Source organism: Citrus sinensis, chromosome 3, assembly GCF_022201045.2.
Source record: "Citrus sinensis cultivar Valencia sweet orange chromosome 3, DVS_A1.0, whole genome shotgun sequence".
Taxonomy (NCBI): domain Eukaryota; kingdom Viridiplantae; phylum Streptophyta; class Magnoliopsida; order Sapindales; family Rutaceae; genus Citrus; species Citrus sinensis.
Genome location: NC_068558.1, coordinates 14,195,019 through 14,266,254, shown reverse-complemented (window position 1 = coordinate 14,266,254; position 71,236 = coordinate 14,195,019). Strand labels below are relative to the sequence as shown.

Below are 71,236 nucleotides of genomic sequence, written 5' to 3'. Positions count from 1 at the left end.
GTCTATTTAAATAATTTTTATCTATATCATTTTGTTGGATTTTTAGCAACAAACAAGAAAAAGAAGGCCATATTTGGATTAATGACATTAACGTGAAGCATGAAAAGGGATACGCCAATGGGAAAAGCCGGCCGGCTATGCGTGTCGGCATGGAAGGCCGGCCTAGGATGTCAAGTCATTGAACTCAAAAGATTAATCTATTGGGTGGAGAGACCAATTTTTCTTTTAAGATAAATAACTTTCCTTTACTAACTAAAATGAGACACAACTCAATAATGTGCATCATGATGAAGTTTTAGATTAGTGTGTGGCTATAAAATAATCAATTTTTGTTAAATTAATAAAATAATCAACCGCACAAAAAATTAAGTTGACATATCTGGTAAATTGAGTTGGTGAGTGTTATAAAAAAAATTGCTTAATGCCTTTTATTTATTTATTTTTTATTAAATGAGTCCTTGGACGGATTGACAATTTTTTATAAATTTTGTCACCGATCAAAATCTCTTTTTTGATCATAAAATATTTAAAATTTTTAAGGACTTAGTTGGTCTTCCTTCGTTAGACCGCGTAGTTTTCAATTACATACTTTAGCAGACCATATGAGTTCAAATTCGAGAGAAACTAGCGACTAAAAAAATTATATGAGCTTTTACCTACCCCTCTTTTTGCATTGTTCGATAATGGCTGTATACCTTCCGCTATACCCACGCTCCTCCTTGGCATTTACACCACCGTTGGCTAAATTTCGCAGTAGCTATATGGACTTCAAATGCACACATAAGTTTTTGGGGAGGAGAACTAAGCTGCTGATCATTTAGCAAACCTAGCTAGGATTGTCTTGTTCCGTATTTATTTGGTGGGATTGTCCGCCGAATTTTATTCGTAAAATAAGTGATATTTGAAGGTACTTGGGATAATCCAAGTATACCTTTTTAATAAATTTTTCACATTTATATATATTTTATTAGATTTTGTTTAAAATAATGGCAGCATCGGCCACGATAGCAGGATTTTGAACTCTCTTTTTTTTAATGCCTTTGGAGCTACTTGAGAAAATCTATGAGGGTTGAACGCAAGTACCTCGCATGGAATCTTGCTTACCTGCATCACAGATAACAAATAAATCCTCCATTAATCATCTCTTCAATGTTCACTCCAGTTTCCTTCTCTTGAATTTCTCCGTGATTTCATTTCACTAATCATATAACCAAAACGGTCATCATTGCTAGCTGCTGGCTTGTCTTACTTTCAGTGCCTATATATAGCTCTTCTGTTTTATTTATAATATTTATACCTCTCAACACTTACCAGTTCTTGCATCTCATTATTGATTGACCTTTATTTTTTCATTGGTTTTGGTGGTCAAAAACCTACAATTTAACATTTTTTTTTCAGTGGAAGGTACAATGTAAGACTCAAAGATTTTGCAACTATTTAATGTGTATACGTATATTGTTAATTTACAAATTATAAAATAAATGCTTGAATAATATGATAGGGAGGCATCAGGTTAAAAAATTGTTTTAGAATTTATGCTTCCCTCAACATATTATATATATATATATATATATATATAAAAGTGACCTTCCAATTAGAGATCGCTTACTATATTAAAGTAAAGGATAACTTAAAAGATTAAAAAAATATATATTTCGATATACAATAGAACAAAATACATTGCATTGAAGTCTCTTTTTTCTTTTTTTAATCAGTGATCCTTAAATTTGATATGATCAACAGTTAGGGATCGCTGATTAAAAAATTGTATTTTTTTTATACTGACATGCTTTTTAGTTGTGCGATTTAATAGAGTCAAATTTTAATGCTATTAAATTGCATGGCTTTATTATGCATTCAAAAATAACTCTATTAAGCCGCATGACTAAACAACATGTGCGCATTAAAAAAAATGAGGGCTATTTATTGGTACTTTTCATGGATATGGTATACAAGACTGTTCACAAGAACTTTTTACAAATTTTGGTCATTGTTGATGAGATTTTTGCTGGTTGTTATTGGTTCACCATTGCTATTCTAAATGATTTGGAATTTTATAGTGCGTTTACTAATCAGTAATCGGAATGGAGAATGGGGATCAGAATAAATTGTTTACTTTAAATGTGGGAATCAAAATTGAAATGAACTGTATTGTCATTGATGTATTTACTTTATCTTGAAATTGTAATGGATAGTTATAAATTACTAAACTGACCTTAGTTGATTGTTGTCATTATTTCTCATAAAATAACAACAACAACAATGATAATAATTTATAAAGATAAAATGAGAATTTTAAAATTTAAATAGGGGTAATATGACCACTTTAGAGAATGAAATTCTCATTCTCACCTCCCACATGTGAATGTGAACTCTAGTAATCATTCTCAATTTTAGGTGGGCCTACCACTTTGATTTGTTGGATTTTTTAATACAATATTGTTGGATCCTTAATCCAAAGTTGGGCTTATATGTGAATAATTATGTGTTGCAAACTTCATCTAAGGTTAAGCCCAATTAAAAGTGATCTATTTAGTTTTTCGGTATTATGGGCTTTAATGTGTAGAGACCCAATTGTGTTATAATTCTATGATGGGCATAATTAGGAATACCTAATGACAATAGGAAAACGTTGTCTATATAAGTGGTTATGGTTTCCAGGTCATAAGTATCTTTCTATTCTCTATTAACATCCCATCATCAGAGAGCGAGAGAGAGCAGTGAGAGACTTAAAGGAAATTGAAGTTTATTCTAGCTATTTATGTTTGTTTGGCTACTAAAAAAGTGAAAGAAAGTTTGATGAACTTTGAGAGAAAATATAAGAGAATAAATCATCAAATCTTATTAATCTAAATACGAGTACACTGATCTTATATACTGAGGTTCAGAACATTCTATACTTGCTAATTCATGTGTAAAGAATGAGATGTGACTAACAAATTAATTAACTAACTTTGTCAGCTAAACAACAAACTCAAAAGCTAACAATAACAACTTTGCCGACTCATCTACCACATTAGCAGAAGTAGTTACAAGGCTTAACGAATTATATTCTTCATATGTCTATATTCAACATCCCCTCTCAAACTTAAGGTCGTGGAAATACATTAAGCTTACTGTGTAAGTAAGCAAATTGATCAAAACAGAGAGGCTTAGTAAGAACATCTGCTAATTGCTCTGAACTAGAGACATGAGTAACTGAAAGTTGCTTATGAGCAATATACTCTCTGATGAAATAAATGTCTAACTCAATGTGTTTAGTACAAGCATTATATTTGGGGTTACTGGCCAAAGCTTCAGCACTTTTGTTATCAGAGTGCAGAAGAGGAATCTAATCAAGGGAGGGTTTAAGTTTTTTAACTAGAACAAGGGCTCGATACTCAGACTCAGCAGATGATCTGGAAACAATGTGTTGCTTCTTGGAGGACCAAGAGATAAGATTGGGACCTAAAAACACATAATAACCACCAACAGATCTTCGATCATCAAGATCTGAACCCCAATCAGCATCAGGATATGCAGTTAGAGTCAGGGAACCTGAATTGAAAAACTGAAGACCACAATTGGTTGTACTTTGAAGATAACGTAACACTCTTTTACAGGCTTGCCAGTGAAGAATGGTGGGTGCTGTTAAGAACTGACTAAACTTGTTAACTGTGAAAGCTATGTCACATCTAGTTAAAAAAAAATATTAAAGAGAGCCCACAATGCTTCTGTATAAAGATGGATGTTCAAATGCAATACCTTTATCCTTGTGCAATTTATTAGATGTACTCATAAGTGTGACACAACCTTTACTATCTTGCATACTAGCCCTTTTAAGAATATCAATAATATATTTAGTTTGAGAAAGCTGAATACCTTGAACAGATGGAGTGACCTCTATACTAAGAAAATAATTAAAGTCTCTCAAATCTTTCAAGGCAAATTCTGAGTGTATTTGTTGAATAACATTTCCAATGAGCTTAGAATTGGAGCCTATGACTAAAATATCATCCACATAGATGAGAATAAGCAATATATCTTTCCCTGCATGTTGAATAAACAGAGAAGTGTTAGATTTTGAGGCTTGAAAATTCCAATGAATTAATTAGGGCTGGGCAATAGTCGGTTCGGTTCGGTTTAGGTCCCGAACCGAACTGAACCAAAACCGATTGATTCTCAAAAACATAAACCGAACTCAAACCGAATTTAGAAATCGAACCGAACCGAATCGAACATTCTGTTCGGTTCGGTTCAGTTCAAAACCATTTTTCATTTTTAAAATTTTACAGTTTTACCCTAATATTATCAGATTTTGTACTCTCCACTTAATTTTACAATTTACACTTCCATTAACTACCACCAAGTATACTCTACACACATAATATTAATAAACTATATATGAATAAACAAGTATAAAATCCTCAAATCAAAAGTAAAAAAAAAAAAGATCCATGGCACCCAGCTGAAATTCGGGTGGTAGTATTGGCCACAATAGGACTGTGAATGAAAAGATAACTCCTACAAGAGCTAGAAGATTGAAAGCTCGACTAATTGCTAGAAATTTATCGGTGAATATCACTCCATTGATAGCAAAGAAGAAAGCAACCATGAGAAGTATTAGAAACATAACAAATGAAAATGGATTATGTCTAAATAATTTTTAGCTACCCATAAATTAAAAAAAAAACTGTAGACTGCAACACCAAAGATGACCGCGTGTGAGGGGCTAACGATGGTGTCACCGTGCTTGAGGAGAAGGGTTGCGCCGCTGCTGAGGGGTTGTGCTGGGAGGCCGTACAAGCGACGCCGCTGTTGAGGGGCTGTGCTGGAAGGCTGTGCAAGCGACGCCGCTGCTGAGGGGCTGTGCTGGGAGGCCGTGCAAGCGACGCCGCTGCTGAGGGGTTGTGCTAAGCGCTGTGCATGAGAGGGAAGAGAGAGGCGTGGGAGAGAGGTCTGCGCTGGGTGGAGAAGGATAAACACGAGGGAGAGATGCGTGGGAGAGAGGTCGACAATGAGCTGCAAATTGAAATTTAGGGATTTGCTTTTTGGTTTTTATAGTTCAATTAAATATATTATAAATAAATCAAATCAAACCGATCGATTTTTCAGTTCGGTTCGATTTAAAACCGAACCAAACAAAAATCAATTAGTTCGTTAATTTAATAACCATTCGGTTTTTGCTCATAGAACCTAACCATTTGCCCACCCCTAGAATTAATGATTCCTTTAATCTGTCATACCAAGCTCTTGGAGCCTATTTAAGACCATATAGTGCCCTGTTGAGTTTACAGACATAAAAAGGATAGTTTGGATCAATAAAGCCTTATGGTTAATGCATGTAAACCTCTTCAGTAAGTATACCATTAAGGAATGCATTGCTCACGTCTAGCTATTTAATGGGCCAATGATGCATGATTGCCAAGCTTAAAATTATCTTGATAGTACAAGGGTTGATAACAGGACTAAAGGTCTAAAAAAAATCAACCTCAGGAGTTTGATGATGCTTCTTTGCAACCAATCGAGCTTTATACTTAGAAATACTCCCATCAAGATTATATTTAACTCTGTATACCCACTTATTTCCAATTATTTTCATAACTGTTTCTGCAAGCACCAATGACCAAGTCTGATTTCTTTATAGAGCTTCAAATTCTTCTTTCAAAGCTGAGTACACTTGGGATCTATTAATATTATTTTGATATTTGATGGTTCAAGGTCTTGAGAGGCAGCTAGATAAGTTTTGGGTTTATAGATGCCAGATTTAGATCCGGTAATCATTGGATGAGTAGATATTGTTGGTTGAGAAGGATTTAAATGTCTTGAGGATAGATGTAGGACTGTGAAGTAAATGATTGCTATGAGGAATGAGAGACTGATGTAGGAGACAATGCAGGACTAGAGGCTGCAGTTGATGGCTCTTTATTTCTACTGTCATTAATATTAGATTTTTTAAGAAGAAAGAAATGAACATAAGATGGAATGGAAGTACTAGAATAAGGAGTAAATTTCTTTTCCTTAAAAAATAGCTTAGAATATGGAAATTCCAATTCATTAAAGGTTACATGTCTGGCAACAAAAACTTTACCAGTTTTATCAAGACACTTATTTCCCTTATGAATTGGACTATAACTAATAAAAACACATTTCTGAGTGTGAAAATCTAGTTTGTGCTCATTATAAAGTCTAAGAAGAGGAAAACATGAACAATCAAACACTTTAAAAAATTTTTAGTATGAAAGTTGATTATACAGTTTTTGAAAAGGAGATAAATTGTTGAGAACATGTGTTGGCATTCTATTAATCAAATAAGTGGCTGTATGAAAAGCTTGCCACAAAAAAAAAGATGTAGATGAGCTTGAGTTAAAAGTGTGAGTCAAGTCTCAACAATATGCCTGTGTTTTTTTTCAACCACACTATTTTGATGGTGAGTATGAGGACAACTATATCTAAAATGAATACCTTCTTGTTGTATAAATGAATTGAAAGCTATAAACTCACCCTCAATATCAATTTGTAATGTTTTGATGGATAATGAGAATTGTTTTTTTATAAGGAGTTTAAGATGTTTAAAGATATCAAGTGCCTCTTATTTGAGTGTGGGTGGAAATATCCAGCAATACCTTGTGAAATCATCAACAAAGGAAATATAATACTTGTATCCATCCACAGATAATTCAGGAGTTGGACCCCATAAGTCAACATATAAAAGTTGGAGAGGAAATTTTGATTTTATATTAGTGACTAGAAATGGAATTGGTGCAATTTCCCATATTGACAAGCATAACAAATGTTGAGAGATTGAGCATGAATTGAATGCATAGTGTAGAAAATATGGAAAGATTAGATTAGTTGACCTTCCTGATTTCTAAGATTAGTCGTCTAATTTGTCTGATTTGTACAGTTATTGCTAATTTATATATTTCTAAAAATTAGGATGTTAAATTAGCAATGTGTAGTCTTATAAATTTACCCCATTGTACTGGTCGTTATAGGCACTTAAAAATAAGAAAAAAATTTATTCTTCTCCTCTGTTTACATCGTATCAAAGCTATGGCAGAATTAAGCCTGGTTTGACTCCATACGAATTTGTTCATTGTCTTATTGTAATAGCGCAAAACACCATGCCTGGGGTTACAGTAACTGGTGATATCAATTCCACTACTACATCTACAGGAATTGGCGTAGGGGAGTTTTTACCATCAGGATCTGGAAACTTGAACGAAAGTGAGAGTTTTCCCATGCAATTAACCGATTATAAATTGAACGGTAAGAATTATCTAGAATGAGTGCAATCCATTAAGTTGGCGGTCGATGGTAGACTTGGCTACATCACGAGTGAGATGAAGGAGCCAGAAAACACTGATCCACCATGGAAGACTTGGAAGTCGGAAAATTCCCTAGTTATGTCCTAATTGATCAATTCTATGGAGATTTCAATTGGGCAGATGTATTTGTTTCTTCCCACCCAAAAGATGTATGGGATGTGATCCAAGAAACGTATTCTGATCTAAAAAATTCATCACAGATTTTCAAATTGAAAACACAATTATGGCATACTAGGCAAGGTAATCGTGCGGTTTTTTAGTATTACAACGAGATGAAGGCCTTATGGCAGGAGCTTAATCTTTGCTGTGATTGGGCCTATATGACAGATAGTGTTCGTTATTTGAAACGAATTGAAGATGATCGTGTTTATGAATTTTTGGCAGGTTTGAATAAGAGCCTTGATGAAGTATGAGGCCGGATTCTTGGTAGAATTCATTTGCCATCAATTTGGGAAGTATTTTCAGAAGTATGAGAGGAAGGTCGACACAAAGTGATGTAAGGAGAAAAAAGCGTATCTACTCCAGAAGTTTCAGCCCTAATAACAGAGACTAATCACAATAATTCCCCATCCCAGGCACAGCAGAACAAGAAAGGAGAAAATGTGTGGTGTGGTCACTACCACAAACCACGTCACACTAGGGAGACTTGTTGGGATTCACACGAAAAAACTCATAGTTGAAAGCCACGAAATTTTAGTCAGTAAAACCGTGACTCAAAGACCTTCCACTCAACCACTGAGGAGAATGAAAACACTACAACTACAACTACGACACCTTCATTCAATAAGGAACAGTTAGAACAATTGTATAAACTTCTTCAGTCCACTGAAGTGACTAGTCCAATATCTTTTTCTTGTTCCTTAGCCCAGAAAGGTAATTATCTTCAATATGTTATCTTTAATGTGTCCGATATTCCTCTTTGTCCATGGATAATAGATTCAGGTACCACTACTCATATGACTGGATGCTCTAAATTGTTTTCTTTCTATAGTCCTTGTGTAGGCAATTAAAAAAGTAAGATTGCTGATGGCTCCCTCTCGACAATTGCTGGGAAAGGGTCAATTGTTATCTCTAATACTCTCGTTCTTCACGATGTCCTTCATGTTCCAAATCTCTCTTGTAATCTTTTGTCTGTAAGTTAAATAACTCGTGATTTAAAGTGTTGTGCTAAATTTCTTCCAAATTGTTGTGAATTTCATAAACTGATACGGGGAGGATGATTGGCAATGCTAGAGAGTATGGCAATCTCTATTATTTTGATGATGGGAATTCTATATGCCAACAACAGAAAATTAAAAATCTCGAAGCATACTTTAGTTCTACTGATGATAACATAATGTTATGGCACCGTAGGTTAGGCCATCCTAACTTTTTTATTTAAAGTATTTGTTTCCAAACTTGTTTTGTTATAAACTTCTATTGTCTTTTCAATGTGATATTTTTCAATTAGCTAAACACCATTATGCATATTTTCCTATTCAACCATGTAAAGCATCCAAGCCTTTTACCCTTATTCATAGTGATGTGTGGGGTCCCTCTAGGACATCAACTAATTTTGGAAAAAAAATGGTTTATAACATTTATTGATGATCATACATGCCTAAGTTAGGTCTATCTACTCAAAGAAAAATCTAAAGCAGAACATGTTTTTAAAAACTTTTATAATATGGTTGAAACACAATTTCAAAAAAAAAAATCAAGTGTTTCAAAGTGACAATGGGAAGGAATGCTTTAATCAAATATTTGGGTCATTTTTCTTAGAGAAAAGAATTGTTAATCACAGCTCTTGCACTAACACTCCTCAACAAACGGGGTAGTAGAACGAAAAATTAAGCACCTTCTAGAAGTAGCTAGGTCTTTAATGTTCACCACTAAAGTTCCTAAATACTTATGGGGGGAAGCAATTCTTATTGCTATATATCTTATTAACAGGATGCTGTCAAAAGTTTTGAACTTTCAGACACCATTGACAGTTCTAAAAAACAAATCTTTCCAATGACACGTTTGACTTCAGATTGACCTTTAAAGGTCTTTGGATGTGTTGCCTTTTTACATATACACAATCATAATAGGGATAAGCTAGATCTACGAGCTGTAAAATGTGTATTTCTAGGCTATTCTCCTACTAAAAAAGGGTATAAATGTTTTAATCCTAACAAATAAAAATATTTTGTCACGATGGATGTTACATTTTTTTAGTCCCAAAGTTTTTTTAATCCTTCTCTTCAGAGGGGGAAATGAAATGAAGACTCGGTGCTTGAGCTTGAGATGAGTACTAATGGTAAAGCAAATATTGAAACTGCAATTTTGAATCATAATACCTTGAATAAGGAGGATATGAGGACTACCTCAGTGCCTGAATATAAAACCGACACTAGGATAATAAACAAGACACGCTTCAATGATGAGAGATTGATTGGGAACACTTACACTAAGGAGAAACGGATTCGAAGTAAGAAATATGCAGTTATACTTCCTCAACGCCATGAATCTGATCCAATTCCATATCTGAAAAATACTGATTCTGAAAATCCAGGTACAATCTTTAAATTTATAGAGTCTAAGTCTTTATCTATCCCACAAGTACATTCTGACCCTTTAGATCTTCTCATTGATCTTACTAAAGGAATTAGATCATTTACTCAACATCCATTTTCCAATTTTGGGTCTTATAAGTCACAATTGTCAAGTGTGGATATACCTAAGTCTATACAGGAATCACTAAAGGTTCCTAAATAGAAGAAGGTTGTTCGTGAAAAAATAGAGGCTCTAGAAAAAAATGGAATGTGGGAGATGGTTTATTTGCCTGAAGGAAAGTTGATTATTGGTTGCAAGTGGATTTTTACTGTGAAATACAAGTCAAATGGATCATTGGAACACTACAAAGCAAGGTTATTAGCAAAAGGATTCACACAAACCTAAGGAGTTGATTATCAAGAGACATTTGCTCATATAGCCAAACTAAATAGCATTCGAATACTACTTTGTAACTGTTAATTTGGAGTGACCGTTGTTTCAACTGGATGTTAAAAATGTGCTTCTCAATGGAGAATTGGAAGAGGAAGTATATATGGGTGTGCCCCCTAGCTTTGAAGACAAGTTTGGAAGAAATGTGTGTAAGTTGAAGAAATCCCTTTGTGGACTGAAGCAGTTTCCTCGTACTTGGTTCGAGAGATTTACTAGGTTTATTAGAAAAGAAGGATATAGTCAAGGATAATCTGATCACACAATATTTGTGAAACACACGGATGGTGGAAATATGACTATCTTGATTATATACATAGGCGACATAATACTTACTGGGAGCGATGGTGATGAGATGAGTAGGCTGAAGAAGCACCTGGCATTGGAATTTGAAATCAAGGATTTGGGTCCCTTACACTATTTCCTGGTATAGAAGTTACAAGATCTAGAATGGGAATTTATGTGTCATGAAGAAAGTATGTTCTGTACTTGCTAGAGGAGACAAGAATAAGTGGTTGCAGACCAAGTGATATGCCTATGGATCCTAATTAGAAGTTAGGAAATATTTCCAATGGAGCTCCAGTTGATAAAGGTAGATATCAACGTTTTGCAGGGAAACTCATTTATTTATCTCACACAATACCTGATATTGCCTTTACCATTAGTGCTGTAAGTCAATATATGCACTCACCTTATGTGGAACATTTAGAGGCAGTTCACAAGATTTTTAGGTATTTAAAGAATACACCTAGAAGAAGGTTGTTATTTAAGAAGAGTGACCAAATGAGTGTAAAAGTCTTCATAAATGTAGACTGGGCAGGCTCAATCTCCGATAGAAGATCAACATCTGGTTACTGTACGTTCTTATGGGGAAATTTAATTATTCGGCGAAGCAAAAAAAAAAAAAAACGTGGTTGCCAGGAGTAGTACTGAAGCTGAGTTTAGGGCCATGGCAAATGAAGTTTGCAAGGTGTTATGGATTAAAAGAGTCTTTGGAGAACTGAAATTAGATATTGAAGCACCTGTGAGACTGTTCTGTGATAATAAACCAGTAATAAGCATTGCAAATAATTTGGTTCACCATGATCATACGAAGCACATTGAGATTGATAGGCATTTTATTAAATAAAAGCTAGAGAATTGAGTTGTTTGTATGTCGTTCATCCCTTTAAAGCAACAAATAGCAAGTGTTCTTACCAAGGGATACTTCAGACCAAAGTTTGAATCTTTCATTAACAAGTTGGGCATGATTAATATCTATGCACTAACTTGAGAGAAGGTGTATAAAATATGGAAAGATTAGATTAGTTGACCTTCTTGATTTCTAGGATTAATTATCTAATTTGTCTTATTTGTACAGTTATTGCTAATTTGTATAATTCCAAAAATTAGGAATGTGTAATCTTATAAATTTACCTCATTGTACTGGCTATTATAGGCACTTAAAAATAAGAAAAGATTTTATTCTTCTCATCTGTTTACACATAGGAGGACTTTTTATTATTGTTTGCAAAACATGTTTGCTTGGATGACCAAACCTATTGTGTAGCAACTGCATTGACTCACTACTAGAAGTAAAGAAACTAGCAGAATTTTGATTTCTACAATTGACCAAATTTGAACAGACAGGTGTTTGATTATTCAACTCTTGCAAAGAGTGTACAATTTCTTTACTAGAATAATAGATAACATTGAACTAGGTTGTGAAATTGAGGCTTTATAATCAAGGATAAGTTCATCTTGAGACAGTAGCTTAAAAAGGCCATCTTCAGCAATCCCTTGTGCCAGCAATGCTCCTTGCATCTTGTCCTTAATGAAATAAAGATTTGAAACAAATTCAATGGTCATATGGTTATCTGAGAGAAGTTAAGATAAACTAATGAGATATTTAGTAATTTTGGTTACACATAAAACATTAATAAGTTTTAACTGATTTTCTAAAGATGTAAAGAGACATGTATTGCCTATGTGTATAATTCTAAGGCCTTGTCCATTACTAACCAACTGCAACCGAGATCTAAGATAAGGCTTACCTTCAACTAAATTATGTATGTTATTAATAAGGTGATGTGTTGCTCCACTATCCAGATACCATCCTTGATCAGCAACTCCTTCTAATATGGTCATGAAAGCAGCTTTGGAAACTTCATTCTAACTTGGAAAATTTCCTTGCATAGAGAAAGTTGGAACAAAGTTACTGTTAAACTTGTCCCTGCAATCAGCTACAGAATGGTTGTGCTTTAAAGCAAATCTAACATATAATACTTCCTCTACCTCCTCTTCCTCCAAAACCATTAAAACCACCAAAGAATCCACCATTTCTAGAAAAATTTCCAACAGCACCAGCAATATTACCTCTACCTTGATTTTCATTCTAGTTATTCCAGTTACTATTACATTGTTCTCTACCTGGATTTTGTCCCTTTCCTGAATTAAAGCCTCCTCTGTTTGTAAAGTTTCCATTCCAGTTATTAGATCTAATTCTGTTTATAGTGTTTCCATTCTATTTCCCTTTGTTATTATTGTTCTAAGCTACATGATTATTAGTTTTCTTTTAATTGTTTTCAACTTGAGCTAAGTTAGTAGCATAGTTCAACTTAGCTTCCTTGAAGGCATTAGATTGATTAATTTCTAAACATGCCTCATGTGTCAATAACATTAAATACGCCTCATTAATACTCATATTTAGAACAATTGCTTCAATATACACAACCACTGGATAATAAGGTTGGCCTAGTCCAGAAATAAGATGAGTTATAAAATCCAAAGAGCTAACAGAACTTCCAGCAATAACTAGCTCATCAATGACAGATTTCAGTTTGCTAAAATACTTTGTAATAGTCATAGAACCTTTTATCATATTATTCAACATCATCTTTAGATGAACTTTCTTAGCAGTAGTTTCAGAACTAAATTGTTGCTCTAAGTTAGACCACAGTTCATGAGAAATTTTAGAATTTATCATAAGACTGAGAATTTCAACATTGATGGAGGATAATAGCCAGCTCAACAACATCTGATCTTGCTTTTTCCACACAATAAATTTAGGATTCTCTAGTCAAGTAACAGTTGAATTTTTAGAAGCATTAGAGAAAACGTATGAGTTTTCTAGAGTATTTAAGAGGAATTGTTCTGGACAAATTATGGATCCATCAAGAAGACTTTCAAGTTTATTGGCTCGAACTAAAGAGAGAATTTGAGACTTCCAGTTCATGTAATTAGATCGATCAAGTTTTATTGGAGTTGTGAAGGTGAAAGATGATGTTGATGATGAGATATTTGTGTTTAAGCTTGATGTGATTTGATTGATTCAGGCTCTGATACCAAATTCAAGTTTATTCTAGTTATTTTTGCTTGTTTGGCTACTGAGAAAGTGAAAGAAAGTTTGATGAACTTTGAGAGAAAATATAAGAGAACAAATCATCAAATTTTATTAATCTAAATTATGAGTACACTGAACTTATATACTGAGGTTTAGAACATTCTACACTTGCTAACTCACGTGTAAAGAATGAGTTGTGACTAACAAATTAATTAACTAACTTTGCCAACTAAACAACAAACTCAAAAGCTAACAATAAAAACCTTGCTGACCCATCTGCCACGTCAACAGAAGTGGTTACAAGACTTAATGAATTATATTCTTCATATGTTTATATTCAATAAAGGATTTTCTAGAAGAACGTGTAGATTTAGAATCCCAGTCACACAACCCTAGAGAGCAATTTAGTGTTATGAATTGAGGTACGCTTCCGCATAATTTTGTCATTAATTCTTGGTGATACAACATGAATGTTCATGAATTATAGGTAATGATTTTCACCAAATGAATTTCTTATTTTAACAAGTGGTATCAAAGTCTCTTCATGTTGAATCACTGAGAATCAAATTTATTTTGATTAATGATTAAAATTTTGATGTCTCTCATTTAATAATACCATAATTATTAATATTATTAAGTTTGAGAACAAAATTAAGGAAATTTGGAATTGAAAAAAATTCCAAATTCGGTTTCATAGTTTTGGTTTATTAATAATTAAAGCCGGCAGTAGCTACAGCCACCGCTGGCGTTCCCGAAAACAAGCCGCGACTGATCAAGTTGAAGCGGCAGCCATCTAGAACTAAACAAAAAAAGGATGGCCTAGGTGCGGCAGTTTGGTTAAGAGCGACGACTATAGCCGCTGCATAAGGAAGAAGAAGTAGCGGCATGGCTGCCGCATAAAAGATGGAGAAAAGAAAAAGTTGTGTTAGGGTTTCTTGGATAATATCTTAAGGATCCCTAAGGTGTTGTAAATTTGTTTTTGGGCAAAAAAAATAACATTTAAATCCAAAATTTGTGTGGGCTTAATGAAACTTAATTTTGAGCCTAATATATTGGCCTTGATAGATTAAAATTAAGGATTGGTTTACATTAGCCCATTAAAATTAAAGTTGAGATTTAGCCTTTTTTTTAAAAAAAAAAAAAGTTAGTTTGATTTGTGGGCTGATTCATGATCCAGTTCGGGTCAATCCGAACTGGTCCAGCCTTGAACCGGTCAATAATTGACTTTGATCATTGACCATTTACCAAACTTTGACCCGAATTTTTTGGATAATGTTTATACAATTTTAAATTTAAATATTGGTAAGTTGGGACTCGTTACTTTGATTCACATACCACCTCTCATCTAAGTAAGTAAACTCATCATTTATTCTTATTTCTTGATTCTTATTCTCATTTCCAATAAGTAAACATACCAACAAAGTATTTGCAATAACAATATTTTTTTTTAATTCACTTCTTACTATCTGTATATTTGAACTAATTATAATAATATACATATCATGAGGTATGTAATAAATAAATAAAGAACAGTGCCCTGATGCTCCAAGGCCTTTTATATAAATGAGTAGAGAAATTCTACCTCCTTTATTTTCTCCCAGTAAATACAAAAACACTTTTCTAGTATTGCTAATGATTCGTGGTGCCAATTATAGAGGCCTCCATAGGGTTTTAGAGTGCATTTGGAAGTGATGTGTGATAGCTAGTCTGTTAAAGCTCAGTTGCTAAGCTGTTTAGTAAAATCTTATAGTCGGGTTTTGGCAGCTCAATAACTTTTTTTTTTCTCAGTTCTACTTTACAATTATAATTTTTACTTCACAGTAGTTACAACTTAAAAAGATATAACACCTCACTACTAAACACACCTTTAGTATATTAAATGAAAGATATATTACTACATTTAGCACAAATCCCCCTTCCACGCTATTGGTTTAACTAGTGGATTTTTTATTTTTGTTTATTTAATTGGGTGAGCTCCTCGTGTATATGCTATTATATCCATTTATCAATTATTATTATGCACATTTTTTATTCTTGCCTAACCAATGGATATGCTTGCGTCAGGAATCTACCACAAAAAAAAAAAACGAGTACAGAACTTTTTTTTTTAGTTAATAAAATATTCTTAACCGCCCCAAGTGCTTAGAATAAAGAGAAAACGGGGTCACCATCCCCCAATCATTTGTTAGTGCTGCACAAAATGAATAGAAAATTGACACCATCTTTTTATTCTACCATTCCTTTGCCATAATAGTTAAAATGTGATTAAAAAATAAACCATTCGGTTGCAAAATCTAGGCAAAGATATTTTGCTTTTGGGATTCATGTTGTTAATGTAGGAGCCACTTTTAAATTTATTTTTCCAACGGATAATAGCTCGATCGATGATATATATAAAACTAAAATAATAATGAGTGGAGAAGAGAAAAAGAAAATTAATTTTTGTGACAATTTGTTTGAGTTGTTTTCACTCAATTTTGGTTGCAAATTAAAGTACCTAGAGAGGCAGGAGTACTTGCACTTGTTCAACAATTAATCGATTCAAATCGGCGTGAATTAAAACCCAAAATAGTTAAATTATTAGCTGCTTTTGTCATTCATAAGATAAACTACACTAAGTCAATCACATCACACTACAAGATTTGCTTTCAATGAGCACATTCAAACTACAAGTAGCTGTAGACGCACTTAGAATAACCTGCAAAACACAGAAGAAACACACAAAAGTAAATATAGCGTAATACAAATTATATAGCTAATCATATCTTAATTTAAGGGTTTCAAATTAATGACTTACTAGGATCTGTGGTAACAATGAGAGCAGAGTTCCTAAAATCACAATTCCAGCGGTTTCTTCCCTTGGCTTGGTAATAAAGATTCATGGAAATCGAGGCATGATTCATGAGATTATCAGGATAAAAGCAAGGGTACCCTTTTTGCAGAATCCTGCAGTCAATCTGAGAGCATGCATAGTTGATGTTTGCTAGTAGAGCTGCCTGGTCTGATGAAGGCTTTGCCACACACCAAGTTTTCTGAATAAATTGATTAATTGCAACGTCGAATTAATCAGCAAGTAATAATTAAATTTATGATGACAACCCATTTAGGATTTGCCTTTGAAAGCCAATTTGAACTTTACACGTGTTCATTTATAGCAACGTAGAAGTATCACAATTTTGTAAAAACATCAACATGCATAAATTAAACGTTTAATTATCATCAGTAAATTTAAATCGATTATGATATTTCGTGAGATGGTGGTATGTGCCAAATTTGATATTATTACCTGTCCATTTACCACGAGCAAGTTTCCTCCTACAGAAATTAAAAAGAAATTAGAGTAAAGAGTAATAATTAAGAACAATGTTAGGTATTCCAACATGAAGTGAACAATGTTAAATAATTTTATAAGTTTTGATATTGAAGTTGGAATTGAAATAATGAAATTCCTAACTATTATTGAATGATGATTAAGAGCAATGCTAGAAAAGAGATGAAGTCGTACCTGAAGTGAAGGACAAGAGCAAGAGAAAAAGATAGAGAGCTGCTTTAGGAGCCATTGATATGTTACTGATACTCTCTGAGTTGAGTTACTGATGAAAGCAATGATTTTTTGGGATGTTTAAGGAAAGAAAGATTGTGAGAATTTAAAGCAAAATGAAAGTGAAAAAGGTTAACACAACGGTTACATTTTTTCGGTGGAGAGTTGGAGACGTTATGGGCAAAAGAAACGTTGGCATAATAATAAATATAAAGAAGGGACGAATTAAGAAGAGAAAAAATAAATTAAAAGAAAGTGAAAAAGACATGCACGTGGTTGTGAGCTAACCTTTTATGACTTTACGTCGTTTCCCTTAGCTCATCATTGTCCTTTTGTCTTACTTGAATTCAATTGCTTAATGAATTTTGGTGGGGAAGCACTGCCAGTAGTCTAGGCTCTAGCGTTGTTGAAGGCTAACGGTCTGACAGCTTGCTTGTGTTGACTGACTGGGGAAATTTATCAAGCACCTTGAGAACAAAAGGCTAGATTTACTGAAACACCCTCCAAGAATTTTGTTTTGACGGCTCGATTGCTCGAAAGTTCGAAAGTACAAAGCATGAAAATAACGCTGTGAATAGAACAGTAAATGGCAGATTAAATCGACAACAATAATTAAACCGCGACACAAGAAATTTAGGTGGTTCACTAAATTAGCCACGTACATAGATGTCATCCTTTTCGCTAATAAAGCGAATAACAAATTATAAATTTTACACTAATCTTTAGCTTTCTCAATCACTAGATCTTAATCTCTCAACATAACAAATTTCATTTGTTTTTTTATCATTCATCACTTAGTTGTTAGAGACAATAATTAAGACGATTCAATTTAGGATTTGCTAATTCCGATCCCGTCTCAATTATGTAAGTAAGACTTGCTATTATAATAGATTCCTTATCAATTACTTAATCATGACAAAAATACATACCGACTATTAACTGATAAATACTAATCCGTCTTGATTGTGTTGATTGTCCTAAATTTTTTTTTTATTTGTTTGTTATTTTATTTTTTTGATACGTTTAATTTAATTAAAATTATAAAAAGAAATGGGCTGGAAAGTGAAATTAAATGAACCCAAGCGAAGCAGCAGCCCATTTTACTAGCCCAAGGTTCATTAGATTTTTTTTTTAGTTAAATGAAAATAAAAAATAAAAAAATACAATTGGGCTTTGAAGAATTGTCCTGATCCCGGAACGATTCATAAAGCAGGACGAAATTTGTTTGGGAATCTGAGAATTTTGCTCGTCCCTTGCTCTTTTCTTACAACCCGCACGGTTTTCATTTGAAAACTTATCTCACACAATGAAGATAAAATAATTATAAAATTATATGATATTTTAGAGTTAAGTGAAAATTTGGCACTATTGTTTAATTAACTCTTTAATACGGCACAATTTTATAATTATCTTTGTCACCATTAAAATTCTTCATCATTTTTCTTTCCATTTACCTCACTTACATAATTGCATTTATATTATTACATTTCTAATTTTACAATCTACACTTCATATAATTGAATATGTAAACGTGAGAGTTAATTTTCTTCTTATTTTTCACATTCACTTTTGTTTGGCTGGGCTTCTAGGTTAGGCTTTTGTGGGCTATTTGTATTATAAAACATAAATAATTAATTTTTCTTTTTTAACAAAATAGTCTACTCATGCAGAAAACACAACATGTAGCCTTGGTTTTCTTTATACAATTATTTATCTAAAAAGTAGATTTTCTTTTACACTTGAATTAATAATTTATAATTACGCCGTTTTGTTTAATAATCTTCACATCATCTGAGCAAAACAATGGGTTAGTTGAGTGAAAAAGCGCGCAACAGCAACTAACTGAAGCTGATAATCAAACTGCACTGAGCAATCCGCCATCTCAAAGCCGTAGCAGAATTTTCTAAAATGGCAGCAATTTCCACACCAATTTGTTTTTCATCACTCGTTATTCCTTGCAAAACTTGGAAGACAAATTCCAGTCACCTTTTTCTGGGAAAGTTTGCAGAACCACATGCGAATTCGTTCAGAAACAACCCTTGCTCTTTGCTTTCTGCATTTTCTGCTACAAGAATTCAACCACATTTCACCGTTAAAGCTTCTTCTTCTTCTTCAGGTAAATTTCCATTAGACTCCTCCAAATTGCTCACATTGCCTTACTTTTCTGCTGGTAAAAAATGTCATTTATTTATTTATTTTTTGAACTTCTATATGCAAATGGGTTTTTGTAAGACACATATTGAACTGAGAAAGTGTGTAAATTATACATTTTGGGATTACAAAAATTTATCAGTGGATTCATTTACATGTAGATTGGTTAAAAAGATTTGGCTACTAGGAGCATTAGAGAAATAAAGTTAAAGACTTGTTGAGTATGCAGAAAGTTTTGAAATTGGGAAATTTTCGAATCACAAGTTGAAATTTTGGGAAAAATGATAGGCGTTGTACATTTTTCAGATTTTAAACCATCATGAACACAAGTTTTCACGAAAATGTGAGAAGTAAATTTAGAAGGTATTTTAACTTCGGATTATTTTACATTGGTTTACAATTAATCGTGGAATTTTGTTTTAATGAGAGTATTGACTGACAATTTTACCGTGAAATTGGACTCCTTTACAGTTGTTGGCTTTCAGCTTAGTAGTTTCTTTGGTTATGTTAGATTCAGGTAAAGAAATACAGTATGAGCCCAAAATTTCTTATTGTTGTATTGGACAAGGTGTGACTTGAGAAATTGTCCTTGTCAAAGAGCTAAGAAATTTTCTTCCTTCATGTCATTTGTAGCTAGAACAAACACACACCAAATTTATGTGCATACTATGTAATAAGTTTAAGTAGTGACATCCCAACTTCAGATTACATATGTATTGTATAGAGCTTTAATAGGGTACACAAGGTACTCACAATTACCAGTTGATATCTCTGTTGATCAAACTGATCCCCTTGCGAGCTGCCGTGAATTATAATTTCTCTTTTCCCACTTGCAGTTGGAAGTGCAGAGTACACGGAGGAACCTGTAACTAAAGTGAAATTTCAGAAGTCTTTGAATTTGCCAGGTTACTCGAGTCCATTGTCTTTGCTTGGAACAGGTCAGATGCTTTAGTGTGATACTGCATTTTATCAATGAAGATCGAGCATAGCCATTGCATTAAGCATATGAAATAGGATACGCATGCTAACAATTTAATGAATTTACCAAAATAGTTATAACTAATTGGATTACATTTACAAATTCAGAACTTCCAGATGTATATCTCCATGCAGAATTGTTTATGATAACTCCAAGAGAAATCACATTATCCTCACTTTTTAAAATAGGAAGTAGTACGCACATGTCTCACATGCATGGTCCACAACATGGACCACTGAGTTTCGTTTGTCTCTGATGTAATTGCAGAACCTATAACTTGCTCATGTATAGGATGCTGGGGAATATAGTAGTTCTGCCAATTCCTATCTTTGCAAAACGTGAGAAACAAGAAATTAAAACTTTAGCAGGGAGTTGTTCTGGGGAATAAGTAGTTGATATGCATCTTATTTCTTATACTGTTAACCAATTTGCTGGTAACGAGTAACCTGAGTAGGTAATTGATTTCTTTCCAAAGTTGTTGGAATATTTTTCTATTTTCTTCTGGGTTAAGGATCTTTTGCTGAAACATTGTATAACACCTCATGGATTGATATAAAGTAGCATTTTAAAGATACAGACTTGTTTTTTTGAAACATTGTATAACACCTCATGGATTGATATGAAAGTATCATTTGAAAGTATTGCTAAATTATACATACAGAGTACTTGTTTCTCCCTATTATTTGTCTTTCATATTGTGAATCATTTCATGTAAAGTATCAAACAACTATACAACCATGCATACATAAGACTCTTGTGATTTTGTGTGAAAATTAAACGAATTAGGTAGTGGCTCTATTTTGGATATGCTAATAAGTATTTCGCTTAACATGCCTCTGATGTAGTCTGAAGTCGGCCCAAGATCTTACTAGCCTCTCAGCTGAATATTTGCAGGACAATAACTTTGATTGTTTGCAAAATTTCAGGATATAGGGAGAAAGTTTTTGCTATCATTGGCGTTAAGGTCTATGCTGCTGGACTATATATTAACCAATCCATCTTAAGTAAACTGAATGCATGGAAAGGAAAAGGGGCAGCTAACATTCAAGAGGATTCATCTTTGTTTGACACAATCTATCAGGGTAATACACATCATTACATCAATACTTTAATTTCTCATATAACTTAAACTTCTGAAGCCAAGCTGATGTTGTTAAATTAACTTCATACCGCAGCTCCTTCGGAGAAATCATTAAAGATTGTTCTGGTCAGAGATGTTGATGGAAAAACTTTCTGGGATGCTTTGGATGATGCGATCTCCCCAAGAATCAGGATACCAACACCTGTTGATGAATCGGCCCTGTCCACATTCCGAAGCATCTTCCAAGGGCGAAATCTTATGAAAGGAACTTTCATATTCTTAACTTGGCTGGATCCTTCGAAGATGCTGGTAAGTTTATTCTATTAGACATGAAATGTACATTATGGTACAAAGTACTTTTTGTTTACTATTTTTCAGATCTTTTTTCGGTTTTCCCCTTGATGTACTCACCTGATGGTTGTACTGTGATTCAGGTTAGCATTTCAGGAGATGGGTTGCCATCCGGGGTGGATGCTACAATTGAGTCAGAAAATGTCACTTTTGCTCTTTATGATGTATTTTTTGGAGGAGCTCCAGTTTCCCCTTCTTTGAAAGCCTCAGTTGCCACTGGACTAGCTACAATTCTCAAGTGAAGTTAATATCTTAAACTTTTTGTTATCTCTTTATTCCCTTGTTGTTCTTGATCATGTCTCTATAACTTATGTATTTTTGTATAGTTTTCTGCTTTAAACCTGGTCTGGATAATGCCTTGTAAATTGAGCTTGATGTTATCCATCACAATTAACATGTATAGCAGTAAGAGTCTTTCTGCACATGCGTCATGCTCATGGATGCAAAATCTCATCATTTGAATAAGCATTTTTGCTGGTAATTTTGTTCATCATCTTTAAAATTGGCTGCAGCTTTCTTCTTTCTTGTTAAAGATATTCCATTTCATAATCATCTTCATTAGTGTTCCCCCCTCTCCCCCCTTTTTAGAGAATTGCTCTAATGTTTATTATTAGATGTTTCTTCTAAGAAATTATCCTGCATGTTTAAGTGTCAGCATTTCAATAGAGGCAAACTGCATTTATTTATTCTTTCTCAATTTTGGATTCCCTTCTTGCCTATTATTTTGGGTCCAGGGCTGTTAGGCCACAAGTACGTTTCACATATGCAAGGCGCAAGGGTAATTCCGGAAATACCAATCGTGGCTGACGTGTTATCAAGTAGTATAGAGAGAAGAGTTTGTTATGCATTTCTGTTAGTAATAAGTTGATGGTATTCTGTTTTGATAATTCGTTAGAGTTTTTCTGTTATTCTATTTGGGCGTAGAAGTGAGGAGGTTATATGGAGAGGAGCTGGTTTTTGGGAGAGGGATGTAGAGAATTATTTTTGTAGTGAGCTTGCTCATTTTGGGAGAGATACCAAGCCTCTCGAATGCTTGGGTGTTTTGAATTTTTTCTGCAGATAAATACCAGTTTTCCTACTTCCCACAATATTCTGCTCTCTACTGTGTTGTTTATCCAATCCTTTCAGTTTAGGCCGTAACAAGGGCCCACTAGTTACCGGTTTAGATATGTGCTTCTCTTGCTTGGAAGACAAGTTCTTGCTAATTTCATTTATTCCTTATTCTTGAGAAATAGTTACATCCTGCATTACTCTACTTATGTCATTTTGTTCAGTGCATGTTTATATCTTCTGTCATTTGATTACCTAAACATGTTACCCTTTTAATGCATTGGTCCTCATATTGTCCTTGTATTACCTTGATGATTATAAATTTGATAATGATCCTAAGAAAACATGCGTGTATATGGTTTCTGGCTCTGTCCTCCCTTACCTGTGTTTGTTAGCTAAAAATTTCACAATTCTCATTAAAACAAAGAAAATGAAAAATGGGAAAGAAGGGACAAAAATTGCCATGTCTAATTAAGAAGCTGTCATTGGATATCACTATTGGGATAGGCATCAAGGGAAGCCTATTAGTCTTATACAACTTTTTCTGATTTAATTAGCTCAAGCATCTTGACAACCTCAGTCATAGTTGGTCTCTTGGAAGGTTCTGGTTCGAGGCACATTGATGCAATACTGAATACATCGTTTATCTCATTGATCGGACAACCCTCTAAGCTGGTATCAATCACGTACTCCTCCCTCTTGTCCTGCATGACTGCTTTGACCTGTTTCAACATTAAGAAACAATTTGTAAGGTGATGACTAATCTATCAATCCATACAAGACGCAATGCCAAACTTGTCTAGTGCTTTTGTAGAAGGATACAGAGAAATGAAACTGTGAAGGAACACATTCTTAGTATGACCACCTGGTCAATGAGGCCAAACTTGATGTAACTATGTCAAAATACATAGAAGAATTAGAAACATAGCAATCGGTTAAAATTCTTCAAGCTATGTGTGTCCTCTAGCCACAAATTAATCAGATTATCATAAGCTTATCTTTTGTTGTATACTCAATAACTCTCTTAAACTTAACTGCACCATTCTATAATACTAAAAGTTATAACTTCAAACTCTTAGAACTTTTATCCTTGTACTAAAAACTAATGAAAAAGAAAATTGTTTTAATGGAAATTTTTTTTGCTGTCTTTCTGTTTAATGAAACCAGGAACAGGGATTGTATTTGTCGCATTTAAATAGAGTAGCCTGAGTTCCAGCTTGATTATTTTTCTACTACAGCGCAAAGGGTTTTTACATTCAAATTATCCCAAAGTTTCAGACTAAATTATCTAGGGTGAATAACCATTTTATAAGAACTATACACACACACACACACATGCTGCTATGATTGGTAAAATAAAAAAAATAAATAAAAAAAGATTAAAGCAAATGTGCATACTTTTGAAAACTTACCCATGTCACAAGCTTCGTTCCTTCCTCTAGAAAAGCTTCATCCATAGGTCTCTTTCCTGTTAAAAGCTCAAGCAGAACAACTCCAAAGCTGTAAACATCGCCTTTTGCTGTAGCCCTCCCTGTATCAAAATATTCTGTAGAACATATAATAGTTAACTCAGTATATCAGATAACAACTTTCCAGAGGGGAAAAGTTTTAAACTTTTTATCTATTTAATGCCTCCTACCAGGGGCCAAGTATCCAAAAGTGCCAGCTACAATTGTCGAAACATGAGTCTTTTCGGCTTCCATCAATGTGGCGAGTCCGAAATCAGACACTCGAGCCTCCATATTTTGATCCAACAAAATGTTGCTTGACTTGATATCTCTATGGATTATGTGTGGAATGCAATCATGATGAAGGTATGCTATTCCTCTTGCAGCACCTACTGCTATTTTGTATCTGGATGGCCAATCTAAATTCTTCTTGTTAACTGATTTTCCTGCATCATCGTTAATGTTACAATCACAGATGCAAGTAATGCAAAATGCAATTTTATTGTTTCAATACATTTTTCTAATCTCCAAGTAGATTATGGTTTTCACTTTACTTCAAATTTAAGTAATCTGTGTTGCAAAATTTCGAAAATATGCCTCTTTTTGAAAGTTCCCTGACAGGTGAATTTGCTATAAAAGGAGCTTTTAGTATAATATTCATTTCTCATTTTTCGGAGATAGTTAATCATACCATGTAGAAATGTATCCAAGCTTCCATTAGGCATGAGCTCATATATGAGAAGATTGTACTGAGAAGAAGTGTAGTATCCATGAAGAGTGACAATATTCCGATGCTTTATATCGCCCATTGCCTCCAATTCTCTCTCAAAACCTCTGTCTACCTCCGTGGTTCCCCTGTGTAGTCTTTTCACGGCGAAGGCTGTGGAGTCATTTACAGTCAATCTATAAACCGTTCCGAAGCCTCCAGAACCAATGACATCTTTGCTGCTGAACTTTAGTGTCTTCTTGAATATTGCGTCGGATTGCAGAGAATGTATCAATGGAGACCTAAACATCACCATTTTCCCACCTGTATTTTACCCGAAACACAGATTAGCAGCGTTTTTTTAAATCTTTATTTACTTTCCAGGAAGCTAGAATTCAAGAAAATTTTCTCATAATAGCTACAATACCTGAGACGCTGTCTGCATAAACCATGTTCTTTCTTTTCCATCTTCTATAAAGGAGAACTGAAATAATAATCTTTGATATAACAAAAGCGATACAGCATATTGTGACGTAGAATGCTATGATCCTAGCATTGCCCATTTAATTCTACAGAGTGATATTCAACGAACAAAATAAGTGATTTTTAGTAACTTAAAGAAGAAAAAGGCTGCAGTATGTGAAAGAGAAGAATTCAACCCTGAAGGGTTATTAGTTTAGATGATCTGCTCGGAGAACTACAGAGGTGTGAAATGAGAGAAGACTTGAACTAGCAGCAGCCTCTTTGTAACAGAAAGCACGTTACGTTGATGAAAGTGCTTCCAAGTTTTAATCATTTGATAGTTTGACGCATGCAACGCAAAGGTAGATGAATTGAATAATATGTACATATGAAGGAGCAAATTTCTTCATCTGCCAACTTATGTCGACGCAACGTGTTAATTTGTGACACCTAATGGCAGCTTGTGACTCTATGATTTCTTTTCTCACTTCACATCACATAGGCTGAGAACTGCAAAACGCTTTTTGACTTTTTAGAGAGTTTTTACCCTGTAATCATGGAGTTTAATTTAGTATTTTTAGTTTAATTCAAGTCTCGGCGGCTTATTCCAGTGAAAATTTACCTCTTCGGAAGGGTTATGGGACCCCAGTGGGGCCTCTTTGGGGCTGACACATGCCATTATGGGACCCACGTGGGGTCCAGTTCAAGGACATGGGCTGCAAAAGATGTAGCGTGGTGGTCTGTTACTGTTAGGAATCTGAAATAGAAATGTGGGCAGCACGACTGCTAGCTTAACTGCTTAAGCTTTCGGCCAATTAGCGAGCACCTAATCCTAGCAAGACTACATTGGCAGGCTCTTGCAGCTATGGCTACTGCTAGTATCACCATCTTTCATCAACATCAAGTCATCAAGGCAGTTTGATTCAACAAAACTTCAGTTATCGTAGTTAAGCTTGTGTATATACATTTTATGTGTTGAGTAAATGGTTCTACAGGCTAGGAAAGTAGTGATATATGGGGTTATATATAGGATAGATTACCTTCTAAAAGGTTATTATTCTGGGATGAATACTTTGAATGTGCAAGACTTGTCTCTCAACAAGTGATATCAGAAATGTGCTGGACTCAATATCACACAAATGGATCAGGGTCGATGCCACTTCCCCACTAGCAAGAGATTGTTGAGCAGTTGAGAGTTTTTTCACAGTTGCTCTTGCTCTATTGTAGAGGGATCGTTGAATAAATTGAGCTGTCTCATCTTAGTTAAAATTGAGTCACTTTACCAAATAGATCAATCTTAAGTCGGCCTCACCATTATGGGAAGAGAGCAATAACGTACTTTATATTTTTATGTTAGTTGGGAAATTGAAATGATAAATGTCTTTTCTACTTGTGTAAGGCCAGATTTTATAAAATATTCACTAGCATTAAATGTTTTGGATGACTCGACAACCTGATGATGTTGATTTCAAAAGGGTCTTTTTATCCAAAAGAACAATCGAGAGCAAAAAGGATGAACACATCATGTGAAATATTTGCTGTCATCATATGGTTTCTGCCACCTGTTTTTGCTGTACGAGTCGGGAATTTATAAAGCCAACTTAAAGTCACAAGGGAATCATTTTCTTGGTAGAAGAAGTGAATGCCGGTGTAAAAGCAATTGATTGCTCGGCAATTTTTGAAAAATAAAAAACTTACTGGTTTAAATTTATGGGGGGTGTTCATCTTAGTCGGTTGGAATTTTGATTTCAAAAAGATTTTGCCATTTTAAGAAATATACGATCAGCATTGTGTTCATGTGAACTGAAGCATTTGAGATCAGCGTCACCTAGACGAAATTATTACAACAAATTAGACACAACATATATTTCTGTTTAAGGGAATAAATAAGGAAACTAAATGTAATTCCACAAAAAAAAGTTGAAATTTCATGATTCATAATATCACATTTTTATGTTATAAAAAAGGTAATATTAATTTCAAACCATTTCTGATCTCTTCTTGTTGCCAAGGTAGGAAGTATAAGTATAATAATTAATTGTCAAAAAATCAATCAATTAAAAATCTCGGGGAGTAGATACTAAAAAATTGATTTAAAATTTGTCCACTTCTTTTTTTTTAATCATACAAAATAATGCTAAAATATATGAAATTTCTGTTCAATATTCCAAATAACTTTTTTCTCCCCAAAATACAAAGTGCTGGAGAATTATGGCACCAAAAATAAAAATAAAGGTTATTATCATTTGACTACTTCTAGTATTACGAAATAATAAACTTTGAGGTGTATCGCTTTACTATTATTTCTTTTCAAAATTTAACATTTTACTCTATTTTTCGTTATCATCTTTAGTTGACTTGTTAGTTAAGTTGTAAAATACAAATTTCGACTATTCAATGAAACATATATAAATTAGATGATTTCTTTCATTTTGTTTCATTTGTTCCATTGGTTAAAAAAAGATTTATTTTGGGTTAAAAAATTTGTAGATTAAATTTGGGTTAAACTGAAAATTCTGTTCTTCAAATTTTATGGTATATTACAATTTGGCTAAAATTAAGTTCAAAAAAAGTCATTTTTACGCTTGTAGCATCATCATAATGTTATGTGTGTGTTCATATGTATATATAAAAAGGTTTTATAGAAAGCCGCTACTAAGTCACATTATCTGTAACTTATACTTGACCTAAAAGTAATTTTCCATGACCTCTAATTACTTAAATTTAATTTTGGATTGATATAACTTAGCTAAACCCTAAAGGCCTGGACGACAGGTTAATAATGTATCGGGATAATCTGTCGTTAAACCTTGAGCTTTCTCCATGTGCAGATCTCGGTTAATAACTTATTATGCTGAGAAGATCATATAGATTATGGATGTACATATTGTATATACAAAACAGGCAAGAGCTAGGCAAAAAGAATACAACAAAAGTAACAGCCTCCCTCTTATCCACACCACCCAAAATTTGTAGAAGCAAAAAATATGACCACCATAACTGAAAGCAGTCGGCAATAATGCTACATCTGAAGCAAGCTCAATGAATTCTCACGATCCTGCATTTTCAAGCATTGAAGTTGTTAATATGAATCAAGTGAGCACATCACGGCAATTGGTAAGAAAGTATCAGCAATAATACTCTTAACAAATTGTAAGTGATGTAACAGTATGGTCATCACATTATTTGGGATAAACTACTAGAAAAGAGTAGAGTATTTAATGATTTAAAATAAATAAATAAATGAAGTCGAGATATCTTGCCTGCCCAATCGAGAGAGCTCAGGCTCTGTGAATAGCAAATCTTGCAAAGGTTTCACATCCATGTCCCTTCCATCAGAGTTGGGGGGAAAAAATCTCAGACAAATAGTCAATTTTGCGTTTTTGAAGGATATCAATTCTATCCTCCTTTACCACTTAATACAATATTTAGCTTTTTAAGGCAATGAAAATGAAAAATGATTTTACTCCCATTGATTATGATGCAAGAAGGAATGAAACAAGAAAGAAATACCTGTAAATATAATCGGAAGAAACCTGCCTGTGATGAAGAGTGTAGTCACTGCCCACGTAAGTCACAATTAAACTACCTGCATCTGGGTGCGGCCAGCTCCTTGAAGTAGGAAACCGTAGTACAAATGTCCCAGGCTCTTGAAGGCCTCTTGGACCCTGAAGTGAATATTCAGCTTCTTCCTTTGTAATAAATCCTTCTATCCACTTGGGAGATGTGGATCTCCATGGTTTATTTATCCAATCGCTTGATAATGTGAAAGCAACTGGGTATAACCAACACCATAGCTTCTCAAAGTTCTCTTGGGCTAGAAAATCTCGGCATCCAGCAATTCTCCTCAGAAGCTCAAAATCCTGAATATAATTATTTGACTCATCACATTCATTGCACGTTTATTCCGTTTTGGACATGGGATGCACATGATGGATTTTTCATGCCAAAAAGGGGAGAAAATTATTTTCAATATCATTGTTCGTTCACTAGTTTAAGAAAAGAAGCCAACAAACTTTACCATGATACAAAATTACAAAAAATGTTATTTCATCAACTTTCGAGGGTAAAACTGATAGAAGAATTGAACTGGTATATCAGCGATTCCCATAAGTGAATTTTCATCAATATTTACATTGAATAAACTGATGTTATCACATCTTCCAAAAATGCCATTAGTTAATCGTATGATTCAAAAAGACATAAGCCACAATAGCATGCTGTATGTAGGACCTCAAGAATACAATATAGGGAAATTATCAATCGTATACCCTCAGTTTACTCCGTTATTAAATTTACTACAACACTTTCAAAGTATATCAGTCGTCCATCCTAATTCGACAAAATGTATCTGCCGTCCACCAAACCGTTAGTTGCCGTTTAAATATGATGACGTCAGAGGGGTAACCTAGTCTTTTCAGATGATACAAGTGATAATTTAAGGGTACATAAGTGATAATAAGAGATTTTAAGGGTATACAAGTGATAATTTTCAAGGATAAAATCATCAATTCACTATAGTTCCGTTAACTTTCAAACAGCAGCTGACGGTTTAGTGGTCGGCATATAACTTTTATCAATTTAAGATGGACGATTGATATACCCTTAAAGTGTTGTAGTATTTTTAATAAAAGCGCAAATTTAAGGTATACGAATGATAATTTCCCTACAACATATTTAGTTATGAATCAAGAGCCAAAAAAAGAACAAAACAGAAAAAAAAAAAAGTGTTTTGGCGACTTGTGTGATGTAAGATTGCGTGTGCACATGCTTGTAAGAGAGAGAACCTGATGTGAGAGAGGTCGAGTACTACAGCAGGAAATCTTCTTGAATTGTTCCTCAATCTCAAAAACTGCACAATCCCAATGAACATGGGGGTTGTTTTGTGAGATCAAATTCCAAGCATTTCTTCCTTCTTCTATCAATCTCTTTGCAATCATTATCTGAAATCTGAAAAAAGGGAGTAGATTTCCTTGTTTAAAAGGATTCAGATTTATGGGGTACCAACAAGCAGAAATGAAGATTCCGTCTTGAGAAAGATGTATACACAGTCACTGGCAAAAAGCATCTACAGTACCATGTAATTGGTTCAGTTATGGACCCCTAAATGGGGATACAAAATCCCAAAAACATGCATATGTGTGATCCAACGAGAATACTAATATCATGATGTTCAGAAAATGGAAACAGAAGTAGATCACCTGTGGTGGGAACATCCTGTGTAAATGGAAACCTGATGTGCAAACTCCAATATTTCTTCATCAGAGAAAGAGGTCACAATTTCCTTCAGCAGATGAGATCTATCAGCCAAGCCTCCAAGGCAGTACTTAAAAATGGTCAAATCTGAAACTGACTTTCCACTATTCTTCAAAGCCACGTTTCTAACTCCCTTGCTCTCATAATCAGCCGGAGAGACGTCTGCATCTTCAGTGTTTTCATGTGTCCCATCCAACCCTTTTGCAAATGCACCCTCAGCCTAATAAAAAAGGTGAGCGATGAGACTAATGTTTCTATATTGTAGGTGTCATCTATTTCAATTGATAAAATCTCTTGAGTTGAAACAAGAGGTCTGGAGGCCGAACTCCATTCACATGGGTGGGGAGTGAATTGGGTTGCCATTAGGCTATAATTAATATATATTAAAAAAAAAGGAAAAAAAGAAGATTAATGTGCCCAAATAAATGCATATTACCAGAGAAAATTCAAAATATAGCAAGATACATGTCACCATCTACCAAATATTTGTGAAGATATAAATAGTTTCTAAGGGCACACCATGTCAAGAAAGAGTTTAAAGAATGATAGAAAACCTTTATTATAAATATACATGTACGACCAACTTTTCAAGAATTTTTTAACTTCAACGCAAATAAACAAAAATTAAATGTTAAGCTACCACTTCAAAAAAATTAAAATCCTTGGCTAAGCTCTAACATGCCCCTCAAGTGCAAAAGGCCACCAATCAAACAAAAACACAAACACAACCAGAAAGAAAAAAGAAGAAAAAAAATGTAAAACCTGAAGTCAAATAACATTATATGATGATCTGAAACCAGACCACTACGTAAAACTAGCTCTGATACCGTGTTATATCTTCATCTGGAAACTAAAAGTTTATAAGGAAAACAATATTTAACTTTAACACTAGTCTAATATTATTCTCTTGTTACATTTTCTTTAATTCTGAAATAAAGAAGTAATCAACTTGCCTTCACAACAAGAAGGCTGACAAGTAACAAATCATTAAGCATTGGTCATGGTCATATAATAAGGAGGCTCTAAGACTACTAAATGCCTATGTCAATATATTATGATGGTTCCCTAACAGTTCACAGCTTTCAGACTGAAACTTTGACATGGTATAGAAGCAATGCCCTCAAGTTTCATTCATAATGGCCAGTTTTCTGCTGTTTTTTCAAATTTGGTTTTATTTTCAGGCTATGTTTCAAGCTCCAGGAGCACAGCCAACTGTCTCCAAGGGCTATTTGTGAGGGGAGTGTTAAAGATATCACCAAATTGGTTCTATGTTAAGTTCCACTTCGTCTCCTGTTGTTGAGCCTTCGGTCAAGAGCAAAGTTTTCAGTTGGAAAGATCAACCAGAGGGCGAAACAGTTATTTGTCTATTTCATTTACGTTTCAATTTACTACTAAATTATCTCAAAGAAGGGGTTAGAAGGGTTCTCATATTTTCTAAAATGGGGTTAGAAGGGTTTTCAAATTTTCTAATTTTATAAGTGAAGGGTCATGAATACATATTTGTACAAATTTTCTCTTCAGTGAATATTTATACACTTCTAAAGCCAACTAAAAACATATATATCAAACGTTTAAAATGCATTTTATATAACTTTGGAGTTTTAAAATTAAAATGTACCTGTGTGGTAATGATTCCAGTAGATATGAAAATAAAAATAAATAGAAAATTAAAAAATAAAAAGTTCCACCTATCCTTCTAATTTCTGAACTATTTTAATGCAGTTCAAACAGTGATTTTGGGTTTTTCAACAAGTTTGAAAAATAATGATGAACAAAACTGTTTAAATACCTTATTAGCAGTCAAAGGATGAGGGCTGCCTTCCCCATCCAGTTGCTCCATTGCAGGTATCTTTTCTTGTTCCAGCCTCACCCGCTTTGATGATGGACTAGGTTTTGCTTCAAGTACAGTGTTGTGATGAATTTCTAAAGATCCATCATCAAATCCACATGATTGAGATCCATTGGTTGGATGGATAGAAGCTGGTGTTCTTTTGAAGGGAACAGAGAATGTCCGAATAGTACGAGTCCTTGAGATACAACGAATTGGATAGGAGAGAACCTCTAGGAAAGGAAACCCCACAAGTTTCGGTACTTCAAACCTTATACAGAATAGCCTATTGTCGCACTTGGATGAAAGCTGAAATTAACAGAAGGGAGGGAAAAAAAAAAAAGTGTAAGCAACTGGACAAATTCTTAATGGTAAAAGAACATCATTGTCAAATCTAATTATCCAAAGCAACTTGCTCTAATTTACAAGAAGCCAAATTATTCTTGACGCTGTCTCTCACTTTACCCCATTGTGACACATCATAGGATGAAACATTCAGGGTGCATCATCAACAAAATCAAACAACCATGTCAAATAACTTAGTTTGAAAATAAAGAATAAATTTTCCGACAGGATATTTCAAATTAACCACATAAATCACAAATTTCTGAACTCAGACGCATGTGCAGAATTACAATTACAAGTCTACAACGACCACCACTTTGACTTTAATTCATAATGGCCTTTTCACACACAAGCAGAGCAGGATTTCCCTTGATATGTACTTAAATATTATCAACTAGAAGAGTTGAGCTGTTCAGAAACCAAATTTGGATTTGTCAGACACAGTATTGGGACACTCTGAGCACATGCAAAGTCCATAGGTTGAAATGAAAAAGTTGATATAAAAGCAAAGGGTATGTGATGATGGCATTCAACTCCGCAATCACCAAAGACTAAAAGTTACTGCAAGTCTTTAAAATATATGGAAAATAAAAGACAATCAATTTTGTACAGCACTAAAAGTATAATACTACAAAGTTAAGATTCACTAAATAGTTACAGTGATAAAGGTACTAATAAATATGCTTTCATATTAAGGAAAAGTGGTTTATCTCGAATGTAATAAGATAAGTGAATATTGCACAGCTACAAATAAGTACACAGTGATTAAAGCTCACAAGAAACATTTCCAAACTTCCTCAGGCTGCAGGCTGCACCTGAACTTTTATTGCAGTTTCCCATCATGCAGTTCTATGCTAAACTTATATCAAAGAGAAAACCATACCATATGACGTGTTTCTACATAAAGATGACAAATCGTCTGTGTAGGTAATGGGTGGACACTAACACATAAATCTTTACTGTTAACATAAGAGGACAGCTTTCTAGGAAGTCCCAAGTAACAACTTTGTTTTCTGTGGAACGAATGAAGGTCTTCCCTGCAAAATTCTTAGATGGTATCCCAGAAATCACCACACAAAAAGGACCAAAACTAAGGTTGGTATCTAATGTTTTACCTGAGATATTTTCAGCTTAAAAGATGCACGCCCATTCAATAGTTTACTAGGCCTGTCATAAGTAGGAAATTCGATCCCATCATAGCTCGTCAAAAGGGGAGCTTCTCCATCACTTGTCTTCTCGACAAGGCTGCCATTGTCAGCATACAGAAGTGCAGCAGTGATCTGTTATGACAAGCAATGTTTCAAGTCTCAACATAATACCATCAATACCAAGAATCAGAGGCGAATATTCTATGATAAGCAAAAACGAAAGATGAAAACCTCCACTTCTTTGTTTACAGGCTGGCCAAAGGCATTTAATAGAACAACATCCAAGGAAAAGATCCTGCGGCAAGATGCCTGAGAAATAATAAATCTATAAGTTGAAATTAAAAATTACAATCATTGGATTACAAATTCAGTAAAAACAACTTCGATAACACAGCATCTATAATAGAATACTCAAAATCTGAGGAAAATTGAGATGACATTAGCATATTGAATGAACATATGAGAAATTTGATGTGATGCAGCCATAAACCCACATCCCAACTACTATGGGTCAGAGAACTGTACAGATGAAACACCAAATGCATAGCTTTCAGAACTTCCCTAATAATCTAACCTTTCCACCAACAATGCTCCAAACACCATCGCTGTCTTCTTCAATCTCAGAGGCAGACGAAGTATCGATAGACAATAGAAGTGGTGGGTCCTAGAATAAAACAAGTATATTTGTGAAATAAGAAAATAAAAAACACGGCTTTGACATAATAAACAAAGTAATTCAAGAAATATAACAGAGCACCTTATGGTAGTGATCCTTGATGGACAAGTTTAGGGGCAAGATTTTTGCATCGTGGACATAACCCTGCATATTGCTACCAACCAATGTTATCCTCGTCCGAGAATTTGACAAGGAACCTTTACAAAAAGATGAAGACACAGGCTTCTCTGCTACAATTTCCCCATCAATATGAAGCTGCACAGAATCAGTAGAAACCTGACAAAATAAGGCCAACCATTATTATTTCCCTATCTCTGAAGAAGAACAGGAACTGTCACATTTCAACAGAGTTGACATAAGGCCAAAAATGAGATATCAAAATACCAAGAGCAAAATGCATTTGACCAGGCAAAAAAAGTAAAATTAATAACGACATAAGATGGAAGACTGGACGTAGTGTTAGCTCAAAATGCAGAAGATTTAACCCAAATTCTTCATTATTGAATAATAATATTAATAACAAAGACTGGACATATTGTTAGCTAGCATGTTTCTGCATAAGATTCCTATGGTTGAAAAGTTGGTAAAAAGGAGTGCATGCCCCCAACTTCCGCGTTAAACTCCTTATATTTAGATTTATCAATAAACAATAGGCTTAAAAAATTATCCCATGCCACATTTATCTTACTATAAACCCAATTTTTAACATCTCAACACTCCCTCTTAAGTAGGAGAATCAATGTCTATCATGTTTAGCCTGATACATAAATAGATTAGCAAGTAGGAGCAGAGATTTATACAAGATACAACCAGGAGATTTCAGTGTTTTCTATCTTTTTACTCTCTAGAAATCAAAATATACAACATATGATATAGCATCACTCTATTCTGAACTCCCCTAAGGAATCAACCAATTTAGGTCACAAGAACTTAATGTCAAGTAGAAACAAAAAGGTCTTAGGATCACTATATTCTCTTCTTTCTCTATTTTCCCAGTTTCTTCCCATAGGTCAGTCACAGTTTCTTTCTGCAAGGATTAGATTGGGCAAACTTCTAACACAAGAAATATTGAAGAAAAGCCTTCCATGTGAACATGTCAATAGCTCACTCTTTCTCACTCCAGATACATCGGCCAATAGCCAAGTAGCCAATGAGGAAGTTACTATTAACATATCCATAGTGTAATTACTACAACTCAGTATATACCATAACCATAAAGTTTCCACTCCATCTACATACATATATATCAAAGCAGTCAAGATGAAAATGATTTTCACGTGTGCAGTGCATAATGATGACAATTCTATGCATACAGAAGTTAGTTGAGAACAGATAAAAACCATATTTCTAATAATGTTCCTTCCAGGGACAAAATATGCTTAAGTGGTGAGTTACTAAAGCGTACACAAAGAGAGTCCTAAGAGTTAAAAATCAGCAAAGAAAGGTATCAAATTATTTGGAAGATTTAATTAAAACCTCAATCTAATCAACTTGTTATATATTTAAAACACACCCTGCATCCAACATGAATCCAGCTTTCTAAAGGAAACTCAGTGTCCATAGATGCATGTTGAAGTTCCGTCAATGGAGCAGATTTTCCGGGATCAGGAGCTTCTTTGTGTAATGAAATAAAAGGAAAAAGCATCAGTATTTTCTTCTCATTTAGCGCAAGAAAAGGAGCATTGCCACCAATATCAACCTGCAAAGGTAATAAAAATCAATTCATTGTTCATTGCGTTTGAAGATGACTACTAATATCAGGCACAAGTACAACAAAAATTTCCAACCTAGAAGCTGAGTTCTATTTTTCAACGGCTCATCAAAAGAAAAACAATATAAACATAAGATAAAACAGCAAAAGATTCATACCCCATCAAATCCTAACAAAGAATCAAAGTACCGTAGAGGATTTACAATGCACTCAATAGGATAAAACAACAAATTTTCTTATATGTCAAATAAGCTTGAATGAAAAAGATGAATTCACCACAAACACCGCACGAGATCAAAAAATACAAATCAAAGACATATTTTCTTACTCATGAACAGAAAGTTAAATCCTTAGCCCTCTGAAAACTACATTAGAATACCTTAAAAACAGAAAATTTTCCACATCCCAACCACAAACCAGACGCATGATGAACAAGCCACAAACTTGCATTACATTTTGAGCCACAACAATCCTAACAAAACCATCAAAAGACAATTTCACATAAAAGATTTGTCCCTACTGATGATAGTTTGGGGGGGGGGGGGGCGCTCCATTTTTTCAAATAACAAGTAAAACACAAATTAAGATTTAAGTTACATTAAAATTTTTAAAAAAAACTACAAACAGAAAGGCAAGACAAAGAAAGGGAAGCTTTTTCAGAACCTGGCTAATAAGAGTAGCAGAAAATGTAGTGGACTTCATGAGATAAACCCAGAAACATAAACTGAAACCCTCTTCATCTCCTTCAATTTTAAATCTCAAATCCTTCAGCAAATAGTAATCTTCACCCTTTATCACGTTCTCACCCATTATCTCCCTTCTTTTTATTTTTGCCCCTCAGAAGTACAAGAAACCTTATACCCACCAACAAAAACACAAAAAAACCAACTCTCTTCTGCGTCTCGCACTTCAACTAAAATAACAAACAAACACTTAAACCGTTTTTTTTTTAAAAAAAAAAAAGGGTCTGCAAAAGCAAACTGTTTTATTTTTTTTTAATATATATATTTTAATGACGGCGGCTGTGAAGTGTTAACTAACGGGTGGGTAGTGGCGTTGCGTTTCGGTTGTCGTTTGATCAGGTAAGTAGGAATCTGCTACACGAAATGTAACAAATATGAATCAATATAACCAATAATAGGACGCCACGTCACGCCACAATAAAAGTAATATTTTATGGCTTGTCATGCGTGTGGTGAATTTTATTGTATTTCGCTTGTAACTTTGGTCCGAGAATTTGAAACTAAATTCTCAAGTTTGGGACAATAAATCTTGGGCAGAATAAGATTTGTACTTGTAAAAACACTCTACTTATACACCAATTACACTGATTCTTCTGGGAAAAGTAGGAGCCCAAATGAAGCTCATTTATTGATGGTTTAGAATTAAAGGAAGAGTAGGCCTTTCTACACCCCCTCAAAATTCCTCATAAAACTCCTTTTTTTTATTGCAATTACCCAAATATTCAAAGACTGAAAATTCAATTAAACACTTAAATAAATAAGCTTTTTAATACAAATTTTACACCCATCTCATTTCATAATTTATATTTATATTTTAAATTTTAATTGAAAAAATTTTTAGAAAAAAATTATGAGAGTTTTGAGTAGGGATGGAGGAAATACCTACAAGGACGGAGGTCCCTGAGATTTTCTCTATTCAGAGAGGACACGAGAACAATTTTATACCCATTTTTTATTCAAAAAAGGGATAGAGATGAGGTTGAATCCTTATCTTCTCCGCATTTTCCCATTTTCCCATTTTAATTTTTAAGTTTTATTTTATTTTTCTAGAATTATTAGTGAATAAATAATAAAATTTTAAATTATAAAAAATATTAAATATCGGTACAAATAACAAATATCAAAATATTTATATACATTATATAAATATTAGTTCATATAAAGACTTTAATATAACTTAAACTTAACCATAGCCCACAAGCCTACAATCCACATATCAAACCCTAAGCCACTCTCTTATGGTCTCATTTATCTTTTCCAAATTATTCGCACTATAGCTAGCACTCTCTCATGGTTTCATTCATAGTCCAATAACATGTTGCATCGTCAACCAGAGGCCCAATTCGTGATGTTCGTCATGCCATGGTCGGTGGCCAAGAGGTATAATTGCTTATGGACAACACTCACGTCAATATTGTATAAAAATCATATTATTTGAATATTATATATACCAAAAGTTTGATAGAATATAATGAAATAAGACATATTCATGATTATTATCATTTTATTTTTTTATATTTTTAGGTTAATGGAAGCAAAGATGTAAGTGCTACAACACAATTAGTAGATATGGACTATTTTGATTTTATTAATATTTTCACTTATGAGTTTTAGATTTGATACCTGAAGCTATCTCTCAATTTGCCACCTTCATTTGAGAAGAATAGGAGGAGCATGAAGAGTAAGAGGTAAATGCTTTTATTAAAAGTATTAATTTAAGTATATATATTCATTTTACTTATTTCATTATCAATATAAATATTTTTTTTATAGGTTATGAAGGTTGAGGAAGATATTTATTCTGATGATTTGTACTTTGTAGTTTTGTAATGGATTGATGTTAATGTAAGATATATTATTAAACTTTACTTTTATTTAAATTTTTTATTTTAATATGATTAAATCAAGTTCGGAAATTAAAAATGTATCAATTATTTAAGTATCAGAAACCCTCGAGGATCCTCTATTATTCTTTAGGGATCCCCATCCCCTCCTCTCAAGCAATTTAGATGAGAACAGGGAAGAGACGAGGACATACGCAGAATATCGAGAATGGGTACGGGGATGTCCGTCCCTCCCCTCTCCCCCCTTCCTCTTCGCATTGTCATCCATAGTTTTGAGTTACGGATATATAAATAATATAATAAGAAGAAAATAATTAAAAATTTTAGTACTTGTATATGTTTTATTAAAAAAAATTAAAAGAGATACTTTTTTAAGGCTAAATTTATTGGGAGCTTGGTTAATTTTTTTATATGGATTTGTAAATATTTTATAAATTAAAGCTAGGAGTATTTTATGAAATAAAATTCAAAAAGGGTGTTACACAGATTAAAATGATTGTTAAAAGCTCCAGTCTTAAAGAAAAATTAAACAAAAAACTAAAATAAGAGTAAAGCCTTTCATAACCCATTAAAATCATTATAGAACTTATTTTTTGTAATCCCAGCTCTATTGCTAGATGAAAGTACATAAAAGAACAATTATGAATTTAACTACTTTAAAATGTATTTTCACCTACAAATTACTAACCCTCCCATTTTTAAATCCTAATTTAAAATAGGAAAATTATCATTCATATACCCTAAATTTGTGCTTTTATCAAAAATACTACAACACTTTAAGGGTGTATCAATTGTCCACCCTAAATTGACAAAAGTTATCTGATGACCACTAAACTGTTAGCTACCTTTTGAAAGTTAACAAAACTATAGCGAATTGATGATTTTACCCTTGAAAATTAATCATAACTTGTGTACCCTTAAAATATGTTATTATCACTTATATACCCTTAAAGTATCACTTGTATCCTATGAAAAGACCAGATTACCCCTCTAAAGTCATCATATTTAAACGGCAACTAACGGTTTGATGGATGACAGATACATTTTGTCAACTTAAGGTGGACGACTGATATAACCTGAAAGTGTTGTAGTAAATTTGATAACGGAGTAAACTAAGAGTATACGATTGATAATTTCTCTTTAAAATATAATTAAGTTTTCTTAATAAACTCAAAATAATTTGAGACAATGAAGTAATAAAGTAATTTTATTATTAAAAAGTATGTTTAAAACTTGATGTTCATCCTTTTTTGTAAATTTGACAATGATTAGTGTTGTAAATACAACAAGTGGAGTTTAATAAGAGTTTTAAATGGTGTTAGGAGCTCAACCCTTAAAAAATAGACCAAACTAATTAACAATGATTGAAGCCCTAGAAGAATGAAGAAAGGCATTATTTATTTATTTATTATTATTTAACCTAACAACAATTTAATTGTTGGAAAATTAAGACAAAAAATAACCAAAGTTTTGGCGAAAAACTGGACTGAAATGATAAAAATAATCAAGCCGTGCGACAGCACTGTCCTTAAGACTAAATTATGTGCCTCAAGATACAATATCTTAATGCAAGAAGGACTAATGAAGGCGGTTATCTCCAGGATACAATGACTATTATCGCAATGTTGCACTTCAACATGATAGTTTAGAATAGCAAAACATTCAATGATGAAGATAGAGAAAGCAATGTAGAACATAGAGTGTTTTCTAAATAATCATAATGTGATATAATCGGCTCCAAATAGATACGCCCTAAGGCCCTTTTTCTTTGTAAATCCAAAATATAATTATACAAAAAATTAAAATAAATCCCAATTCGATTAGGAATCGAATTCTCAATATAAATCAAATTAAAAATAACTAAAAGTAAAACAAAGGGGAAAAAAGTAAAATGTGACCAAGTCCGCGCACATACACGACACCCTAGTGGGAGGTCCTTCTGCGCATGAGTTATTGGGCATGAGCGCATAGTTAATAGATTCCCAAAATGTGCTCTTTTCTTAGGCTTGGTTTCGTGTATGGGGGCCTCCTTTTTATAGGTTATTACCACACCATATTTAGTTTCTATATGTAAACTAACTTATACTCTCTTATTTTAGTAACGTGGGATATTAGTATTTTGAAATATCAACTTAATCTTTAACAATCCCCTACATATTGTAGCATAGCCAATTTCATTCATCTTCATCCTCGTCCATAGAGTTTAATGCATATAAACTAGTGCCTTTTCGGCTATGAACCAACCACTGAACAACTAATTGTATCTCACAGGAACTTGGAAAAGCTTATAGTTTCTATGAACCAATATTCATTTTGTGTAAGGCAAGGGACTAAAAGCTCTCATTAAACCTCACAATGTTTTATTGTTCTACGATTTGGCATTTTAATGGCCTTGTGCCCCTGGATTCATGAGTGCCCAAGAGAAACCTGTCTAACTCTCATAGGAACTGACTTAATTCTACACTCATATAGGTGAATCTCTATCAAGTGTGTCATGCAATTTTGACACACCACCATACAAAAAAGGTGACCTATGGAGTTCATTAAGAGCTCAATTGCTCAACCTAAATCACTGCAATAAGCATTATCTTGCCATAACAGGACTCATAAATAAAGAAAATCTTTATTAAAAAAATTAAGATTACAAAATATCAATAATGCTACAAGACAACAAATAACTTGTTTATACCTTTATGAACCTAATTTATGGGATCTCTAATCATGGAGCTATAGTTACCATCACTCTTGTCTTCTAATATAGACAGTAGTCTCATCCCCGTTGACATGATCTCTATTAAACTCTTGTTTAGCGATTTTATTAGAGGATTAGCCAAATTTAACTATGACTTTACAAAGTCTAGGCTCACAACACTTGATTCCACTAGTTGCTTAACAATATTGTGTCTCATATGTATATGCCTATTCTTCCCCTTATATCATATGTATATGCCTATTCTTCCCCTTATATATTTCACTCCTAGTTCTTATAATAGCGGCTTGATAATTGCAATGAATTATCATAACAGTAAGAGAATAAACAAAAAATGAGAAGATCTACCAAGAGGTTTTGCAACCACTCAGCTTTAGAACAAGCTTTTCCTAAAGCTTTTTCTCATCCTCGTACTTCTTTTTTGTTTAGCATTTGAACTTTCAGAAACATCAAGTGTTGACTCAGTATAAGATAACCGCTTTTCAATGCTAATATTTTAAAGAAAAATAGATTTAAAGAACTCAGCATTCTTGAACTCAATGATAGTATTAGCCTCAAATGAGATACTTTCATAATGTAATACTAAGAATCTTTATGCAGTACTGGGCATACCATATACACATACAATTGATAGTTTTTTTGTCCTAACTTTGTTCTTTTGGGATCCAATTTAAGAACCTTAGTGAGACATCCCTACACTTTGAAGTATGATAAATTAGGCTTATAGCCTTTTCACAATTCATAGAGTGTCTTACTTTTTTTCTTATAAGGCAACTTGTTTTGAACATGACAAGTAGATAACATCGCTTCTCCCCATAAGTTTAGGGTGCCCCAAAACTTATTAACATGGCATTTACCATGTTTTTCAAAGTTCTATTTTTTCTTTCAGCTACACCATTAGATTCAGGTGAATAAGGAGGTGTCATTTCATGGATGATATCATAATTCTTACAAAAAGCATTTAACATGCTTGAATCATACTCACCTCCTCTATTAGTTCTTATTCTTCTAATTTTGTTATTAAATTAATTTTGAACTTCACTTTTATAGATTAAGAAGTGTTCTCTTGCTTCATCTTTATTTACCAATAGAAATATTTTTGTATACCTTGAGAAATCGTCAATAAAGGTAATATAATACCTTTTGCTTTTTCTAGTCATGGTCTATTTCAAATCACCAAAGTGCTATAAATTAATCTAAGAAGCTTAGTTTCTCTATATTGAACTTATTTACATGTCTTTTTAGTGGATTTGGATTCCACACACACCTCGCATTTGTCATTAGACAAGCTCAAATTAAACAGTAAACTAAGTTCTCTCATTTTCTTAATATAAGAAAAGTTCACAGGACTAAGTCTCTTATGTCAAAGATTAATAGAGTCAATAATATAAGTAGAAGAAGAAGCATTTTCATTCATTATAGCATTGAGTACATTGAGTTTGAAAAGCTCTCTAGAATAATACCTTTTCCCAACAAACATTTCATTTTTTGTCATTGCAATTTTATCGCCTTAAAAGGACACTTTGATCCTTATTTTCCTTTGTATATAAATAGACACTAGATTATATTTAATCTTAGGAACATGAAGTACATTACTTAGTGAGAAGGTTTTTCCAAATGTAAACTTGAGAAGAATTTTACCCTTACCTAGGACAAGTGTAGATCGAGAATCGCCAAAGTAAATGACTTCTTCTCCCCTGTATATGTGTCTGGTAGCGCCAGAATCAATCACCCAATCCTTGTTTCCATCCACCATTGTCAGGTTAAAAACAACCATAGCAGTAATGATGTCATTTCATTCCCCTTCAGCCATATTGGCTTTAAGAGGTTTTCTCTTCTACGCTGAGCTTTATGCTTGTATTCATTAGCGTAATGCCTAATTTTTCCATAAACAAACAATGACTTCCTTCTTAACAATGGGCATTTCGGGGTTATTAGGGTGTCTGTTATTAGGATTGTTCTGCTTTTTATTAGGTTGAGGAGTGTTCTCAATTAGATTTACATTGAACAAAATTCCTTTGCTTTATCAAATGCATCTCTAATTCTATTCTTCTCCTCAATCCTAATATGTATAATAGCATATTTAGAGCTCACTTTCTTCTTCGTATGTTTTGAGGTTTTCATATAATCTTTTCATGATGCTAGTAGTTTCTCAATCAAACAACTAGTTAGAAATCTTTTAGAAAGAAATATTTCCTTCTTTTTAAGATAATTAATTAATATGTTGTATTCATGGATTTAGTATGACACAAATTTATCATCCACCATTCGATAATGTAGAAAATCATCAATATAATATTGTTGAGTCCAAGCATCTTCTACCACATATTTTTTTCTTCAGTAGCTCCATATCTTAGATGCATTCTTCTATGATAATAAACATCATAAAGGAACTAGCAAAAGTATTGAGTATTGTATACCTACAGACCTTATTACTAGCATTCCAAATCTGGAGTTTCTTGTCATAATCTCCAATGCCTTGTTCTAGTGGTGATAAGTATTGCAAATAGTCAGTAAGGTTATGAAATCCAATACATTAAAGACCTTCTCCTACTAGTGTTTGAAATTTTAGTCGTTGAACAATTCAATATTAGAGGTATCTGGTAGCAGAAACAAAATGATCGGCAACAAGAAGATCAACAAATGCAGAGGTCATGAGGGTAGGAAGTCCAGCAGTCAGTGACAATGAAAGATCAGTTATAATTTGGTCTTACGATTGTTGGAAAATTAGGATGGAAAACAGCAAAAGTTAGGATAGACAATTAAATTGAAATGGAAAAAAAATTGAGGCATGTTACGGTATTGTCCTTAAGACTGAATTCCGCACCTCAAGATATAATATGGTGCAAGGACTAACAAAGGTGGTTTGATCTATAGGATACAATGACTACTATCGTGATGTTGCAGTTCAGCATGATAGTTTAAAACAACAAAACATACAATGATGAATGCAGAGAAAGCAATGTAGAACAAAGAGCATTTTCCAGATAATCACAATGTGATATTGGGGCCCTTTTCCTCTGTAAATTTGAATTATAATTATACAATGATTTAAAATAAATCCCTATTCAATTAGGAATCGAATTCTTAATATAGTTTGAATTAAAAATAAATAAAATTTAAAAAAAAGGTAAAAAAGTAAAAGAGGGCCAAGCCCGCGCACACAGACGACACCGGTGGGTGGAGGGTTCCCCCCTGTGCATGAGTTATTAGTTTCATGCGTGTGGGCTTGCTCTTTACAGGCTTATTACCATACCATATTTGGTTTGTATATATAAACCAACTTATACTTTCTTATCCAAGTAATATGAGATATTGATATTTTAAAATACCAACTCAATCTCTAATACCAATTTCCTTCCCACCCATTTGACGGGATTTTAAACCCCAAAACCCGATAAATGGTTAATATAATAGAAGTTTAATAATCAACGTAATAACTATTTGACAATCATCAATTCAGAAACCTAACAACAAAAGTTTCTCAAGCTCTTGGAAACTTTAGCACTTTTATTCAGAAGTGCTTGCTTCTTCATCCTCCAAGGCTCTACCATTCTTCAAGAAGAACTCAACCATATTTAGCTCATATTTCCTCCCATTGAACCTTTCATGAAGATTCCCTTGATCTAAACAACAAATATTCATTCACATTTATTGTTGATCTCCAATCATATTCTCCAATATTGCATCACAGAGATGGATGGTTTTAAAGATTAAAAGAGTTATTGTTAAATTATATTTTGTTATCCATAATTATAATTTGCTTTAGGTGTATTTCAATGAATAATAAAAATCTTTTATTAAAAATGGGTTTGGTAATTAATATTTTTGTCGGTTGAAATTAGCCCTACTCAAGCGCATATATATTTAATTCTATCACTCTATCACTTGGAAGCACTAGCAACACTAGTAGTCTTTAACAATATACTATTTTTTTTAACTCAATGTGAAATAATATTATTTTGCTCGTGTGTCGCACACTTTGAGCATTAATTCAACTCCCATGGATTAATTATATATGATTTGACGCTATAGCTACAGAGTTGCCTTCTATAATTGCATTAGAATCTTCAAACTTTTAACTCTTCCCCACTAGAAGATATCCTCCTTTTAAGAATTTTTCACTTTTTTTCATGTGCTTATCATTAACAACTAGCATGTCCTTTAATATCTTTCAATTAGACTTTCATTTCTGATCTCTTAATTCCTCATGAAACAAAACAATGAATTTTCCTTTATTTTTCCTTCTCATTCTAATTGCCTCCCATTCAAGTTTTGCCATGAGAAAGCTTCAAGGTTTTTAATCCGTCTAATACCCTCTTCTTTTTATTTTTATGGTTTCCTAATTTCATATTCTATGATACTAGCTAATGGAATCTCAAAATTATGCTTTCCAATCAGTTGGTACAGTTGATCAAAAAGGGAGAGATAATTCATCAATGAATAATGATGCGGATAAGCCGGTAAACATGATCAATTATGTGCGTGCTTGTTTTTTTCTTTAATTTTCTCTCTATTTCAATCATTTAATCTGTTGATGGTGCATGCTCAAGTAATTTATAATGCTTGTATATACACACTAATCAGCAAATTTCAGTCATTTGTTGAATTAGGTGGGGTTGATGATCCTCAAATTCGGAGAAAAGACTTGCATGAAGTGCATTCAGGACCCAATCCTATAGGTAATTCCACTCCACAACGACAATGGCTACCCACGTCGCACCGAAATCCATAAGGACTCTCTCTTTCTTTATTTAGTTTCTGCCAATATTAGAGATTTGCTGTATATCAAATTTATAATATATGTAGTTTCAAAAGAGTTCATATAAAATTGGCAGAAAAAAAATAAACGAATAAAATAAATTCTTTTTTTTTTCCATAGAAATAATTGTATGATTCTTAATCATTGATCTTAACAGCCGCAGTTTTTTGGAATTTTGCTAGTTCACGTACGTGCGTATCATGTCACTTCTTGAAATAGAACTGTCTTTAAATTTCAACTTACTTTTGTAAAGTTAAAGTAGAAACATTTTGCTTCTCAAGAAAAAAAAAAAGTAGAAGCATATTACTTTTCTAATATATGACCATTGACTAGGTCCGTGTTAATCGAAATGTATTACTTTTCTTCCAATCTCTCTAGAAATTAAGCAATGAGGTAAACATATGTTTTCTTCGCTTAACAGATTATCCCATGAAAGATTCATTCATGGGTATGTATTTTGAGCAAGTTGATATCAACATCAACTTCTAATATCAACATCAACTTCTAACTGAAGTGATATTTATTTATTAGATATTGTTTAAATAATTTTATAAGTTATGAAATTTATCATCTAATAGATAAGTAATACATAATATTGAGATTAAAATTAGAACTTAGATATTGAAATCCGTAATATTATTGATGGTTTTTTAACATTGTGTATACTTCTGGTTAATTTTAAAAGCATAACATACAAATTTTTGAATATATCATATTTTTATTCTGTCTTTAATATTTAATAAATATATATCCAAATAAGATGGGGCTATTTCAAGTTGAATTCTTGAACAGATATTTGACATAAATTTTAAGTTCATTGATATCATGCAATCAAATGATGGATGATTTAACATCATTAAATGTTACTTTTAGTTTGAATAAATATCATTTAATTACATAAGATGAATATCTCAAAATTGATTTGTGTCAAAAATTTAAGTTTAAAGAGCCTAACCCAATAAATAATAATAGTAGTGACTACATTAGTTCCACAAACTTCAATAAAGAAAATAATTTAAGGACTTGAGATTTTTTAGCTTACGACTCTTTATATGTTTCTCAAGACTTGGGCTTTATTAAAATGATTTCTGGAACAATAGTCTTTTCCAAGCTGTAAAAGGGTAAAAGGTAGACATTATCAAAAGCATAACCCTCTAGCTTTTTGATGCTAAAGCCTAAAGGGTTCCTCGTGGCATCCCAATCAATCCATCAGGTTGGCTTTGCTATTAACGGCTGCTGAGGTATTGCACAATTCTGAAAAAAATGTAAATTGTTCTTTTTGTTGTTGGCTTTTGCCAAACAGCTAGAAAATGCTTTAAACATACGTGTTATATACTGCTATGGTGTAATGGTGATAATGAAAAAGGTGGTCAATTGAGCCCAAATATTTTTTGATATTGGAATATTTTAAAAATAAATGATAATGTTTAATAAATTGTGACTTAAAAAAAAGTATTTTTCCACTTAACAATGCATTTATTCAGGGTGCCATTTGATTTGAAATTGTGGTGGTTCAACTTAGACCATTGATCAAAATCAAATTTTGATACAATGGTCATAAATGAAGGATAACATAAAAGATGACGATCTAAATAGAGAGGTATAAGTATAATTATAAAGCAGAACCCATGATTAGGCCATTTAGACATTTAAAAAAAAAAAATCCTACAGCACTCCTTTCTGAGCCCTTTTTCCTAAAACGAATTTCAGCATATTTTATCTATATATTTTATGCATCAAATATCCTATATATTGTTTTCTACAAGAACATTATATTGTTTCTTAGCGAGTTTCAAACATTCAAGGGTGTTTAACTTTATTTTCATCAGTGTGTTTCATTGTATTCTGAAAGCATAAATACTTAGCATATATGCATCACTTTATCATTAGAGACAAATAATGTATTAAGAAAAGCAACCTCTGTAACACACCTCAAAACACACATTAATTTTCTATAGTTTATTTGTACCTATAAAGATATAAACACAATTCTTTATTATAATAAAATTCCACCATTATTTCTCCAATTCCTCACATATATATATCCAACACCACATGATGGAATGTATATAATATTACTGTCAATAGAGCTCAAGGAGTTGAGAAGATAAAGTCATAAAACGATAGAACAAGTATTCTTAAAAAATTAATTATGCTTTAAAGTTTGAGTATGTTTAATAGTGTCTTTCAAATTAAAACCATTTTCTCTGTTAACAGAAAAGAGCAAAAAAATTATATATTTTTTAAATTTTAGTTTCACTAGTAGGTAAGTTAACTTTTACGGACACATCTATACTAACAATAAGTATCATGTAATTCCGTATATGGAAAAATAAAAATAAAAAATTATTGTGTGCTGCAGCAAATCTAGTTTCAATTGTCCTTTAACCTTTATTTATGAAAAATGAATTTTGAGTTTCCTAAATCATAATTTTGGAATATATAGCATATGTATTTTTTGTCGAAGTTAAATTAAATTAGTATAAAAATAATATATTATTGATGCAAATTTTTGGTCAACCAGATAATTAATTTATATGGGAGCGATATAATAAATAGACACATACAATTGACGTGGTTCGGCTTTTGGCCTACGTCCATGGGCAGAGAAAAACAAATATTTTATTAAGATCACGCTTACAACTCAACTCTCCCTCTCTTTGTTATTCTTTTTTTACGATGCCTTATACTATGAGAGGCTTTACTTTTATAGCCTTCTATAGATAAAGTCATTTTCTAACTTAAACTTTATTTAACTCTCCTTTATCCTCTAGGATTTTAATTACAAAATATTTCTACCTTTTCATAAGTTGTATCCATGTTAGACTCTATTTAATTTGCTTCGGGACCAAGCAATGTCCTTCTATTTGTCGACTTTTATTTTGCTGGGCTTGAGTTCAACGATAGCTCCTCTATTTGGACTTGGCTTTTCCCATGCGGTCCACAATCTAGAACTGGGTCAAGAGCCCCACAAACTAATTCTTGGGAGAGCATGGTTTTGTTGCTCCCCATTCTTGGGGGCATCACTTTTTGCTTTATTAATTATTTTATATTTTATACAACAACTGCTCCCCAACTCTAAACTTCTTGTCCCACCAGAAGCATAAGAGCTCAAGTTGTTTCTCTGTCTTCTCATTTCTATATAAAACATCCTTTACACCATTCGTCCACCTCGTAAAGTTTAAACCTTTTGGTTTTCACTTTACTTGGTGAGTGCCTCTTCTCTTCTCCCTGTTTTTAGTAATTTCAATGTCTTTTGATTATGAAAATAACTCTAACTCCCTTTACCATCAGTACCTTGAAGATGATGATGCTTACTGTCATATATCCTCCGACCACATACCCCTTGTGGCAAATTTTGCTCCTGCGTCATTTATTCATGATGACTAAACTAACCTCCAACCCGACTGGTCCATCGATGGGATGGGGAATGCAATTTCTGAGAAATTCATTCCATCTCTTAGAGTCAAGTATGAAATTCCAAGTTCAATTGAACTTAGTAAGCCTCAAATTGATGAGCTCGCCAGCCAACACCCTCCTAAGGTTTTTTCCTTTCATCCTAATTTTTTTTCGCTATGGTGTTAGGTTGCCATTGCACCCCTTCGTGAGATACATGCTGATATGCTTAAACTGTGCCCTGGCACAACTTTCCCCCAGCGTCTGGTGTGCCATGATTGGCATGTGCATCTTATGGAAATTAAGGGGTTTTCCAAACCCCACATTTAGTCAGTTTCAGAGAATTTACCAACTAATGAGTCTTTCAGGTGATAAAGACCCCCTTCTCAAGAGTTGGTATTATGTTCGTGCTTGGGCTAAATCTTCCCCTTTAATCGCCCAGGGCAAATCTCATGATGGTTCCTGAAAAAATTCTTGACCTTTCGCCTTTGAGGATTGGGAGCTAGGAAATTCTCTTGATATGTATCCTACATATCGGGTTCAAACCCATTTTTCTACTCTATGTAGCTTTATAAGAATTGCCACAGGATGTGTTTTTTATTTATTAGTGTACTTACTCTTTTTCTTTGTCTTTTTTTACAGTGTCATGGAGTTGCATCTCTATTGATCCTGGTGAGTAACATCAAATCGATGAAGTTTTTAAAGACCCTATAACCTTGCGATCCTAGAAATATCTTTTTCAATCAGGCTTTCTAACTGCCTCTAGCTTTATCCTTTCTACTTCCACCAACATTCCATCTCCAAGTGAGTTTTATTTAAGCATAATTTTTATGCTACTGAAAGGTTGTAATATTTTGTTTTTCTTTTGTTTTTCCTTCTTCCGTTAGTTATGGCTCCTAGGGACGATGCTACACGAAAAAAAGAAGAAGATAGAAAAATACCCAGCTTCGAATATTAGTAGGAAACTTAAAGATAAACTGGTCTTTCAGTGTGTGGAATCATCCTCCTAAGAAATTGCAAATGCTCAAAGGTTGCACCAAACTCGTCAAACTACATCAGGGTTGCAGGCAGAAACTTTGTTTTCATATTTAACTGGTGAAACTCCATTTTCCCAGTCTGTTGGCTTTCATTTTGCATCTGCTTCCATTAATGCACCTGCTCAAAGGTCGTACTAAACACCTGCAACGGCTCAAGGATTGTAGCAAGAAATTTTATTTCCAACTTTCACTCATGCGAGTTCATATCCACAATCTGCAGGCTCTAGCTTTGCATCCGCTTCTACCAATGCTCTTATGTCTACACCTCTTTCAGTAGGCCCAAGCCAAGGAATTCTGCCCGTGTTTAATGGTTTACAAAATTTCACTTTGGAAGATCATTCTCAAGCATATCTGAGCTCTTTTGCTCAATCTTAACCTCAGTATGTCTATGCTGATAATATGGGGTAAATGGAGAACTATGATCCTATTGAAGTCATGCTTGCTAATGTTTATCATGTAGTAATAATATTACTTTTCTAAATATTGCTTTTATACTAATATAAAGTTGGATCCTAACTATGTTCATCTTCCTGTAGTTTGGTTGTGTTGTTCAAATATCAAAGAAAAAGATAAAGTCCTTGAAGCTGGAGAGGAATGCTTTACTTGAATCGGGCTAAGCTTCTAGAAAAAATGATTGATTAGCTAAAGAAGTGTCTAAGTGAAGAGAAAGCTTTGTGGTCCAATTGAAGTTGGAACTTAATGCTGCAAATGAAGAATTAGCTCAGTCCCAATCCCAAATTTAAGAACTGTCCAACTCCCTTGACCAATTGAACCTCCAAATTCCAAGTATGAATGCTTTAGCCGTTGAAGAGTTCAAAACTTCTACTGATTTTTAGAATATCCTTGATGTAGAATTTCTAAAAGGTGGTGCCAAGGTTAAGGCCATAATTGAAAGTCTCTACCCTCAACTCGATCACCGTTTTCTAGAAGACTAATGATGCTCGTTATCAATTATATCCGGGATGCTGCGTTTTTTATTATCTCTTTAGTTTTTAGTTGTTGTTTTTCTTCTTTTCTCTTATTCTTGCACCAAGGTTGTTCTAGTAATAAAGTTGTAACTTGAGCATGCTCCAGCTGTCTTTATTAATTTATTTGCTTTTAGCGCCTTACTTCTCCTTACTCCTTACTTGCTTTTGTGGATTTTTATAAAAGTAACAAAAAAGCTTTTACTTTCCTTCATTTTCTTTTTTCCTTAAGAATTCTATTTAGTTTTTCTGCTTGCTTCCATGGGAGTATAATTTCTAAGGAGCATAGCTGCTCTTCTTACTTTTAAGGACATGGTTTCTGCTCCCAGAAATTCTTTTTACTTTTCTTGCTTTTCCTTTTTCTTAGGAATTCTGTTAGTTTTTCTGCTTGCTCCCATGGGAGTATAATTTCTAGGGAGCATGGCTGCTCTCCTTACTTTTGAGGGCATGGATTTTGCTCCCAGAAATTCTTTTTACTTTTCTTGTTTTTCTTTTTTCTTAGGAGGGTAATGAATACTTATTAATTTTTCTTGCTCCCTCTCTCTTGGAAGCATGATTTCTGCTTCCTAGAGAGCATAGCTGCTGCTCCCTATTTACTCTTGAGAGTATTCTTTTTGCTCTCAGGAGAGCATGACCTTTCACCTTTTATGCACATCTTTGTTGATTTCTTGCACGTTTTGCACCATGGCCGCCCTATTTCAAATAAAAGAAAATTTTAAACAATAATATGAAATTCTAGAATAAGCTAATGATGCGCTTTATTATTAAACTATCATAAATGCAAATTGGTAATAACTTTCTATTAGCATAAAAAGGAATATTCCTAATGGCTTAAGAAAGCCTTATTAACTGACTAAACTTTTAGAAAAAAAATCGACCAATGCTGCTTCATTACTAATAGTAAATCCTTAAATGTTTTGCATTCCAAGGATGTGGAAGCACAACTCCATTCATGTCTCCGAGCCTGTAAGTCCCAGACTTGACAATTTCTACCACTCTATAAGGGCCTTCCCAATTTAGTTCTAGGACACCAACATTTTGCTCTTTTGTGCTCTGAAATATCTTTCTGAGAACTAGATCACCAACCCGAAAGCTTCTTCGTTTCACCTTTGAATTAAAGTACCGAAATGCCCTTTGTTTGTGTGCTGCTGCATTGAGCTGAGCTTGCTCCTTCTTCTCTTCCACCAAGTCTAGGCTGAGGTTCAGTTGTTCTAAGTTCTATTCAGCTTGAAAATACTACACCCTATAGGAGGGCATACTAATCTATACAAGGGTCACTACTTCTGTCCCAAATGCAAAAAAATATGGGGTTTCTCCTTTTTTCGTGGTGTGTGTGGTTCTGTAAGTCTATAATACGAATGGTAATTCATCTGTGCAAGCCCCTTTATGCTTTTCCAGCTTGGTCTTTAAGTGGTACTAAATTATTTTGTTAACAGCTTTGACCTGTCCATTTGCTTAAGGATGAGCCGGCGAAGAGAAAAAGTTTTTAATCCCAAGGTCTTCTCATAACCCCCTAAAACGGGGATGATCAAACTGTTTCCTGTTATCCGTCACAATGGCTTGGAGAATACCAAATTGACATATGATAGACTTCCATATGAATCTAGTAGTTTTCCATTCTATAATTTGTGCTAAGAGTTTTGCTTTTGCCCATTTTGTGAAATAGTTTACAGCTATAACTGTAAATTTTGTTTGCCCCTTACCAATAGGCATTGGATCGATGATGTCTACCCCCATTGAGCGAATGGCCATGGGCTAGCAACTGAGGTGAGCTGTTCTAGGGGTTGATGTGGTATATTGGAAAACCCTTGACATTTGTCATATTGTTGCACAAATTTCTATGCATTTTCCTTCATGGTAGCCCAAAAGTACCCTTGGTGAATGGCGTTATAGGCCAACGACCTTGCACCCGAATGGTTCCACAAATACCCTCATGGATTTCTCTCATCACGTAGTTTACTTCATCAGATGTTAGACACCTCAAGTACAGTAACAAATATCGTGCTGAATTTAACCTGATCTTCTTTGCTTCATCTTTATTATCGGGTAACTTCTTATCTCTTAAGTAACTAACAACAAGATCCATCTAACTCCCAATTGTATTTATAAGATTAATCTTCTTGTTTTCATCGTGATTAATACTTGAATTTTGTAAAAACTCAACAAGGATTAATCTATTTAAGCCTGCATTCGTGGCTGATGCTAGCCTTGCAAGGGCATCTGCTTTGTTTTTTTTTTTTCTCTTAAAACTTGAGTGATAATGTATTCTACAAAATTTATTAGTAGCTCTTTTACCTTTGGTAGATATGTTAACATTCTACTTTCCTTTGCATGGTACTCTAAAAATTTCCAGCTTCTCTGCCCCTCATCTCTTTTGTTAACCTAAGACCAGCAAGTAAGGCCTCGTACTCTGCCTCATTGTTGGAGGCCTTAAACCCAAACGTGGGGGCAAAGCTGATCTTTGTATGCTCTGGGATGACTAAAATCAACCTTGCTCCACTCCCTTATTGGTTTGATGATCCATCCACATATAATATCTAGGTTGGCATTATTATTTCACTAATCCTGGCCTTCTTGAATAGGTTACTAATGAATTCTATTATAAAGTCTGCGGCCTCTTGTCCTTTAATTGTTGTTCTAGGTCGGTAGCTAATATCATGCTCTCCTAACTCTACAACCCACTGCACCAACCTTCCTGACACTTCTGGTCATTGCATTATCTACCTCAGGGGCTGGTTTGTGAGCATCATTATGGTGTGGGCTTAGAAGTAAGGCCTTAGTTTCTTGGCGGATACTACTAGCGCTAAAGCCATTTTTTCTATAGTTGGATACCTTGTCTCAGCATCTAACAAAGCATGACTCACAAAATAAATTGGCTTCTACACCTTACTTTCTTCTCTTATCAATATTAAGTTTACTGCCGAGTCTGCAACAGCCAGGTATAAGTAAAGATCTTCTCTCGGTATTGGTTTAGAAAGAATTTGAGGACTTTCCAAATACCTCTTCAACTAATGGAAAGCTTTCTCACATTCCTCTGTCCATACTATTTCTTTCCCCCCTCTGAGGGTTTTGAAGAATGGTAGGCATTTATCTTTCGTTCGTGAAATAAACCGGTTCAAGGCCTCAACTCTTCCTGTTAACCTTTGAACTTCTCTAATTGATTTTGGAGACTCCATATCTAAAAGGGCTTGAAATTTTTCTAGGTTAGCTTCTATTCCTCGCTGGCTTACCATAAACCCTAAAAATTTTCTTGAGGAGACTCTAAACTTGCTTGAGTTTAACTTCATATTGTACTGCTTCAAAATCTTGAACGCTTTATCTAGGTCTGTGATATGATCTTCCATTTTTTTACTTTTGACAAGCATATCATCCACGTAGACCTCCATATTTCTTCCAATCTGGCTATGAAATATTTTATTGACCAACCTTTGATAGGTTGCTCTTGTATTTTTTAACCCAAAGGGCATAACATTATAGCAGTACAGGCCCTTGTTCATGATGAAATATGTCTTTTCTTTATCAGGTGAGTACATCTGAATTTGGTTATACCTAGAATATACATCTATAAAAGTAAGTAGCTCATTCTCTATAGTAGCATCAACCAGCTGATCAATTCTAGGCAAAGGAAAATTATTTTTGGGACATGCTTTATTTAAGTCATTGAAATCTATGTAGATCATCCACTTCCCATTTGGCTTTTGAACCATCATTACATTAGCCAACCAGTTTGGATAATAGGCATTTCTAATGAAGCCTGCTTTTAAAAGTTTTTCCACAGCTTCTTCTATTGTCTTGTATCTTCCTAGATTGAATGATCTCCTCTTTTGTCGTATTGGCTTGTGACTAGAACCTATATTTAATCGATGGACTATCACCTGTGGATTTATACTTGGTATGTCTTCATGAGACCATGTGAAATCTGTTCAGACTGTGATATAAGAAAATCTTCTAGTTGTTTTCGTATTTTTGGGGTTAATGATGATCCGACACGAACTGTCTTATTTTGATCATTGTGCCATATTTGGATGGTGTCTAACTCTTCTACTGGTGATCCTCTTTGCTTATTTCTCTCTTCTTTAAGATTAAGCCTAACTTAAAAGACATTCTCGTTTGTCCATTTTTCCTTTTAAGGTTGTGGCTTAACATTTTTTGGACTCTTCTTGATCTGCCCTTAAGATTTTAATCCCAGTTTCTATAGGGAATTTTATTATTAAGTGGTAAGTTGATGTTATTGTCCGAAAACGATTTAGGGCTAGTCTACCTCAGATATCATTGTAGACTGAAAGGTGCTCCACTACTAAAAAGCCCGCCATCTTGGTAGCTTGGTGAGGTGGTTCTCCAATAGTAACTGGTAGATCTATACTACCCAAAGGTGAAATAATAACTAGACAACCCAAGAGAGGGGTGAATTGAGTTTTTAAAAATTTATGCAAAACGAACCACACAACAATTTAATATAATTTCTTAATAAGAACAAAAATAATAAATTTAATCAAGCATAATAATTAAAGAGTAAGGGAAAAGAGATCAAACACGTGATTTTTACATGGTTCGGCTAATCGGGCTTGAGGATTCCACTAAGCAACCCTCCAAGGCTTCAATCACTCTTACAATTGACTTCCAAGGTGTCAATAAACCTTTACACAAAGAGATTATCCTCAATCTCTTATCCCAAGTGTATCCCAACATTTACAACCTCTCAATTTGATTTTAAAAAATATTACAAAATAAATCTCTCTCACACAATGTGTTTGATTACAAATGAAAATCTAAAGTGTGAGTAAGTGAGATGAATACAAGAATTTAAAGCTCAAAGAAAGTTGTATACTCAATAATTTGCTCAATGATAATTGTTGGAATCATTGTTGTTTGAATTTGATTGAGCTTATTTATAGTTGGAGCTTAAATATAGCCATTGTTGACTTTCTGTTCAATGTCGAATCGCCGTTAACTAGATGTCGGATCGCCGTTAACTAGATGTCGGATCGCCGTTTTGACTTTGAGCAAGTTACCATTGGACAAAATTTCAAATTGTCGGATCGCCATTTTCAAGATGTCGAATCATCGTTAGTGTTCAGAGGCTACTCTTCAATTCTGTTCGATGTCGGCTAGCCGTTATCAAGATGTCTGTTAGCCGTTTGCTACAGTGAATTATTTTGTAAAATATAATTTAGCCCCAAAACTTTATAAAACTTGACAGATAAGTCAATTTCCAGAATTTTAAGCAATAGTTGCTAATTTCAAAGTTTTCAAAACTTTTCAATTTAAATTATTAACATGAAAATAACTAATATCATAAAATCACTTTTCATTAAATATAAAACCTTTATAATATGAAAAAATAATTTGAGCTTTTAAAACAATCTTAATCGAGTTTGTTATCATCAAAATCAATATTAAAAAAATATTTATGGTTAAGGGTTTTATTCCGACTTGAATAAGACCGATGTGAACATAATTGAAATTCTTTTCTCTTAATTTCTTTAAAGAATGCTCAGAAAACAAGTGAATTGTTTCAAAAGGATTTGAAAGAGTTATATCACGTTCTTCAGTTTTTATGATATAATCATTCTTTAAAAAATCAAGCTTTTTTGTTTTGTAAATCTTTTCTTTAGAAATTTTTGGAAGTTCCCAACAATCAATTGCTTTATCAAAGTTCTCAATAAAGAATTCTTCTGAACTCACAACATGCTTTGAATCACTAGTCTTCCCGGAAGAAGAGCTAGAAAAGGATGATGTTCTACAGTGTATATGGTCCATGGGTAAAAACCTATGGTTTATCTATGGTTTTGTCAGAATGGCTACAGGTATGGTTTTACAGCCCTAAACGGATGACCTTATCCTATGGCGGGACTTACTACCAGTAAGGATTCACCACACAAACAAAACTTCAAAATAAAACACAAGTCTTCCCAAATTGTGCTTTCTCAGCCAACACCTTCAAAGAAAACCTCCGATTGGTTTGATAAAACCCATTTTCAAAATATGATCGAAGGATGGATGTGTTTTCGTAGGATTTCAATATTAAAAACTCAATTTAAACAATTAACGGATCGGCTTTTCCAAATTTTAAAATAAATAAATTACCAGCTTTGATTATGGAGTTCTTTGTATCATACAGTGATCACACAAATTTGAACGCGGTTGGTCAAATTTTTAATAACTAATTGGTACGTGGCGTTGTTCTACCGGAACGATGCGACCGAAGTCAAGCCTTTGGATCCAGATCTGACTTAGAACAGATCAATAATCCGCACGTTCTGGTTTCTAGCCGATATACCAACTCAGTTTTATTTTACCAAATAAAGTTAAGTTGCTTTAAACGTGGTTGATTCTTTTTATTGGGCTATTATCAGATTTAGATTAAGTTCTTTAAAGGTTTGGGTACATACACAGTACCAGATCCGGATCCCGGAAATGGTGCTCTGAAGGAATGGAGGGAGAAGAGAAGGTTTACAACTGAGGATCGAGATCCGGTCTCTTTGTCTCAGAGGAATGTAGAATTTATATGCAGATCTGATACAGATCAGTCTGCAAGCATGCTTTGAAAAGAAAAGTGCTTTAAAATTAAGGTAATGGGCTTTGAAAAGGCTTAGACAATTTGTGGCGTTTAGGGTTAGGATTTGTAGTCGGAATAATACCCTTAACCAAAGAAGGCTTGGATACTTCCATCCTTGCTGTCCTAAGAGATGGACGATTCATCTCTTTTGATGATTCTTTGCTAAGTAGCATCGAATCCAGTCTTTGTAAAAGTCCAATTTCATTTGATTGTTATCCAAACATAACAATTTTACTTAAAGACAAAAATATTTTGAAAAGCATGATTTTACAAATCAAAACCCATAATTATAATATGATTGAGGGATCCATCCCAGTTGCCTAAAGTTCTTTGAAGAATGACTTGGGAATCTTGGGTATGGAAACGGAGGTTCCACGAGCAGACCCAAGGAAGAAAGAAATTGGCACAAAAGCAAAGAAAGGGGGGAAATCTCTTTTCTGAGTTGGATAGTCTCAGAATCACTTTTTTGTTTTTCCTTTAAATCACGGATTTCACATTTGATTTCTTTTATCTCTTTCTGAAGATCTTGGATATTAGGAACCATCTTTTTTGTTTTCTTTTTATCTAAAATTTGAGTAAGATCATAAGAATTCTTTTTGATAATTGGAACCTTAGAAATCTCAGCTGAGGTTCCGGCTTTGTCTGAATCCATAGTTTTCAAAAGTTTATCAAGATAATCTTTTTGAAGATTTGGATCCGAAATATGCTTTACAAGTTCAAGAAAAATCTCTTGGTCTTTAGTCAAAACATTGATTTTCTTTAAATAGGAGTCTGAATCAGAATCGCTGCTGCTAGATGCAGAGGTGTCTGAATCTAATAACTCATCTACTTGGAGGGGGTCACTATCTCCCGACATGGAAGACTCAGAGTCTGAAGACTCTATAAGGAGGGGGGCCATTTTGGAAATAACTGAATAATATTTATGTTAACAAAAGGAATTAAGCACACTCCGCCAAAGCCAATCAATGGAGTATGAATTTGCTTCAATTTTTCTCTTCATATATTCATCTTGTCAAATGCTGCTGCATATAAAATATCTGTTGAACTCCCGTTATCTATTAGGACTCTGAAAACTATTTTATTAGCTTGAGTTATTCCAACAACCAGAGCATCATTGTGTGGCTAGTGTATCTGTTTACCTTCTTCTTCTGTAAAAGTGATGGTATTATATTCCATCCAAACCTCTTTTAGGGGTTTACCCACTAAGTTTACTGGTAAAACCCCTGGTGCTGCTCGAACCTATCGTACGTGAGCTTTTCATGCCTTGTTGGAGTCCCTTCCTCCTGCGAGTCTACCAAATATAGTTCTTATGGGGATCTTCTTGCCACCTCTTGGTTCTCTATATGTTTGGGTGCTACTACAACAATATTTTGTGGTGCATCAGATGGGGCTTCGTTTTTAATATCCCTGTGCTCTTTCCTTTTTACAAAGTCTTTCAAATATCCTCACTGGATTAAGAATTCTATTTCCTCTTTAAGATCAAAGCAGTCATTAGTATTGTGACCATGATCTCTATGGTACATACAGTACTTGCTCGTGTCTCTTCTATTTAGTGCAGTCCATATTTCTTTAGGCTTCCGCAACAAATCTAAGTCTCTTATCTGCATAAGCAGCTGTTCTATTGGTACATTAAGTGGCGTGTACCCAGAGTACCTGCTTTGTGGGATTCTTGGTCCTATGTTGTCTCCTAGTTTACTTCTTTTATCCCGATTTTCAACCTATTCGTCCTTCATTTTATGTTTTTCTCTAGTCCTATAGGGTCCAAGTCTGCTTGTTTCTTTGCATTGGTCAGCTCATCAGCATTAGAGTATTTTTTAGCTCTCAATAACAACTAGGAAAAGTCCTTGGTGCATTTTTAGCAAGTGAATAATGGAATCTTCCTGGTCGCAGGCCTGCCATTATGGTCGTTAATGCCACCACATCTGTACAATTTTCTACTCTTATTGCCTCTTTGTTAAAATGAACAATGTAGTCCTTCAATGACTCATCCTTCCCATGCTTTACTAATAACAAGTAAGTTGAGGTAAGTTGATCATCTCTTGCTCCAAAAAACTTACTAATAAATATCTAACTAAGATAAGTAAATAAAAAGATAAAACTAGACTTCAGCTTCTTATACCACTTACATGCTACTCCCATAAGCGTCAGAGAGAAAGCTCTGCACATGACTGCCCCTGTTGCCTCCTGCAATTCCATCCACGACCTAAAAGTCTCCAAATGCTCAGTTGGGTCTCTTTCCCCTTCATATAACTTTATTTGGGGCATCTTCAATTTTGCTGGCAATAGGGCCTCTAGTATATCTTCAATGAATAATAGTTCTACATCTTCTAAGAGTGGTTCTGCAGGGCTTTTCTCAATCCCATCCACCTATTTCTTAAGTTTTTTCAATTCTGCTTCAAGATTTGCCGACCCAGTACTAGCACTAGAGCCCTCTGACTCATATTTCTTGTATTGACGTTTTAAATTCAACTATCCTGCTTGACTTCCGGTACATGTCAGAGGTCTCTTGGATGATCAGTATGACTTGCATGAGTCTTTGCTCTTCTGGCTGATTTGGTAGGGTTGCTTTTCTAATGAACCTGTTTGTGAGCTATTATTGTTAACTTGTAGAGCATCTTACAATTCATTCTGAAGCCCTTCTTCCCGTAGAGGCGGATTTGGGTTTGCTCTATATTTCTGGTTCTCTATATATTGGAAAACCCTAACTATATTCTGCATTAAATTAGCCACTTACTGCATGAGTGGTGGATGTGACCCAGCGTTAATGTGCTGCCTTCTTGGTGGATTAGGAACTGGGGGCAACCTGCTATTGTGGTTGTGATAACTACGTTGACTCATGGTTACTGAGGGTTTGATGCGACCTTAATAAAAGTCTTTATACCGCTCCCCAAAGACGGCATCAAACTGTTGACGCAAATTTTTTGTCAACTAGAGAATTAATTTATATGGGGGCGATATAATAAAAAGACACAAAGAATTAACGTGGTTCGGCCTTTGGCCTATGTCCACTAGTAAAAAAGGACAAATAGCTTATTAAGATCGCGCTTACAAATCAACTCTCCCTCTCTTTGCTATTTTTTTGTTTTTTTGTGCCTTATACTATGAGAGGTCTCTACTTTTATAGCCTTCTATAGATAAAGTCTTTTTGTAACTTAAACTCTATTTAACTCTCGTTTATCCTCTAGGATTTTAATTACAAAATATTCCTACCTTTTCATAGGTTATATCCGCGTCATACTCTATTTAATTTGCTTCTGGACCAAGCAATGTCCTTCTATTGTCGACTTTTTTTTTTACTGAGCTTGAGTTCAACGATAGCTCGTCTATTTGGATTTGGTTTTTCTCATGCAGTCCACAATCTAGAACTAGGTCAAGGGCCCTACGGACCCATGACTTTTTCCATCTCCACTTCTGGGCCCATTCTTGGGGACCATGATATGCTGCTCCCCATTCTCAAGGAAACATAATTCATGCTCCCCATTTTTGGGAGAGCATAGTTCTACCTATTCTTAGGGGAGCATAATTCCTGCTCCCCATTCTTAGGGTGGGGGAGCATAATTCCTACTCCTCATTCTTGGGGGAGCATAATTCTACTGCTCCCCATTCTTGAGGGCATTACTTTTTACTTTATTAATTATTTTATATTTTCTACAACATATATAATGAATAAAACCTTAGCGATCTCTTCAAAAATTATATTTTAAAAGCATTTTATAAATATTTATTTATATAAGTATAATATATAGTAGGGGTGGGCAAATTACCTGACCCGACCTGAAAAATTTTGGGTTTGGATCGGATCGGATTATAAAGAAAACCCGATCGAATGAAAACAATGAAACTCGATCGGGTTATAATCGGATTGGATCAAACCCGATCCAATCTGAAAACCTGATCGGGTTGCTATAAAAGAAAAAAAAAAACTAAACCTAAAGTACATAGCCACACACACGCCACACAACACACACAAATCACAATTCCCATTTTCACAATACACAGTTACTTATACAAACACTCACAACCCTCAATCCTCAATCTCATTACACAATCCCCAATCTCACTACACAAAACACATACACAGTCACCCCCAACGGTGTTGGGCCAACACCAAGCCGCCAATGGAGGCCGCCACACAAGTCACAGCCTCACCCGCGTCTCCATGCCCGATTTACTGTGCATCCGTGGATCTGCTGCTATGCGTCCATGGCCACCGATCTGCTGCAAGCGCCACTGATCTACTGCAAGCACCGCCGATCTGTTGCAAGGTCCTCCAATCCTTCAACTCGAGTTACCGACCCGAGTTTCTCCCCTTTGAAACTTGAGTTTTCACTTTTGAAGCTTTTTTTAAGCTTTGAATTGATGGTATATATTTTTAAATTAAACAATTAATATTTAGTATTTAATTGTTGTAATTGTGTGTTTTTAAATGTTAGTAACAAAATCACGAAAATTAGCCAACCCGAAACCGATCCTACCCGAATTCAACCTGAATTTACAACCCGACCCGATCCAATCCGAATATAAATCGGATCGGGTTGGGTCGGATTGTAAGTTCGGGTTGTATTCGGATTAATTTTTGTCAAATCCGAACAACCCGAAATCCGATCGGGTTGATCCGAACCCGACCCGAACTCGATTTTACCCACCCTTAATATATAGTATTACGTTTCAAAATTTTGTTACTCTTAAAATATTTTTTATATTTTGTATTTTTTAATAATATAATACTTTTCTACTGATGTTGCACTCATAAACCTATAATTGATAGAGTCCATCTAAAGCCCAGCTTAAAAATTTGTTCTACAAAACGATGAAGAGACATACTTTTAAATTAGTTGAAAATCTGCCACCACAATCAGATAGGAAAACTCAATTTATCGACATTAGATGAAGAGTATACTAAAGCAATTAAAAGCATTTTATTATTTGAAAAACTAAATTGTTCATGGCCATATATGGAGACAAGAATTTTCATATAACATCTAATTGTTTATTAATTTAGTCGCCCAGATGAACATTCGATGTGCCGAAATTGCTATATCAACTGAGAAGAAATAAAAAAACGCAGAATTTACAATATTATATTTTATATTAATTTAATAAAATTAAAGTTCTGCCAATTTTTTTTTAATTAATAAAACGTAAAAATCTTGTGTTGAATGCAAAGAATGAGTAAGAAACCACCAAACCCTAAAGAAATTTTACAATAAATTATTTTTTTATTATTGAATGAACAAGTTATCTTTTCCATCAAAAATTAAAAAAAAAATCTTTTAATGAAAGTATTATATATATAAAAGTAATTCGATTAATTTCATTTGCCTTTCCAGCAGTACTCTTCTTCTTTCAGTTATATTAATTATATCCTACATTGAGTAGGAGAAACCATTAATTAATGAAGACTCTCAAAAAGATACATTATTTAATGAAGATCTTCAAAAAGATTCTCGCCATTAAACTTCAAACTTAATTACTACACATAATTTCTAGACTTAATTACTATGCCTAAATCCTGCAAGCACAAGTACCTCCGTCCGCAACAAGCAACCAAAGCTTATAAATAAATACGGAAGCCTTTATTAACTGCTTAGATTTCGAATTTATTCATCTTCTCAACAATGGTGGCCGTTGGAAAGAGAAGGATTCCATTGAAGAGACGTGACACCAAAGAGCAAAGAGCCGTCAGCTTCAGTAAAAGGCGACATGGGCTGCTGAACAAAGCAGCAGAGTATTGCTTGCGTACTCGTTCTCAGCTCGCCCTGCTGGTTTCGTCCCCGGTTTCGGACACAACCTTTTACACATTCGGACACTCTTCGGTTGATGCAGTTTTGGATGCCTTTGTAAACAATCGAGCACCTGAAGCTGCAGATAAGGAGCTTGTGCGTTTGGGGATTTCGATGTTTAATGAGGTAAAGGACTTGGAGCTTTATGACAAGAAGATAAGTAAGGCCATAAAGAGCGATGGTAATCTTGAGAGGGAAGGATTTTGGGAGGATTATGAAAAGTTGGGAAATTCTGATGAATCAATTGGAGAGTTGGGGGTTATAGTTGATAAATTGGCGAAGGCGAAAGAGAAGGCTATTCTTCGGCTGACTGATTTGCTTGCTTCTCCCCAGGTTTCGAATTCAGGTTCTCGTAGTGCTTCTGCTTCCAATGTTGGCTGTGCTTCTGATGAACAATTTAAATTCGGAAACAACTATGCTTGTGGTGAACGGTTTAAATTCGGAAACAATCATATTCATGAAGATGATAATAAAAAGGAATTTATCAAATTCGGAACAGGTTATGTTGAAAAGGAAGTGATGACTGGCTTGGAGTTGGAGGAATATTGTGATGCCAAGCAGGGTTATTTTGGGAATTTTCTCACTTTGGGTGCGGATGCAAATATTGCTCACCAGAATTGCCTTGTTTATCAACCCGATCCAATTGCCATTGCCAATGAGTTTGGGCAGCATCTTCCCTATGATGTAAATTTTTTTAACATATAGATCAATTGCAAGTCTTTTTGAAATTTTTTTCCCCTTTCTAAGTCAAACTCTACATGTTCAGCTTTATGGGTTTCCGATTGGATTCGGGTTTTCTCTAATAACTGGATGGTGCTATACTGAATTTCTATTTCATGTTTCTGTTTCCGATTTTTCTGATTTTAATCTGTTGAATACCAGGAGTTTTCAGAATTCTAGATGTATACATTATTGCCGGTGGTTTTAGCTTGAACTGTTTAGCTGTATTGTTGTTAATTACGCTCTGTTGGATATTATGGTATTGTGGCTTCTAAACCGCAGTGGCTGTGGAATGAAAATTTTAAAGAAAAAATTTATAGGTATTTTGTAAATATATATATATTTGTTAGTATTTCTAGAATTTCTTCTCAATAAATAACTGTGAAATGTTGTGTAGTTAGAACTAAGCTACCGTTGTTTACCAAACTTGACAGCTTAATTTTGGTGGCTAAATTACCAAAAATAAAATTCAAACAAATGGAGCCTTAATAAGTTAATATTCATGCTGGCGGATATTTGATTTTGACTTTTGAGTGGTGATGCTGCAAATCTCAGGATTCTTGCTGCATTGAGGACTTGCGATGATAGCAATGGAGTTCCTTTTCTCTCTCTCTATCTCTCTCTCTTTTCCCATTTTTGTATATCAAATTTGTGTATGTTCGTTAATTAGCGTTTATGGGTAATAACTAATAAGTGATTATTCTTTAAGCATTTGTTAAGTGGAGCAGAGAACTTTTGAAGAGTGTTTGGTCTTGATGAATTTTAGGCATACATTAGGTTCCCCATTGAAAATTGTCCATGAAAAGTATCCGTTTGATTGCCTTTATTAATTTTCTTTAAAAGCACTTTTAATATTAAAATTTACAACCAAATGACCTACCATAATCTTTTATAGGCTAGTTTGGAATTGCAATGGCTAATGTAATAAGTTATTTTTTCTATGAAAAAATAAGTTGTTAGTTAAAAATAGTAGCTTGATATTTGATAACTTATATTGTAGCAATATTGTTATGAGTTTAAAAAGTAAAGTATACGTATTTAGTAAATTTTATCACGAAAATATTATTTTATTATATAATAATCAACATAAATATAAGTTTAAATTACCTTATTTATATATTAGGGTTTATAGAATAATAAGACAGTTGTCTTTTTGTGAAATTATAATAGGAACTTTGAAAATGTATGATGACTAATGTAATAAGTTAATTTTAAAAATAGTCTTTACCTACTTTTAAAAGTTGCTGTTAAAATGAAGAAACTTATTTTAAGAAATTATCAAACAATATTTTATCAAAACTTATGAAATAAAATGCTTAAAATATTTCAACCTTGATCCCAAATGCTGCTCATATCCAACCAATTAATTAAGATGTTAAAGGGTTTTTTTAAGAAGAGATTCTTGTAAAATAAAATAAAATATTAGTAGTAATAATAATAATAATAAGTGGGGAATCAAACTTTGGTGTAAATTAGAAAAAAACTTTTGGTGTGAGAATCTTTTGAAAAAATGAATTTGACAATCTCACAACATTTCACATTGTCACCAAACATCTAGTTTACCATCTAAGTTAGGACATAAGTTAATAGAGTTCCTTAGCATAACTAACATATCTCAAGTGGCCGTTTTAGCAATTATTGGGATTGATCATGGTTGTGTAGCTCAGCCACAATTATTGAATTTTAATTAATTGTTATTTCAACGTTTCGTTCCCTTGCAACTTGTTTCAATGATTCTCGACAACATGTACACTATATCCAAATTGAAATCCAACATGGATATATAGATTTTTTTCCCCCAATCAAATTAATTGGATGGTTTCACAAGGCTGATAGGATTTATTATACTTTTGGAAAGCGCCATTTAAAAGGTATTTGATGGATGACAAGGAAATGAAGCAGATGATTTTTGGAAGTCGATAATTAGAACCGAAAGCTTGTATCAAATCTCGATACGTAAATTACTTGAATTTCACTTCAAAAAATTTTTTCTAAGATAGGAGAGGTTTGCTTCTCAAAAAAAAGAGTTTAAAATATAAATTGAGAAAGAAAAATTTAAGATGACAATCAAATTGCCTTTGAGACGGGGAAAGTTGCTAATTAATATAAAGATTGAAAATTGTGGGACATTAGTACATTAGTACTTTAAAATTGTGGGCATAATTTGTCGAAAATGACTAGACACAGGGCATGCCCCACTTACTCAAATTATTGCTTGGTCACCATATTGAACGTTGGCAAAGCTTTCTCTGATCCTTTTCTGATTCTCGGTTTAGCCAATTTCAAAAGAGAGATTTAAAGAGCTAATATAATAATAATAATAATAATAATAGTAATAAAAATAAAAATAAAAATAAAAAAAACTGAAAGAAAATACCAAAGTACATGCTGGATGCAAGTGAATTTTGATTATTTCCTACTTTTCAGAAAAATATTTAGATGAGGATGAGAAAGACAACCACTAAGTATTAATTATTACTCTTTATTATTATTTGAACTTGAATGATTGTTGATGCAAAATGTATTTACAGGATTTTTTTTTTATATAATTTGTAAAATTCAGAAACAACTTTCGATGATGATTTCAATGAATCCCAGCAAAGATTGCTTTGCTTATCGTTGCGGGAATTTGGAATGAATTCTAAGGCATATAGAACCTGCTGCCATAAATGTGGAAACGTCTAGATGATGCAAAGTTGTAATTAAAACAAAACATTTATTAAAATATTTGCAATATATCATATTTAATTTTTTAATTTAAGGTTGTAGTTATTCTATTTTATTTATTTCATTTTCATGACTTGATGCTACCTTAAAGCTCAAGAAAAACTTTAAAGGAAATTAGAACCTAAAGAAAAAATTAAAAAAAGATTAATTAATTAGGTCATCTCCACATAGATGCAACGTGCTTATGTGCATTGTCTTTACAGAAAGCAAAGACTTTACACCTAACAATCATATCATAAAAAATATATATTAAATTTTATTTGATTAATATAATTTTGTTGGTACAGCCCTTGACCTTGACATATTGAGAGTTACATTCCTGCCGTTTGGGATCTTGACATGCCATCCAAACCTTTGGTACCCCTAGAATTAATTTGTTGGTCGTAATATAATGAAATTAAAAATGTGTTTAATTCCATAAAAAAAAATAAAACTAGTGTTGACTATTTTCATGAATTATAAGAAGTACTTGTAATCAATTCAAAAATTAAAAATGGTTTGTGATGAATTTTAAAATTAGTGAAAGATTAGGAGGTTGCTTTAATTTAATCTAAAAACTGTGCATTTAGCATATGAGCGCTTTGGAGTTTAATTTGTTCCAACTCTTTTTGAGTGCTATAGCATTAAACTCATAAATTCGTAATTAAAGTTTAGAGTTTAATTTAATTTATAGATTTTATATTTTTAATTGTGTTAATAAATTATAGGACATGTTAAAAATTATTTAATTTGTTTATGTTTTGTCTTGATTAATGTTGCCACATACATACGTACATATGTATATACATACATACATACATATAATATGCATATGTATATTGGTTAACTAAAGGTCGACACAGTTGTTTCAAGGTTGTTTTAACATTGTTCAATGAGAAGCCGGCTAATACTTTTTATCAAATTGTGTGACTTTGTAGTACAAAGATCCCGCATAATATCAATAACTAAGGTCGTTCTATGGTGCAGTTATTTTCATTTTTACAATATTAATAATGCAAAAAAATATATAAATTCTATAAAAATATTGGAAAAAATTTGAAGCTTATAAATTCTAATGATTGCATAATATTGTATTCTTTGTGGGAACTCAAAAAACTTTTGTACCTATTCTTTATTGATTTTTTTTTTAATATCACTATTTGTTAATGGAAATACACTTGGTCGGCCCTTGATGTCCTGCTTGTTAACACTTTTTTTTTTCTTTGGGTTCTGTAAAGCATTTAGATTCTGTGTTGAGTAGACTTTTTCACTAATTTTTTAGAAAGATTCAATTGGTAGTTATTAGATAAGAATATAAAATTAATTAAATCTTAACTATATATTACTATACATATATGTGTACTAGAAAATTATAAAGAGTTAACTGTAGGTGAGGTTAGCATTGAATCTAATTTCTTATGTAAAATACACCTATCTTGATGATGATGATCATCGTCATAAAACAAATAAAAGGCCAATTTTATCACTTTCTGTTATGTTTTAACCAAATTCAAGTGTCAATTTTATCACTATCTGTATATTAAGGATTATGAAAAAAGTAAGATATAATTGTACTTTAATTAAAATAGTAAAGTTATAATAGAATGAAGAATAGAAAATATTATTAAGGATTATGAAAAAAAAAAGATATAATTGTACTTTAATTAAAATAGCAAAGTTATAATAGAAAATATTATTTTATTATATAGTACCAAATTTTATTTGTATATTAAGGATTATGAAAAAAGTAAGATATAATTGTACTTTAATTAAAATAGTAAAGTTTTAATAGAACGAAGAATAGAAAATATTATTAAGGATTATGAAAAAAATAAGATATAATTGTACTTTAATTAAAATAGCAAAGTTATAATAGAAAATATTATTTTATTATATAGTACCAAATTTTATTTGTATATTAAGGATTATGAAAAAAGTAAGATATAATTGTACTTTAATGGAATGCATGAAGAATCCTTATGGAAAAAGTTTTAAATGCTAAAGCAGCTTGTGTGAATTGAAATAAATTAAATAATAGATAAACAAAAGAGAGAAGATTTTCGTTTTTAGAAATTAAGAACACAAGGCGAAAAAAAAGAAGAGGAAATTGAAAGGAGTTAGATCAATTAACTAATTATTTATCTATTAAATTAGATGAATGGTAAAGATTAAAAATTTACAGCCAATTTGAGATTGTAGTAGCTATTGAAATAAGTTATTTTTGTTGTGCAAATAAAATAATTTCATATTTGATAAATTATGTTGTTCCAGTTGCCCTACGTTTGAAAATTAGAGTATATGTGTTTATTAAATTTTATTATGAAAATATTATTTTATTATATAATACCAAATTTTATTTGTATATTAAGGATTATGAAAAAAGTAAGATATAATTGTACTTTAATTAAAATAGTAAAGTTATAATAGAATCTTTAAAAATATGTAATGACTTATTTAATAAGTTATTTATATAAAAAAAAAATCTTCTACATACTTTTAAAAGATAAAATTAAACTAAAGGAATTTATAAAATAAGCTTAAATAAGCAAAATGGAACCGCAATTCCAAACATGGCCTTAAATCCAAAGATATACAATAACCTTCATTATTAATGCCGTAAAAATTCATACAGCATCATTAAAAAATTCCAATAATTAACTTTTCAATGTTTGATTGCAAAAAAAATAATAATAATAACATAACATACAAACAGACCATAAATTGATAATATGCAAAATGCAAATCTAATTTGTTGATGATGATGATGAAATGATTAGATAATATAAAACTTGTAAATCAGTGATTGATGGATCTCTTCCCTTCATTTTATTATTAGGATTAAGGGTTTTATTCTTCATGTGTCTATTTAGAAGTTGATTTTCTTTCAAATAATTAGAAATAAATTAACCCATCTAAGCTTAAATTTTTGAACTGCAATACCACTTAAATTTTCAGATTGTCCTATCATAAAGCTGATTTTGAATTTTTATTATAACAAAAAGCTTTGAAATTAATATCTATTTTTTAAATTCATTGATTTTCTAATCTTAGAGGCATGGTTTAGTTTGGCGAATATTATATGACTTTGAAATGTAATTTAGGACAAAAATTTAGTACTGAGTTATGTTTTTATTGAATATTAAATTTTTTAGATAAAAAAATAATAAAAAATAAACCTTGGTAATTTATTAAGCACTTAACAAAAACTGAGATTAGCATTGAATAATAATTCTGTAATTTGACCAATTTGATCCGTGATTAATGTAATTGATGTAGGCAAAATATTTTTACATTATCGTTTTTTCCAAACGATTAAGTTAATTTGAAAACTAATTAATCCAATCAAACGTTTTTATTTATAATTAAAAGAAATGAGAAAATTATCTGTTTTGTGCATACCTTTTAAAAACTATTAATTTTGCGAATAGGTAAAGAATTTATTGATGTAATCACAAAAACAGGCACGGTAGATGAAATTACCATACCGCCACTGCCGTATCCGTTCACTAGGCTCCGTACCCACTAAAGTACCACCACAGAAAATAATAAAACAAATTTAAAAACAAAAACACAAAAAATAATAAAAACAAATTTAAAAAACAAAAAGAAAAAAAGAAAAATTGGAAGTACTTCTATTGTATGTATTGCTCACACCCACCACAAAACCTTCCACTCTCTCTCT

General features: G+C 33.2%; 6 protein-coding genes and 1 long non-coding RNA gene across 10 annotated transcripts in view; 3 read left to right on the top strand and 4 right to left on the bottom strand.

Moving 5' to 3' along the window:
• Positions 1-3,331: 3,331 nt before the first annotated feature.
• Positions 3,332-7,225, bottom strand: LOC127900592 (uncharacterized mitochondrial protein AtMg00810-like). Its single transcript, XM_052435747.1, has 3 exons — positions 7,111-7,225; positions 3,862-4,029; positions 3,332-3,537 (listed from the first exon to the last, which is right to left on the bottom strand). Exons 1-3 carry the CDS (start codon positions 7,223-7,225, stop codon positions 3,332-3,334), a joined length of 489 nt encoding a protein of 162 aa, XP_052291707.1.
• An 8,806-nt stretch (positions 7,226-16,031) lies between these two features.
• On the bottom strand, positions 16,032-17,648 carry LOC102613275 (glucan endo-1,3-beta-D-glucosidase). 2 transcript variants are annotated; one of them, XM_052438217.1, is made up of 5 exons: positions 17,426-17,648; positions 17,102-17,189; positions 16,883-16,911; positions 16,394-16,628; positions 16,032-16,294 (listed from the first exon to the last, which is right to left on the bottom strand). In XM_052438217.1, the coding sequence occupies exons 2-5, from the start codon at positions 17,154-17,156 to the stop codon at positions 16,263-16,265; spliced, it is 351 nt and encodes a 116-aa protein (XP_052294177.1). In that variant the 5' UTR covers positions 17,157-17,189; positions 17,426-17,648; the 3' UTR covers positions 16,032-16,262. The 2 variants fall into 2 exon arrangements, with proteins under 2 accessions (XP_052294177.1, XP_015385533.2); XM_015530047.3 differs by lacking the exon at positions 17,426-17,648 and having other exon boundaries at positions 17,102-17,305.
• A 1,149-nt stretch (positions 17,649-18,797) lies between these two features.
• On the top strand, positions 18,798-22,798 carry LOC102614051 (fatty-acid-binding protein 3, chloroplastic). Of its 2 annotated transcripts, XM_052438838.1 has the most exons (6): positions 18,798-19,253; positions 20,125-20,226; positions 21,194-21,349; positions 21,443-21,657; positions 21,783-21,942; positions 22,434-22,798. In XM_052438838.1, the coding sequence occupies exons 1-5, from the start codon at positions 19,046-19,048 to the stop codon at positions 21,939-21,941; spliced, it is 840 nt and encodes a 279-aa protein (XP_052294798.1). In that variant the 5' UTR covers positions 18,798-19,045; the 3' UTR covers position 21,942; positions 22,434-22,798. The 2 variants fall into 2 exon arrangements, with proteins under 2 accessions (XP_052294798.1, XP_006477800.2); XM_006477737.4 differs by lacking the exon at positions 22,434-22,798 and having other exon boundaries at positions 21,783-22,201.
• Positions 22,799-23,217: 419 nt separating this feature from the next.
• LOC102613746 (receptor-like serine/threonine-protein kinase At1g78530) lies at positions 23,218-25,730 on the bottom strand. The gene is made up of 5 exons (XM_006477736.4): positions 25,331-25,730; positions 24,889-25,227; positions 24,389-24,643; positions 24,162-24,295; positions 23,218-23,471 (listed from the first exon to the last, which is right to left on the bottom strand). Exons 1-5 carry the CDS (start codon positions 25,464-25,466, stop codon positions 23,280-23,282), a joined length of 1,056 nt encoding a protein of 351 aa, XP_006477799.2. The 5' UTR covers positions 25,467-25,730; the 3' UTR covers positions 23,218-23,279.
• A 2,459-nt stretch (positions 25,731-28,189) lies between these two features.
• On the bottom strand, positions 28,190-37,302 carry LOC102614546 (SH2 domain-containing protein B-like). The gene is made up of 12 exons (XM_052438427.1): positions 36,993-37,302; positions 36,132-36,317; positions 34,700-34,894; positions 34,517-34,606; positions 34,174-34,251; positions 33,910-34,074; positions 32,411-32,758; positions 30,567-30,841; positions 30,153-30,315; positions 28,879-29,228; positions 28,629-28,694; positions 28,190-28,423 (listed from the first exon to the last, which is right to left on the bottom strand). Exons 1-12 carry the CDS (start codon positions 37,137-37,139, stop codon positions 28,405-28,407), a joined length of 2,082 nt encoding a protein of 693 aa, XP_052294387.1. The 5' UTR covers positions 37,140-37,302; the 3' UTR covers positions 28,190-28,404.
• Positions 37,303-45,693: 8,391 nt separating this feature from the next.
• On the top strand, positions 45,694-46,720 carry LOC102614835 (uncharacterized). 2 transcript variants are annotated; one of them, XR_008053499.1, is made up of 3 exons: positions 45,694-45,922; positions 46,028-46,107; positions 46,240-46,720. It is a non-coding gene; the product is annotated as an uncharacterized LOC102614835 (long non-coding RNA). The 2 variants fall into 2 exon arrangements; XR_370557.4 differs by having other exon boundaries at positions 46,224-46,720.
• A 24,467-nt stretch (positions 46,721-71,187) lies between these two features.
• LOC102615143 (mitogen-activated protein kinase 19) overlaps positions 71,188-71,236 on the top strand; it is a 5,075-nt gene continuing 5,026 nt past the window's right edge. The window contains exon 1 of the mRNA XM_006477740.4: positions 71,188-71,236. This exon is cut by the window's right edge and continues 418 nt beyond it. The gene's annotated coding sequence lies outside the window, so the exon portion shown is untranslated.

What these genes read in the sequence shown, in the direction of transcription:
- LOC127900592 (XM_052435747.1), bottom strand. Translation starts at nt 7,225, where the DNA reads ATGGGAAAACTCTCACTTTCGTTCAAGTTTCCAGATCCTGATGGTAAA. An exon ending in ACCAGTTACTGTAACCCCAG is followed by an intron (nt 4,030 to 7,110) that starts GCATGGTGTTTT and finishes TTCAACATGCAG; the next exon opens with GGAAAGATATATTGCTTATT. An exon ending in GGTCACTCCATCTGTTCAAG is followed by an intron (nt 3,538 to 3,861) that starts GTATTCAGCTTT and finishes TTTTCAATTCAG; the next exon opens with GTTCCCTGACTCTAACTGCA.
- LOC102613275 (XM_052438217.1), bottom strand. Translation starts at nt 17,156, where the DNA reads ATGGCTCCTAAAGCAGCTCTCTATCTTTTTCTCTTGCTCTTGTCCTTC. An exon ending in TGCTCGTGGTAAATGGACAG is followed by an intron (nt 16,629 to 16,882) that starts GTAATAATATCA and finishes CAATTTATTCAG; the next exon opens with AAAACTTGGTGTGTGGCAAA. An exon ending in CATTGTTACCACAGATCCTA is followed by an intron (nt 16,295 to 16,393) that starts GTAAGTCATTAA and finishes TGTGTTTTGCAG; the next exon opens with GTTATTCTAAGTGCGTCTAC.
- LOC102614051 (XM_052438838.1), top strand. Translation starts at nt 19,046, where the DNA reads ATGGCAGCAATTTCCACACCAATTTGTTTTTCATCACTCGTTATTCCT. An exon ending in ATTGTCTTTGCTTGGAACAG is followed by an intron (nt 20,227 to 21,193) that starts GTCAGATGCTTT and finishes GCAAAATTTCAG; the next exon opens with GATATAGGGAGAAAGTTTTT. An exon ending in TGGATCCTTCGAAGATGCTG is followed by an intron (nt 21,658 to 21,782) that starts GTAAGTTTATTC and finishes ACTGTGATTCAG; the next exon opens with GTTAGCATTTCAGGAGATGG.
- LOC102613746 (XM_006477736.4), bottom strand. Translation starts at nt 25,466, where the DNA reads ATGGGCAATGCTAGGATCATAGCATTCTACGTCACAATATGCTGTATC. An exon ending in TTATGCAGACAGCGTCTCAG is followed by an intron (nt 25,228 to 25,330) that starts GTATTGTAGCTA and finishes GGTAAAATACAG; the next exon opens with GTGGGAAAATGGTGATGTTT. An exon ending in TTTTGGATACTTGGCCCCTG is followed by an intron (nt 24,296 to 24,388) that starts GTAGGAGGCATT and finishes TATGTTCTACAG; the next exon opens with AATATTTTGATACAGGGAGG.
- LOC102614546 (XM_052438427.1), bottom strand. Translation starts at nt 37,139, where the DNA reads ATGGGTGAGAACGTGATAAAGGGTGAAGATTACTATTTGCTGAAGGAT. An exon ending in CTCGACCTCTCTCACATCAG is followed by an intron (nt 29,229 to 30,152) that starts GTTCTCTCTCTT and finishes AATTATATTCAG; the next exon opens with GATTTTGAGCTTCTGAGGAG. An exon ending in TCTTCCGATTATATTTACAG is followed by an intron (nt 28,695 to 28,878) that starts GTATTTCTTTCT and finishes CTCTGATGGAAG; the next exon opens with GGACATGGATGTGAAACCTT.